The sequence below is a fragment of the Ochotona curzoniae genome, unplaced genomic scaffold, assembly GCF_017591425.1.
Source record: "Ochotona curzoniae isolate NIBS_2020 unplaced genomic scaffold, NIBS_Ocur_1.0 contig_1, whole genome shotgun sequence".
In the NCBI taxonomy this organism is placed as follows: domain Eukaryota; kingdom Metazoa; phylum Chordata; class Mammalia; order Lagomorpha; family Ochotonidae; genus Ochotona; species Ochotona curzoniae.
This window is the reverse complement of record NW_024464918.1, coordinates 26548645-26614789: the sequence shown is the minus strand read 5'-3', so window position 1 is coordinate 26614789 and position 66145 is coordinate 26548645. Positions and strand designations below refer to the sequence as shown.

The 66145-nt window shown below is 59.7% G+C and overlaps 5 protein-coding genes and 1 pseudogene across 11 annotated transcripts; 2 read left to right on the top strand and 4 right to left on the bottom strand.

Annotated features, from left to right (window-relative positions):
* Positions 1 to 366: 366 nt before the first annotated feature.
* PFN3 (profilin 3) lies at positions 367 to 813 on the bottom strand. Its single transcript, XM_040976134.1, has one exon. It carries the CDS (start codon positions 793 to 795, stop codon positions 382 to 384), a length of 414 nt encoding a protein of 137 aa, XP_040832068.1. The 5' UTR covers positions 796 to 813; the 3' UTR covers positions 367 to 381.
* A 793-nt stretch (positions 814 to 1606) lies between these two features.
* On the bottom strand, positions 1607 to 9431 carry F12 (coagulation factor XII). The gene is made up of 14 exons (XM_040974421.1): positions 9372 to 9431; positions 8977 to 9034; positions 4977 to 5076; positions 4786 to 4856; positions 4384 to 4494; positions 4147 to 4278; positions 3910 to 4014; positions 3612 to 3777; positions 3251 to 3515; positions 2984 to 3171; positions 2659 to 2795; positions 2423 to 2572; positions 1879 to 2027; positions 1607 to 1774 (listed from the first exon to the last, which is right to left on the bottom strand). Exons 1-14 carry the CDS (start codon positions 9429 to 9431, stop codon positions 1607 to 1609), a joined length of 1860 nt encoding a protein of 619 aa, XP_040830355.1.
* Positions 9432 to 16666: 7235 nt separating this feature from the next.
* Positions 16667 to 17241, bottom strand: LOC121152356 (annotated as a pseudogene).
* A 10512-nt stretch (positions 17242 to 27753) lies between these two features.
* GRK6 (G protein-coupled receptor kinase 6) lies at positions 27754 to 40819 on the top strand. 5 transcript variants are annotated; one of them, XM_041003275.1, is made up of 17 exons: positions 27838 to 27966; positions 31192 to 31287; positions 32150 to 32262; positions 32401 to 32478; positions 32766 to 32866; positions 33108 to 33200; positions 33301 to 33364; positions 33487 to 33612; positions 33868 to 34058; positions 34348 to 34385; positions 34484 to 34573; positions 36053 to 36261; positions 36356 to 36493; positions 39406 to 39543; positions 39622 to 39756; positions 39915 to 39916; positions 40342 to 40819. In XM_041003275.1, the coding sequence occupies exons 1-17, from the start codon at positions 27915 to 27917 to the stop codon at positions 40448 to 40450; spliced, it is 1773 nt and encodes a 590-aa protein (XP_040859209.1). In that variant the 5' UTR covers positions 27838 to 27914; the 3' UTR covers positions 40451 to 40819. The 5 variants fall into 5 exon arrangements, with proteins under 5 accessions (XP_040859071.1, XP_040859209.1, XP_040859283.1 ...); XM_041003202.1 differs by having other exon boundaries at positions 27839 to 27966; positions 33472 to 33612; XM_041003137.1 differs by lacking the exon at positions 39915 to 39916 and having other exon boundaries at positions 27754 to 27966; positions 33472 to 33612; positions 40340 to 40819.
* A 10336-nt stretch (positions 40820 to 51155) lies between these two features.
* On the top strand, positions 51156 to 52545 carry PRR7 (proline rich 7, synaptic). Its single transcript, XM_040976133.1, has 2 exons — positions 51156 to 51841; positions 51978 to 52545. Exons 1-2 carry the CDS (start codon positions 51421 to 51423, stop codon positions 52373 to 52375), a joined length of 819 nt encoding a protein of 272 aa, XP_040832067.1. The 5' UTR covers positions 51156 to 51420; the 3' UTR covers positions 52376 to 52545.
* Positions 52546 to 53232: 687 nt separating this feature from the next.
* DBN1 (drebrin 1) lies at positions 53233 to 65940 on the bottom strand. Of its 3 annotated transcripts, none has more exons than XM_040976102.1 (15): positions 65772 to 65940; positions 61753 to 61808; positions 61038 to 61150; positions 60763 to 60837; positions 60538 to 60684; positions 60350 to 60427; positions 60089 to 60240; positions 59901 to 59964; positions 56757 to 56816; positions 56534 to 56657; positions 55823 to 55960; positions 55332 to 55502; positions 54338 to 55005; positions 53974 to 54076; positions 53233 to 53759 (listed from the first exon to the last, which is right to left on the bottom strand). In XM_040976102.1, the coding sequence occupies exons 1-15, from the start codon at positions 65855 to 65857 to the stop codon at positions 53686 to 53688; spliced, it is 2109 nt and encodes a 702-aa protein (XP_040832036.1). In that variant the 5' UTR covers positions 65858 to 65940; the 3' UTR covers positions 53233 to 53685. The 3 variants fall into 3 exon arrangements, with proteins under 3 accessions (XP_040832036.1, XP_040832047.1, XP_040832058.1); XM_040976113.1 differs by having other exon boundaries at positions 61038 to 61147; XM_040976124.1 differs by lacking the exon at positions 55823 to 55960.
* Between the last annotated feature and the right edge of the window lie 205 nt (positions 65941 to 66145).

The following is a 66145-nucleotide window of genomic DNA, read 5'->3' as shown; positions in this document are numbered from 1 at the left end:
GCTCTCCAAGCCTCTCCACCTCCCTGGCCACAGAAAGTGTGACCAGTGGGTGCCTGGGAACAGGTGCTGGCGGCCCTTCGTCCTGCCAAGATGTGTGGAAACATCTGAAAACGAGATGCTGAGGCCCCCACTCGTGTTTCTCTCTCTCTCTCTCTCTCAGGTGCAGGGTCCCTGCTAAAACAAGATGGGAGCACTGGTGCCAGGCTTCTTAAGGAGCCCAAACCCAGCCTCACCAGCTAACTCTCAGGCAAGGATCTTCCCAGAAGCCGGTTTCCTTATTTTCAATTGCCCCAGCCACCCACCTCCCGTGTGCGCGCAAACGCCCAAGAGGAGCAGAAGCTGGGGCGTCCAGATCACCATTTATTTGGTCTGGTTGGTCAGCTAGGCGCCCTGCTTGCGCAGCCCGCGGATTAGCTCGTGCACTGTCTTATTGAGGAGTCCTCCATGCACGCCACGCCGGCCCATGAGCACGAGGAGCGCGCGCGGCGTGTGGCCCACGCAGACGGCACGCCCATCCAGCCCCTTGGTGCGCGCGTCCAGCACACCGTCGCCCTCAGCCAGCAGGTAGTCACGGATGACACAGCAGCGGCGGCCGGCCACACTCAGACCGGCCTGCAGGAAGGTCTGCCGGTCGGGTCCGGTGAGCACACCCACCTCCTGCGGGGAGATGGCGGCCAGCAGGCCCCCGGGCCGCGACGCCCACACGCAGCGATTGTCCGAGTGGCCCACGATGGCCACGTCGTCGATGCGCTGGTCCCGCAGCACCGCGCTGATGTAGCCCTTCCAGTCGCCCATCGTGCTCGCGGCGCGCCCCGCTCCGCCGGCTGCGTCAAGGACGCCTGGTAGCACCGGCTCCCCCTCGCGCGGGGGCAGGTGCGCGGGGTGGGGCTGTGACGCGGCGATGACGCCACAGAGCCGCTCTACCGTGGGGCCGGCGAGAACTGGGAGCCTGGGGGTATGCGGGGGTTGAGGGGGCGGTTTCTAAAGTTAGCTTCTGGGAGGAGAACACCAACTTGATTGCATCATTAAAAGGGCGGATTTAAGGACACAAGGAGAGATGCCGTGCTTGGGCGGTGGCACTCTGGCCACCTTGGAAACTTTGAGGCTGGCAACCCCAGAGGGGTTTGGAGGGTCTGGGAGAAGGCTATGGCCCTCTGTCTCTACCCAAAGTTTTGCATCTCGGCCCCTGCATCTCGAATCCCATCTGGGGAGCTTCAGAGCTATGCCTGGGACCACCGATTTAATTGACCTGACGTGGAGCGTGGTGGATCTTGGGCATAGAGATAAGGTCCCAAAAAGCTTCAGAAGTAACGCCTGAGTCTGTGCATGACTAACAGCTGCCGCTGTGCACGTTAAGGATTAATAAGGTAATAGCGAGACAGAACACACAGTCACTTTGCCCGTGGCTGGGTACACAGGGCGAGCCGGTCCGGAATCCAGCCTCTTACAGACCTCATGACCCGAGGAGCTGCGGCGCGCATGGTTTTCGCCTTAGCACGTCCAAGCGAACCCCCACAAGAGCCGCCCCGCACTGCAGGTTCAAAGCGCTTTATTGAGCCCCTGCACCGCTGCCATCGTCGCTGACCACTCTCCTGTCCCTGGGCCGTCAGGTAGCGGTGTGTTCCCGGATCCAAGCCAGGTAGTTGGTCACGTCCGTGTAGACGCCAGGCTTGTAGCGGTCGCCACAGCCCGAGCCCCAGCTGATGATGCCTCGCAGGGTGAGCTTCGGCTTCTCGTCCCCTTCCTCACACACCAGAGGACCCCCGGAGTCACCCTGCATCTCACGGGACACACAGCGGCTCAGGGTCCTCGGCCGGGGGTCTTCCAGAGACGGAGTGGCAGGGATGGGGAAGGCGCCCGCCTAGCCCGGGTTCTCACCTGGCACGCGTCCGTGCCGCCCTCGAGGAAGCCGGCGCACAACATTCCGGGGAGGATGGCGGCTCCGTGCACGTCGGGGGCGGAGCAGCGCTCGGAGGAGACCAGGGGCACCTGTGCCTCCTGCAGGAAGCTGGAGTACTCCTCGGCCCCTGCGAAGGCACAGCAGCGGCCTCGCTGCGCTCCCAGGAGTGGGGACCAACCCTGGCCCGGCCTTGCTAAACTCGTGCAAGCGAGCCCGACGGGGGGCAAGTGACGCCAACTAGGCTCCACCGGCGGAGTGGAAGCAAGAACCTGCACGCACGCGTCGGTGGGCTGCCAAACCGATCCTTCCGCCGCTGGAGCGCGCTGCTCGTTCTTGCAGCCCGACACCCAGAAGCTAGCAGCAAAGTGCAACTTGCGCTGTGCTCTGGGGGAGCCGGGACGCGACTCGGAAACCCAGGCCCCTGGCTGCAAATCCTCCCAGCCAATCGGGCTAGCGTAGGCATCCCAGAGGACACCGAGGGCATCCGAAGCTCTCCCTCCCGCCCCAAGCTACTGTGCTTACCCTCATACTGGTGGCCCCAGCCAGCCACCTCGCAGAGCACGCCCTCAGATTCCGCAGTCTGGGCGATGCCGCTGGGCAGGCACACGGGCTGCACGTAAGTAGACAGGAGCGCGCAGCTGCCGGTCGCACTTTCCTGCAGGCGCAGAAGAGCTAACCCGGAGCGAGAAGGACGACAGTGAGGCTGGGCCGCTAGGGTCCCACCCCACCCCCACATCCCCAAGCAATACCCCAAGCACCTAAGTCATGCTGGTAGCTGATGGGTGAGAAATCCTCGTGCAGGTGATAGGAGCGCACAGTCAGCGTCTGGCACCGCGCGCAGCTTTGGTTATGTAGTTCCTGGCCTAGCACCACGGTCAGCTCTTCCGGCGCCGGTCTGTGGGCACAGGAAGGAGAGGCAGCACCCCAGAGATGATCCCAACATTGTGGGGGGCTGGGAAGTGGGCCAGTCCGGAGGGGCGGGCAAAGTAGGGTTCCAGCCTTGGTGAGGCCCGCCGGTGGTGTTGGAGGACGAAGGAGCGGGTCCCCGGGGCGGCGCTGGTCCCCGGGCAGCCGCGTACTCACCTGTTCTGGAGGCAGTGGGCCGCCGTCAGCACCCAGCACGGGGCGATGAGGCTGCCGGCACAGAAATTGTGGCCCCAGTACAGCGCGGCCATATAGGGGTGTGCCCCGGGCAGAGCCACCAGGCCACCGACAATCCTGCTCAGCTGCTTGCGGAGCCGCTGGCCGCACTGGAACGGGGGCGTCTGCCCCTGGGACACGTCGGGCAAGGCTGTGAGAAGAGGCTGTCCTCAGGTTGGGGACGCACGGACCCCCGGGGGCATTGGCTGCCGACTGGCTCAGCTCCTGCCCGCTGCGAGGCCTCGCTGGCTCCCAGCTACCTGAGGTCTCGGCCGGAGGAGGCAGCGGCGTCAGGGTGGTGGGCTGAGGTTTCTGCTGTACCGAGGGCCAAGGCAAGTCCTGCCGCTCCGGGAGCACCCGGACCGGAGGTGCGGCCTGGGCTGGAGTCTGGCATGGCTCCAGGGCGCAGTACTCCCAGCTCAACCGATCGCCGCTTAACACGAAGCACCACGGCCGGCGGTCATTGTCCGGGTTCCTGCAGCCGGAGATGGGGCGCGCTGTTAGAGAGGGAGGGTCCCCCCCGATGGTGCGGGCGCTCAGCTAGGGGAACGCGGGGTCCCCGCCCGCGCACCGGCAGAAGGCGTGGTGGCCCAGTCCCAGACGCAGCGCCTGCTCGGCCGTCATGTTCCGGTAGGTGGCCTCCGAGTCCCACGACTGACACGAGGCTCCCGACTCGGTAGTCCTGGCCGTGCCCCGGTAGCTGAGCCCTCTGCCTTCGTAGCAGCTGGCTTCGGTGTCTGCAGGAAGAGCGTTTTCCCCGCAGCCCATGGGTGGCTCTGCCGCGCTGCCTGGAGGCTGTCCCCACTGCCACGCTTTCTCCTCCCCCTCTCCAGCCCTTTTCCTCTAGGATGGCATGCCTCCTGACTTACCCAAGTCGCAGAAGGGCCCTTTGTAGGGTGGGGTGCACCGGCACAGGCGATGTCCCTCCGCCATTAGGCAGCGGCCCTGGTTCAGGCACGGGTTGGTGGGGCACACTGGAGGAAGGTGGGTAGTGAACCACCCTGAAACTTCTCCCCGCAGGTAACCGGCACTCCTCCCCCAGCCTCCTGACCCCCACCGCTTATCCACACTCCCTTCCCCCACCTCAGCTCAGCCCAAACGCTCACCCTGGCTGGCCAGTAACTTGCAGTGCGCATCAGGACCTTTGCAACGGCACCTGGCCACACCTCCCGCCTCAAACCTATACCAGATGTCATTCTCGTGGAAGGTCCGGAAGAGCTGAGGCTCAAAGCACTTCTCTGGGGGGAAGGGGACAGTAAGAGGGGCTGAGGCCCTGCCAGCGGCCGGCGGTCCAGGGGCCTCTCCTGGCTGCCCCGCAGTCGCTGGCCTGCAGCATCGCTCACCTCGCTCGCAGTGCTTCCCTGTGAGGTGCTGTGGGCAGAAGCAGTGTGGACCGCGGGGTGTGTTCACACACCTCCCTCCTCTGTGACAGGGGTTGTGTTTGCCACAGTGATCTGAGAGACAGACATCAGGGTGCAAGACTGAGGCGGCTTGAGTCAGAACCCGGCTGGGGCCCCAGTCCTCCTCCCTGGACCTACTGGGTTTGTGACCTTGGAACTTGAAGCCTCCAAGCCTTGGTTTACCCACCAGCTAAATGGGACCACCCCCTCCCGGGCTTCTTGAAAGGTGTCGTGGCAAGAGGGACGGGGCCAGGGCTAGGAGGCCAGGTGTGGGGCCTGAGGAGTCCCAGGAGGGTCGCTGGGGGAGGACGGGACCCCGCGGCAGCCCTGTGGTTGTGACAGCACCTTGCACTTTCTGGCGCTCCTGACAGTAAGCCCACTGCTGGTCTTGATCGAAGTTGGGTGTGGTGGCACACCTGTAGACACACAAAGCTTTCCTGCTCTGCCTGCCTTCTGCCCGGCCCCGTCTCTCCAGGGTTCCTGGCAGAGCCCACCTCTCCCAGACCCCGCGCCAACCCCTGGGGAGTTTTTCTTACCAGGGCCGGGGGCCGGGCCGGGCCTGGTGGATGCAAGTATAGTATAGCTGTCTGCGGAACTGGAACGGGAAGTGGCAGGGCTCCCCGGTGACAGTGAGAACTGCAGGAAGACACACTTTCTGAGGACCTGGCAGATGCCCAGGCGTGTAGACTGCACCCCCAGGGGTCTGGGTGGGAAAAGGACAGAGACCACCAAAAGATACCATCTTACTCAGGAAACCGGGGTCAAGGGCAGGCACTGGGTTGCAGTGGTTAAGGCACAGTTTGGGGTATCCGCACCCCAAGGCAGAGTGAGTTCAAGCCCTGTGCCCAACTCCAGCTTCCTGTTGATGTGCACCCTGCAAGGCAGCAGGTGACGGCTCTGCCACCTGCATGGAGGTGCTCCCAGTGTCACCTGGCCTGTCCCCAGCTGCTGCAGGCATTACGGAGTAAGCCAGCGGATACGGATCCTCTGGTCTCACTGTCTCAATTTTTTACATGACAGCTGATTAAAATTTGAAAAAAAAAAAGTTGGAATTTGGACTGAGGTATTTGGAATAGACTCAACTCCACCATCTGGTAACCGCATGACCCGGAGCAAGTTCACAGCCGCTGAGGCCTACAGAGCTGCCACAAGGCTGGCACCCAGCGAACACTGGCTGAAGTCAAGCCCTCGGAGCCCAGGGCAAGCTGCAGGGAAGCTGCAGGGTCCACTGCAGTTCACACCCCTGTCAGAGAATCCCTGAGCTCAATCAAGTCCCAGCTCCACTTCTCTTTTTCCTTCTTTCTTTTATTTTAAAGCTCTAGATTTATTGGAAAGGCAGATCAGATTTATAGAAAGAAGGAGAAGCAGAAAGATCTTCCATCTGCTGGTTCGCTCCACAAATGAGTGTGATGGCTGGAGTTGAGCTGTTCTGAAACCAAGAACCAGGTGCTTCTTCTGGGTCTTGCACGTGGGTGCAGGGTCCCAAGGCTTTGGACCATCCTCCTCTGCTTTCCCAGGCTACAAGCAGGGAGCTGGATGGGAAGCAGTGCAGCCAGGACACGAACTGGCACCCATACAGGATCCCGGCGCGTGCAGGGCAGGGATCCAGCCACTGAGCCATGGTGCTCCACTTCTGATCTGAGTCCTGAGATGAGCATCCTGAGGGCTCAGGTGGCTGGGCTTCTGCCCACAGCGGAGCTCCTGGCTCCCGACTCCCACCAGACATTTGGGGAGTGAGCCAGCAGACAGGAAAAAATCTCAGCCTTACAAAAGAAGTAATTAAATAAATATTTTAAAATTTTATGGAAAAGGCAGAGTTTCAGAGAGAGAAGAAGAGACAGAGAAAGATCTTCCACCTGCTGGTTCGCTCTCCAAATTGCCACAACAGCCAGATCTGAGTCTATCAGAAGTCAGAAGCCAGGAGTTTCCTCTGGGTCTCCCAAGTGGGTGAGAGGCCCAGGGACTTGAGCCGCCTTCCACTGCTTTCCTAGACCATAAGCCAGGAGCTGGATCAGAAGCGGAGCAGCTGGGACATGAACTGGCCCCCCGTGTGATGCTGTTGCCACACAGACTAGCCCTATGGATAAACTGAAAAAGGAAAAGAAAAAAAGGAGCAAGTGGTTAAGAGGAAAATACCAGGCCTGGCGCAATAGGGTAATGGTTAAGGTCTTCGCCTTGAACGCTCCGGGATCCCATATGGCCGCTGGTTCTAATCCCGGCAGCTCCACTTCCCATCCAACTCCCTGCTTGTGGCCTGGGAAAGCAGTCGAGGACGGCCCAAAGCCTTGGGACCGGGCACCTGTGTGGGAGACCCAGAGAGAAGTTCCTGGCTCCTGGCTTCGGATCGGCGCAACACCCGGCCATTGCGGCCACTTGGGTAGTGAATGAATCATCGGACGGATGATCTTCCTCTCTGTCTCTCCTCCTCTCTGTACATCTGCCTTTCCAACACAATAAATTATTAAAAAAAAAAAAAAAGGAAAATACCAGTGCAGTGAGTCCTCACTGTTCACCTAGCCCATCTTTGCCGATCTGGCACCCTGCCTGCTCAGGCGTGCTTGCAAGCCACAGACCAGTCCTCACGGTGTTTTCACAGAGCCCGCTCCCTACTGAGGTTCAGAAGGATGATGTCCTGTGTCCTGTCTTCACTCCTAAGCAAGTGTCCCTTTCACGGGCTGGCACTGCAAGGTTTTCACATTCTGTGCTTTGTCTTGTGATTTTGCTCTTGGAAATGGCCCTGGGAGCCTCCTACCGAAACGCTCTCTCATGTCCCTCAGTGCAAGAAAGCTGTAAGCACCACCCGAAGATGTGTGTTGCCAAGGCGTCACCGGGGCGTGAGTTAGGGGGCTCTTGGCTGTCACTCAGCGCCATGGAACCAGCAACAGGCACACGCAGTCCATGTCTTTACACAGAAGTCTGTGGGGTTGGTGCTGTGGTGTATCAGGCTAGACCTCCTCTCCACCTGCAGAGCCAGCAACCCATACGGGCACCAGTTTGAGACCCAATTGCTCTACTTCTGATCCAACTCTGTGCTTATGCCCGGGGGAGCAGCAGAGGACGGCCATGTCCTTGGGCCCCTGCACCCACGTGGGAGACCTGGAAGAAGCTCTCGGCTCCTGGCTTCAGAATGGCCCAGCGCTGGCTTTTGTGGCCATTCGCAGAGTGAACCAGTTGATGGAAGATCTGTGTCTCTCCCTGTTACCCTGACTTTCAAGTAAAATAAATCTTAAAAAAAAAAAAGCCAGAAAGCAAGATCATACAATGAGTCTTCCAAAAGTTCATGGGAAATGTATACTAGGAAATGATGCGTGATCTTCCAACGTCCTGCCTCCAAACTAACCTTGCAGCTCCAACGGCTATGCCCTAACCTAGTCGCGGCTGATGCAAATATGACCAGAGGGTTGAGGGAACTCACTGGTGTTTAGCAACTGTGTTCATGATAACTTTAAAGAACACAGCTGCCGAATTGCCTGTGTCCACCTCAGAGCGAGGCTGCGGGGTCCAGTGGGGCCGTGCCAGTAAGACCTTCACATGGCGTGTGGCATGGGTCGTGTGGCTTGGTCAGCACTGGCTGGGCTTGTGTTGTTGAAACCACAGCGGCACTCGCTGGGGTTTCTGTACTGCCCATGGGACAGAGAGAGGAGGAGAAGCTGGGCCAGGGCACGGAGCTTGGGTCAGGCGAGGAGGGAAGAGAGCAGGGCTGGATTGTGGGGGTGTCAGTGCCATGCCCAGTGTTGACTGGCTCAGACTCAGCAGAGCAGGTTCTCTGCACTTCCAAGTGTAAATATGATTGGATTTGGGGAAGGAGGGGTTGGCAGGCAGGCTTCATCTGAAATATAGCTGGCTAATTCAAGCCACTAGATTTGTTTTGTTGTTTTGTTTTAAATTCGGCAGAGGGAGGGAGAGGCAGAAAGAGAGAGAGAAATCCTATGCACTGATTTCACTCCCAAATGCTTCCCAGGGGCTAAGCCATCACCACTGCCTCCATACTAGCAAGAAGTAAAATCAGAAACAAGTCGGGTATGGGACGCAGGTGTCCCAGCTGGTGCCTAACACCCAGGACGAACGCCTGGCTCTCCCCTCGGTGCTTTTAGAGCACTTGCTACGCCACGGGCTCGGAGCCCAGGGCTTCCCACGGATCAAGGGCTCTTTGCTCCTTCCCAGACAGGCAGACTGAAGTGTGGCTAAGACAATCACCAGCCCACAGTCACCTCAGAGACATTTTGAGCTCCAGAGTCTGCTCCCCCCTTGGGCACCCCAGCCCCCAGCCCATGGATGGCATGACTGAGGGACATGTTGAAGGAAGGAAAAGAAGGGGAGACACTGGGGAAGAAGGGGGAACAGGTATGGTGGTTTCAGGGCACCCTCGCTTGCTCCTGGGTTGAGACACAATCCAGCCCTGGCCAGGACCCGTCCCCTTACCCCAATGACTCAGGCAGCCTCAATGCCTTGTGCACACCGGCGCACGCACACACACACACACACACACACACACCACCAGCCGAAGGGTCTTAGAAGGGGATCCTGGCTACTCACCCACCATGTGCGGGTCCGCTCTGTGTTTATGCTCCTTGGGGGCTTTCCAAGGTGGAATCTACAGGGATGAGAAGGGAAGGAATTTGCCTAGGAAGTTCCAGCCTGCCGCTGATCGCTGATGGCACGCTGGGTGCCAGCTTCCTCTCATAGCACAGAAAGGTAGATTTCCAAGACCCAAACCCCTTCTTCCCTCATTTTCTCCACAAGGAGCACAGGCCATGCCTTCACTTATCCACCAACTCTTGCTGTTCTCTGCTTCTGCCTTTTGGACTGGCCTCACCTTTCCAGGCAGGCCTCCCAGCCGCTTGGACCACTAGGTCACAGGCAGAGGCCAAGGCTGTGCTGGAGACCCCCCAAGGCCATCTGGGCACGACCCTGGTTCCCACGGCCCTCACCGCGAATGCTGACTCCAGGCCTGTCAGCAGGGACCCCAGAAGCAGCAGAGCCCACCCCATGGCGCCCGTCCTTTGGTCTAACAGTCTACCCAGAAATGCCGATCAATAGGGCTGGCCAAAGGTCCTTGGGGCCTGGGAAATGCAGATTGGTCAAGTTACCCTCCCGGGCATGGCGGGGGTGGGCCCAGGTGTTTGTGGAAAGCCCCAGCCCCCTGCCACCCCCATGCATGGCCCCTGAGGGAGTGGTTGGCAAGTGGCGGGCAGGGGTGAGCGGTGAGAGGCTAAGTTCCACCTTGGAACCTGGGGACCAGAAGCAGGTAGGGGGTCATTCTCATGTCCCAGGTCCTACTGTGGATGAGGGTGGCCAGAGAGAAGTTTCCACTCGAAGGATCTTAGGACCCATTGAGCTCTAAGTTTTCTGTTGCTGCATGACAAATGGCCACCGATTCCACAGCTTTACACAGCACTCATGTACGCGTTTTTAAACTCAAAATGAGGAACCTGGTGCTGTGTGACTGGGATTCCTGCCTGGAGGACCACGAAACTGAGGTCAAGCCTGGGCTCTCCAGGGGCCCCGAGGGAAGGGTCACTTCCAAGGTCACCCAGGCAGCGGCAGAATTCTACTCCTTGTGGCAGGGGTCCCTGCTTCCTCTCAGGCTGCAGCCGAGCCACCTTGGCTCCTGGGCTGCCTGTGTTTCTCTCCATACGGACCCTCCGATGCCCATGTCCAAAGCAGACTCTGCCATGTTGAAAGGCTCTTGTATGTTGAGTGTCTTTTTGCATTTTTTTTTTATTATTATTGGAAAGGCGGATATACAGAGAGGAGAGACAGAGAGGAAGATCTTCCGTCCCATGATTCACTCCCCAAGTGAGCGCAACGGGCCGATGCTATGCCGATCCAAAGCCAGGAGCCTCCTCCGGGTCTCCCACACGGGTACAGGGTCCCAAAGCTTTGGGCCGTCCTCGACTGCTTTCCTGGGCCACAGGCAGGGAGCTGGATGGGAAGAGGGGCCGCCGGGATTAGAACCAGTGCCCATATGGGATCCCGGGCGTGCAAGGCGAGGACCTTAACCACTGCGCCACCGCACCTGGCCCGGATTTTTTTTTAAAGAAATGTTTTTATTCTTTACAGAGAGAGAGACAGAGAGAGACCTTCCACTCGCTGGCCCACCCCCCAAATGGCCACAACAACCAGAGCCTGGCCAATCTGAAACCAGGAGCTTCTTCCTGATCTGCCACGTGGGTGCAGGGATCCGCTACCTTTCCAGTTGGTAAGTACAGAGCTGGATCAAAAGCGAATCAGCTGGGACTCAAAGTCATATGGCATGCGAGCAGAGGATTAGCCTGCTGTGCCAGTGCCAGTCCCAAGCTTTGTATCTTGTAAACACTCACCATGTTACATCAGGTCCCCCCGAGGATACTTTCCCAAAGACCAGCCCATGTAGAACCTTAATTACACCTGTGACAAATTCTTCCACAGAAGCATGCAGCTTCATGTTTTAATAACTAGGAAAGCTGTGCACCCCAAGGGGTCGAGGTCTTGGGGGGGGGGTTTCCTAACATTCTGCCAAGCCGGGGCACCATCCAGGAACAGTGCTGAACCGGCTTAAAGCCCCAGACCCCAATGCATTAAGCGGCTATCTGTTCTTTTTGACCCAGGCTTGGTCCAGTTCCTTAACAACTCTTTAACTTCTCCTTTAGGATCTGCCCCTCCCCCATGCCCTTCTCCCCGAGATTCAGCTGCCAAGTCCATTTTCAGTGTTGGAGTTGGAGGTGTGGCCTAGACCAAGCAGAGCATGGCTTGGGCCCAGGTCTGGCCAATCAGGATAGGGTATCTGGGGCCCGGCATAATAGCTTAGTGGCTAAAGTCCTCGCCTTGAATGCACCAGGATCCCATATGCTGGTTCGTGTCCCGGCAGCTCCACCTCCCATCCAGCTCCCTGTTTGTGGTCTGGGAAAGCAGTCGAGGACGGCCCAAAGCCTTGGGACCCTGCACCCCCATGGGAGACCTGGAAGTAGCTCTGGGCTCCTGGCTTCGGGTCATCTCAGCTCCAGTCATTGTGGGACTTGGGGAATGAACCATCAGACAGAAGATCTTCCTGTCTCTCCTCCTCTCTGTATATCTGCCTTTATTTTTCTAATAAATCTTTAAAAAAAAAAAAAAGGGCATCTGCAGACCACAGTGATTGGTGCAGAGGTAACATACACATTCATCAGGCTAACTTCCGGTGCTGTGTCCTGGGAGGTCATTCATCAGGCTAACTTCCGGTGCTGTGTCCTGGGAGGTCATAGATAAAGGCTCTGAGCCTCGGCCCCTGTCACTCACGGGGGAGATCCAGCTGGAGTTCCAGCTCCTGACTTCAGCACAGCTGAGGCCTTGTTTGGCCTTGTTTGGTTTAAAAAGGCAAAGTTACAGAGAGAGAATGAGAGAGAGAGAGAGAGAGAGAGAGAGAGATCTATTCATTGGCTCATTCCCCAGTAGCTGCAATGGCCAGTGCTGGGATGATCTGAAGCCAGAAGCTTTCATGGAGCCTTCTATATGGGTGCGGGGGCCCAGCACACACGCCACTCCCTGATGCTCCAGGTGCATCACCAGGCAGCCAGACTGGAAGCAGTGCAGACAGAACTGGAGCTAGCGCCCATATGGTATGCTGGTGCTATAAGAAGCAGTTCTACCTGCTGTGCCATAGCGCCAGCCCACAAGCCCTTGTTGCAGGAGTGGGGTAAACCAGCAGATAGAAGATTCTCTCTCTCTCTCTCTGTTGTTTTATCTTTCAAGTACTTAGGAGTACATAATAAACGTCAGAAATTCCAAAAAGAAAACTTCCTGGAACAGAAACACAGCAAGAAGAGGGTAGGAGTCTCCAAGGGAGCGTGGAAGCCTGTGGCAATGGTGAAGTCCATGATTTCAAAGCGGAACTCCAATGAGCTCACGAAAAGCGAAAGCTCTGTCGCGAGCTTCTGGTTTCACCAAGTACTGACCTTGTCCCCGAGGGCCAGGCCTGCTGCCTCCTTCCTCCTGTGCAGCCAGACAGCTAGCTCTCAGAACAGAAGGGGCCTCTGGAGCAGGTCCTCGCTGGGAGTTGCCATTTGCCAATGGGCAAAAAGAAAGAGGCACCTTAGGGGACAGCAAGTACTGCACCTGTTGGAGAGCCGGATGCAGTGCTGCAAACGCAGGGGGAGGTGTACCCCGAGGGCTGGGTAGTAGGTGTGGGATGAGGCATGAGGTCCAAAGGTGGACACTGATGGGTGTCCCAACGGCCAACGACTGTTCCCTCTGCCTCCAGTCTCCTAGTGTCTGTTTGCAGGACCATCCCATCCCACTGTGACAAGGTCCTTCCCAGAGACCATCTTCCACTATGGAAGCCTGTGGCACCAGATCACGTTACCTCTGCATAGGATGGCCAGAGGCACCTGCCGGTGCCCAGGGCATCTTCATCACACCGCACAAGGATGGCAATAAGAGCTGGAGATGTGGTCTTTTCCCACCTGAGTCCCAGACAGGCCATCCCCTGCCACACTGCCTAACTCAGGACACTTACCACAAACCAAGCTGAAGCCAGCAGGGAAGTTCAAATCCATCATTTCACAGCAGGTGTCTCGAGCACAAGGCTCCACCGGCAGGATGGTTAGTGGTTTAATGATGTCATCAAAAACCCTATACTTCTGAGTGAGCAGACCTTTATGCCAGCTCCCACTGTGGTCACAGCTCGAGGAATCCTATTTGAACTCTGTAACATCCCTGTGAATGCAAGAGGCTTGCACATCTATCCTCCTCCTCAGAAATGCGGAATCTGCACTTAAAAAAGAAGAAAGAAAGAAAGCAAGCAAGCGAGCAAAGCAGGGGCGGGTGTAAGAGGAAATAGGAAAGATGGGAAAGGAAGGGGGCAGTGTACAACGGCTCAGCGGCTAGAGTTCTCAGCTTGCATGTGCTGGAATCTCACATGAGTGCCGGTTCGTGTCTTGGCTGCTCCACTTCCCATCCAGCTCCCTGCTTGTGGCCTGGGAAAGCAGTGGAGGACGGCCCAAAGCCTTGGGACCCTGCACCCGTGTGGGAGACCCGGAAGAGCCTCCTGGCTTTGGATCAGCATAGCATCGGCCGTTGTGCTCACTTGGGGAGTGAATCATCGGACGGAAGATCTTCCTCTCTGTCTCTCCTCTCTGTATATCCACCTTTCCAATAAAAAAAAAATAATAAAAATAAATCTTTAAAAAAAAACCAAATATATATATATTAAAAAAATCTGCCTGGGCTGCTTGCATCCATATCAGAGTGCCTGGCTCAGGTCCTGGTTCTGGTCCTGGTTTCAGTCCTGGCTGTGGTCCTGGTTCTGGTGCTGGCTGCAGTTCTGGTCCTGGCTCAGATCCTCAGATCCTGGCTGCGGTCCTGGCTCAGGCCCTGGTTCTGGTCCTGGCTGTGGTTCTGGTCCTGGCTCAAGCCCTGGTTCTGGTCATGGTTCCAGTTCTGGCTGTGAACCTGGTTCTGGTCCTGGTGCAAGTTCTGGTTCTGGTCCTGGCTATGGTTCTGGTCCTGGCTCAAGTCCTGGTTCTGGTTGTGGTCCTGGGTGCAGTCCTGGCTCAAGTCCTGGTTCTGGTTGTGGTCCTGGGTGCAGTCCTGGCTCTGGTCCTGGTTCCAGTCCTGGCTATGGTTCTGGTTCTGGTCCTGGTTCTGGTCCTGGCTGCCGTCCTGGTCCTGGCTCAGGCCCTGGTTCTGGTCCTGCCTGTGGGCCTGGCTGCAGTCCTGGTCCTGGCTCCTCTGCTTCTGATGCAGCCTCCTGCTAGTGCGTGCTCTGGGAAGCAGCAGATGGCGGCTCCAGTGTTTCTGCCACTGCTGTGGAAAATCTAGGTCCGGCTAAGGCGGGCGTTTGTGAAACGATTAGCAGACAGAAGATCTCTCTCTTCTCTCTTTCTGTTTCTCACTTACTCACTCATGCTCTTTCAAATTAAAATATGTATATATATATATATATATGTTAACAAAAGCAGAACTCTGCTCACAGCTCATTGGTCAGCTCTGGACCACGTGATGTCCCCAAATCCTCTCCAGCAAAGGGATTCCCGTAACCAGCTTGGGTCAGTGAACTCTGGAGCTAAGTCACGTGGGCAGCGTGACCCTGGAACAGAGTTGGGATTCTACAAACGAGGAAGAGGAGTGGCACAAGCCTGCTCCAGAGACACCGCGGCACTTTTCTGTTTCGTGAGCACCCTCTCCCCCACCCCTCAGTCCTGTCATTTTCAAGCCTCATCCCTCCACCTGGCGCTGTGAGCTCCTGAGGGCCATTTTCGCAAATCCCTTTCTGTTGAAGTAGCTGGAGTCTTTTTCTGTTGCTTTCCTCCAAGAACTTGCTCTTGGCCTCTTGCTTCAGACCTAATCAGCCAGCCGGCTCTGTTTATTTGCGCTGCATAAATAAATATTTCTCGAATCTCTCAGCCTCTCTTAATTCCCACTGACTTGTTGGACTTCCGGAAAATTCAAGATGGCTGCAGCTGTGGCCGGTCATCTGCAGCGTTCCCAGTGGGAATCAGCCATCCACCGTCTCCATCACTCCGGGAGGAATAAAGCCACATCCCTCAGCTGAGGGTGAACTGGGCATGGGAACCAGGCTTGGCCAATGAGAACCTGGCTTCTCTCTGCCCTCTGTGCAAGCTGGACATCTGAGCTAAATCAGGTCAGTAAGAGGAAACCCCCAGGACTCGTCCTGGAACTGCCAAGAGCCAGGCTTTGGCTTTCCAGAAAGATCGCCACAGTGTTAAAGAGAAGCAAGCGCTACAGATGCAGCCAGCAAACTTCAGCATCTCAGAGGGAGAACCTGCCTGTGTGACCCAGAGCCAGAATATGGGAGACACACTGAATGATGCTGTTGAGGCCCAGGATGCACAGACAACCAAAGTCAGAACCACACTTACAGTTTTCAGTTCCTTGAATTGAAACATTCTCTTCGACCAGGTGTCTGGCACAGCAGTGAGGTTGCTGTTTGGGGGGGCTGGCACTATAGCAAAGTGGATAAAGCCAGGGCCAGCAGTTCCAGCCCAGATTACTCCACTTCCCATCCAGCCCTCGGATAATATACCTAGCAAAGCAGCAGAGGGATGGCCCAGGTACTTGGGGGATCCAGCAGGAGTCTCCTGGCTCCTGGCTTAGGACCAACCCAGCTCCAGCCATTGTGGCCATTTGGGGCAGTGAACCAGCCAGTGGAAGACCTCTCTCTCTCGCTCGCTATCTCATCTGACTTTCTAGTAAATAAATAAATAAATATTTTAAAATAAAAAAGATGCTGTTTGGGACACCCATATCCCACATCCGAGGGCCTCGGTTCAGGTCCCATTTGTCCCACCAATTCCAGCTTCCTAATTTACGTATATCCTGGAAGACAGCCACTGATGGCCCAAGAACTTGGGTCTCACCTCCCATGAGAGAGACCTCGATGGACGTCTGGGCTGCCGGCTTCAACCGGGCCCACTGTCTGCTTTTTGAGTATTTAGGGAGTGAGTCAGCAGATGGAAGATTCCTTCTCTTGTGTATGCGTGTGTCTGCCTTGCAGATAAATAAAATTCTGTTTTTGTTTGAGCCACTTCTAGTTGCAACCAAATGTCCAAACAGTTGCAAGAGTTCCTACATTGCTACCAGAACATTCCTGAAGCAAAACAAGCCCCTTCATGGTCAGCAGAGCAAGCCGGCAGCTTGAAGGAGAGGAGAGACATGCCCCCAGAAGTGGAAGGGGGTGCTCCTTAAACTCGAGTCAGGAGACCTTCAAATCCCATCTTGGCCACTGAACCCCAGCTAGAGGATAGATAAAGAGTTGTGTACTGGGGTGGCATTATGATATTGTGAGTTGGGCCTCTGCCTGCAGCACCAATAGCCCATTTAGGTGCCAGTTTGAGTCCCAGCTGCTCCACTTCCAATCCAGCTCCCTGCTAATGCACCTGGCAAAGCAGCGAATGGCCCAAGTGTAAGGACCCCAGCATCCACGCAGAAGACTGGAAGAAACTCCTGGCTCCTGTGGCTGTGGCCATCGGGAGGAGGGAGCCAGCAGATGGAAGGAGCCTCTCTCTCTGGCTCTGCTCTCTGTAACTCTGCCTTTCAAAGAAATCTCTCAATCTCTCTCTCTCTCTCTTTTAATAGAGCTTGTTAAGAAATTGGAGAAGAAAATGAGCAGTCATTTTTCAAAAGAAAAAATTCAAACATCTAATAGACACACAAAAAATGTTGAGGCTCCTTAGCTGTCAGAAAAACGAAGATAAACGTCACAGTGAGGTCCCACCTAACTCCAGTGAGAATGGCCTACATGAAGAAATCAACAAGGCCTGGTGTGGTAGCCAAGAGGCGAAATCTTTTTTTTTTTTTTTTTTTTTTTAGATATCCAAATCTCTTTTATTGGGGGGCAGTACACCTCTGGGTGACAGGCCCAGACCCTCACTGCACTACTTTTTTCATTGGCGCTGCTCCCCGAGTCTTGTGGCTTCATGACATCTGGCAGTTCTGGGGGGCTGGAGAAGGGCTCCATCCGCAGAGCTTCAAATGCGTCATCTGCCCGGAAGGCCAGTCCCACCGTGGCGGGGGGCCTGCGGTCTTGCAGTGTGGCTGGTGAAGCCACACTCGCCCAGTGTCTTGCCATCATCCAGAAGCTGCTCATCCTTGTACAGCCGCTGCTCGTCGGGCGGCCGCTTGAGGATGCCCTCGACGATGCGCTTGAGCTCGAAGACCGTCCGTGAAGATGGTGGTTTTGTGACGCCGGATCATGAGGAACAAGTCCACCTCCACCGAGGCGGCTGCTGCTTCCCCTCGACGCGCGCTGGCGCGTCCGCACTCCGCCCCGCTCCCCACTGCTGCGAAATCTTCACTTTGCAAAAACCTGGAGGAATCCCACATGGGTGCCAGTTCATGTCCCAGCTGCTCCACTTCCCATCCAGCTCTCTGTCTGTGGCCTGGGAAAGCAGTCGAGGACAACCCAAAGCCTTGGGACCCTGCACTTGTGTGTGGGAGACCCAGAGGAAGTTCCTGGCTCCTGGCTTTGGATCGGCTCAGCTCCAGTCTTTGCAGTCACTTGGGGAGTGAACCAGCAGACAGAAGGTCTTTCTCTTTGGATCTCCTTCCCTCTGTATCTCTGATTTTCCAACAATAAAAAATAATTCTTTAAGAAAAAAAAAATCAACCGCCAACAACTGTCGGCGAGGTCGTAGGGGAACAGGTGCCCTACTCCACTGTTGGTGACAGCGTAGCTCACTGCGGCCACTATGGGTGTCAGTGTGGAGATGCTCAGACAACTGAAGACTACTCTAACATATGATCCAGCTATCCCCCAACTCTCGGAAATATATCCAGATGAAGTGAAATCCACATACAAGTGACCTGCAATCCTATATGTACAGTAGCACAATCCAAATCGCAAAGGTACACAAACAAACCAGATGCCCAACAAGAGGAGTGGGTAAAGCGACTATAGCATGTCTCCTCCCAACTGGAGACCATGGAGCAGGTGGTCCCAACTGGAGACCGTTATGCTCTGTGAAATAAGCCAGGCCCAAAAGGACAAACATTCTCTCTGATATACAAAATCCTTAATAAAAACTACAAAACAAATAGATACGTAAGTAAGCAAGTAAATACACCTATTCCCGTCGATGAACTATGTAATGGAGACTAGCATATCAGAAAGACAAGATACAATGCAGTCCACATCTCTACTCCCGAATAAAAGCAGGACTTCCAATGAAACAATTAAATAGACCTGGACTGTATGATATTAGGTTTCATCTACCCACAATGCCATGATAAACTTAGATAACATTACGCTAAATTGCAGCTGGAACTAAAGGACTATACTACTGTAATAATATGGGGGGGAAATGGTGGGAGAGGAAAATAGGGAGGGAGAATTCCTATGCTTACAAAACTGTATCATGAAAATGATTTTAAAATTTTTTTTAAATTCAAAAAAGTGGGCGTGGTTTCATATCTGTGAGTCCTAATGGCCAGCTCCCTCAAGCGAGCGGTGGACATTCGTGCTGTCTGGTAGTGGGTTGGGCTTTTTGATGAGAATGCCTGGGAAAAGGTCACGCGCGTGGAAATGGACAGAGAATCTGCCCCGCAGACACATTCTCTCTTCATTCTAGCACAGCTGCCCTCAGCTTTCCCTGCACACCTGGCAGCGTCCATCAACTGCTTTGGGCCAGGAGCGGAGTGCCTCTGCCCGCTGGCGCCAGGGTACCCCCCTAGCCTGCTCTGCATAAATAAGTCTGAGGCAAGAGCTTGGCACATGGATTTCAAGGGGGTGCAGGACCACCCAGGCAGAAGGGCAGTTAGGAAAAGCAAAGGAGCCCTCTGCACCACTGAACCCCAACTCCACACAGCACTCCCCGGCCCCAGGGCTGCCACCTGCAGCCTTGAAGTGTTGTCCCATAGGACTTTTTGTGGTAATGCAAGTGTTTGGTGGTATTTGCATGTGGCCACTGATCACAGGTGGCCACTGGGCCCTTCCAGTGTGGCCGAGCATGACTGAGGAACTGCATGTGCGTTTTATTTCGTTTGAACTTATTTACATTTGAGCAACCACACATAGGCAGTGGCTGCAGTGTTGAACAACACTGCCTAATGGAAGCTGAAAGGTCAGCAGGTGCCTGCTGGTGCGCCCTGAGCTGGGGTGGGGTTGGGGATGCGCATGGGGGTCATGTTGGGGGAGGTGTACAGGCTGACAAAGAGGACATGAGAAGGAGTTGGTTTTGTATTTATTTTTTAATACATTCATTTATTTGACAGCCAGACAGCCAGCTCCCATCCATTGGTTCACTCCCTGACAACCACAAACTGTAGATGGGAGCAGGGCGGGAGCCAGGGGCCAGCGACGTAATCCAGGTCTCTCACATGGGCAGCAGCAGTACAGTCACTGAGCTACCACAGTGGATATAAGCTGGCAACTAGATGCCGACGGAGCCCAGCGGTGCCAGGGAGGCAATCTCAAGTTCTCTCCCGTGCCAAGCCAGTGCAACTCAGGGAGTTCAGGGCTAGCAAGCGTCCCAGGAAAGGCAACCGGGTTCTAACTTCCATCCCTGGTCGTCATCCTATCTCACAGCGTGCTTCCTCTCACAGCCCACCTCCAAGACAGCCAAGACAGGCCCAAAAAAGCCTATCAAGGAATAAACTAGGTGGCGCCCTAATTCCAGGAAAAGCTCGCCTTTCCCACTCCATGAGTATCCCTGACCATCCAGCCCCCCTTAGGTGAAAAGAAACATCCCCCAACCACTTGAACAGCTGTTCTTCCAGCTAGCCAACTCCCTGCCCGCCCACGGGGAGCTTTGCTGGTCTGCCTTACCCAGTGTAACCCTGACGTGTCCTAAAATTCTTTCTCGAGGTCATGGCAAGGCCCCGGACACTGGTGTTCCAGGAACACCTGCCCTGGTCGCCTTGAGGGTTTCCAGTCACAGGCTGCTGGAGCAGGAGCCACAGCTGGGTATCAAACCCATATGGGACAAGAGCCTTCTAATAGGCACCTTCACCACAGGCTCAAACACCTACCCTTGCTTTGAGGGCTTTTTTTTTTTTTTTTAAGATTTATTTATCTTTATTGGAAAGTCAGATATATAGAGAAGAGGAAAGACAAAAGGAAGATCTATCCATTCCCCAAGCGGCTGCAAGGCCAGAGCTGAGTCAACCCGAAGCCAGGAGCCAGAAGCTTCTTCTGGGTCTTCCACGTGGGTGCAGGGTTCCGGTCGGGTCATCTTCAATTACTTTTCTAGGCCACAAGTAGGGAGCTGCATGGGAAGCAGGGCCACCGGGATTAGAAGTGGTGCCCATATGGGATCTCAGGGCGTGTAAGGCGAGGATTTTAGCCGCTAGGTTACTGTGCCGGGCCTGGTTTGAGTTTTGCTTTATGATTTATTGATTGATTTGAAGGGCAGAGCAACAGCAGGGAAGAGAGAGGAACTTCATTCTGATTTTCTGCACACATAGCAGGAGCTCAAGCATTTGGGCCATCTTCCACTGCTTTCCCAGGTGCACTGGCAGGGAGCTGGACAGCAAGTAGAACAGCTGGGACTAAAAGCAGCACTCCTATGGGATGCCAGCCCTGCAGGCACCACTGCCACAACTCCGGCCTGTGGGCTTGATTTGTCAGGCGTTACAGGAAGTGCATTATTTATCACTGAATGGCGCGTTGCCTCAGCAGCTGTCATGGATGCAAGCACCACTCCGCCAGTGCTGGTCTCTCCCAACGCTGCAGCCAACTCCAGGGGCAGAGGATCTACCGCCAGCGTCACCCGCAAGGCCTCAGCCCCGAATGGCTGCTGGCAGGAGACATGAACTCAGAACACGGCAGCTGGCTTCTGGTCTTTGATGTCTTCGTCTTGGCAATGACCTTCCATTGCTTCTGTCCCAATTTTCCATTAGAAGCGAGACCAGAGGTCCAGCTCCCACTCAAGGACCACGGTGGACATCCAAGCATGATTACCAATTAGTGGGGGCGGGGCCTAGTGGGCTCTGAGCGGGAGAGTCAGAGTGAGGTTGGTTGGTTGTTTTGAAAATGGGCAGCTCTAGCTGCGGCTTTGATGCAGCAGTCATGTCACCTGCCCCTAAGCTCTGTGCGCGGCTCTGGCTCGTTCCTGACTGCAGCTTCTGATCCAGTTTACCCAGGAACACACGCCCTGAGAAGCAGCAGGCAGTGGCTTCAACTGTTCAGTCCTGCCACCTGCCAGCCATGGGGGAGCTGACTGAATTCCAGGCTCCTGGTCCAGCTTAACCATCCTGGCTATTGAAACAATGGAAGGAATAAAATCCATGGGAAAAGATCTCTCAGTCTCTCTTTCTGCCTCTCTTATCAAGTGAAAATAAATTTTAACAAATGTAAAATGTGTTAAATCTGCTTGGTGTGGCCCAGAGGGGCAGATCATCCCATGCCACAGTGCCAGTGTAGGTTCCGGTACCACACCTAGGATCCAGGCCCCTGCTGACACCCATGGGGAGGCAGCAGAGGATGGCTCTAGTGCCTGGGTCCCTGCCACTCACTCACTGGGAGACCCGGATGGAGTCCTTGGCCCCTGACTTTGACCTTGTCCAGCTCTGGCTGTGGTAAATGCTCTAACCAGCAGGCGGAAAATCCATCATCTGCTTTCCAAATTAAAACAGTTTTAAAAATAAAATGAAAAAAAATTAAATAGCCAGCCACTCATCTATATGTTATGTTGCTAAAAATGCTAAAGGATATGGGATTAAGAGCCTCCCCTCCCACCCGCTATCCCCAGCCACTGACCTCCTCCCAGGGGCCTCCCTAAGCCTGGCAGAAGGCGGCCCTGCGCACATCAGCAAGTGCGTCAGCAGTCGTCCTCAGCGTTGCTCACCAAATATTTCCAATTCTGTTCTCCTTCCAGGCCCACAGTCCCTGTGCCAGCTACCTATTTCAGCATCACAAACACTCCTGAGAAAGTGACTGCAATTACGGTGCAGTGACGCTTGTGGATCCCGCGGCCAGGAACTCCAGCAGCACCCGGCAGGAAGAGCTGTCTTCTGCTCCACGCAGGGGTATGGGGAGGCTCAGCTGGAGTGACTCAAATGGCCAGGGTCAGGAGTCTTTTCTTTTTTAGGGTCAAAAATCTTCCAGAAGCTTACTCACTCATATGTCTGATGCTTAGGGTAGGGTACATGGAAGCTGTGCTCATTGGAGATTGCCAACCCCAAACTCCCTATATATATATATATATATATATATATAACCAGCACTATGGCATAGCAGGTAAAGCCATCATTTGTGACCCTGGCATACCATATAGGACCTTGTTCATATCAGGCTATTCTACTTCCAGTCCAGCTCCTTGCTTGTGGCCTAGGAAAGCAGTCAAGGATGGCCCAAAGCCTTGGGACCATGCCCCCCACAAGGGAGACCCAGAAGAGGCTCCTGGCTCCTGGCTGCTGTGGCCACTTGAGAGGCAAACCAAAGAACACAAGATCTCTCTTTCCTTCTGCCACTGTGTCATTCAAATAAATTAAAAAAAAAAAAAAAAGCCTGAGCATTTTTTTGCTTTGCTTGAGTTAGTGGTAGCTGGGCAGTAAATCCCTAGAAGAGCAGGGCTCAGAGTGGGAGAGGAGGTGAAGGTGTGGGGGTGCTGAGAGTGGAGAACGATTTCATGGGAACCTACAGTCCCCACTGCACTCTCTCCTTCACCTGCTCTGGACGTCCTGCCCAACCCAGCTGCACCATAACCCCCTCTGCCACTTGTCACTACCCCAGCACAGGGCAGAGTCCCTCCTAAACCCCATCCTGGCCGTCTTAGTGGGGATACCAGCTCTATGGATTGATCCTGCAGAGCATGCTAAAGCCCCCGCCCTCCCGGCCAGCTGAGGTCCGGTCAGTCTATCACCCCTTCGCAGGCTCCACAGTGGGTTCACCGGGACCCTTGTGACGGTTCCCGGGGATCACCTGCCCTGCACGCAAAGCCTTGATCGGACACATGATCCAGCCGCCAGGGACCTGGGGAGCAGCTTCAGCCGGTGTCTGTGATGTCCTTCCCAGAAGGCTGTGCCTGCCTCCGTGTCTCCTGACGACAGGTGTCCTCACGTCAGCCACGCCCTCAGCCCAGAGCCCACCCGCCACAGGGCAGCTTAGCGCTCCTCATGAAAGGAAATCCAATCACACTTCTCCTCAGCCTGATATCCTCTCAATCAGGGCTGAAGTGGTGGTGCAGCAGCTTAAGCTACCTCTAGGGCTGCCGGCATCCCCTATCGGAGTGCCAGTTTGAGGCTCAGCTCTTCTGCTTCCAGTTCAGCTTCCTGCTAATGTGCCTAGGAAAGCAGTGGAAGATGGTCCACATTGTTTTTTGGCTTTGCCCAGTTCCACTTGTTGTGGCCATTTGGGCAGTGAACCAATGGCTAAAAGATTCTTTTTTTTTTTTTTTTTAAGATCTATTTATTTTTATTGGCATGTCAGATTTTACAGAAAGTAAGAGAGACAGAAACAAAAAAGAAAAGTGAAACAAAATAAAGATGAAAAAGAGACACACACAGAAAGATCTCCCACCTACTGGTTCACTTCTCAAGTGGCCACAATGGACAGAGCTGAGCCAGTCCAAAGCCAGGAGCCAGGAGCTTCTTCTGGGTCTCCCACACTGGTGCAGGATCTCAAGGCTTTGGGCCATCCTCAACTGCTTTCCCAGGCCACAAACAAGGAGCAGAATGGGAAGCAGGGCCACTGGGACACAAAGCAGTGCCCATATGGGATCACGGCAGTTGTATGGTGAGGATTTATCCACTAGGCTATCACACTGGGCCCTCACTGTGCTCTTCAAATAAAATTTTTAAAAATAAAGCTTTAAAAGATATTTCTTGGGGGCTCGGCACAGTGGCCTAGCAGCTAAAGGCCTCACCTTGAACACACTGGGATCCCATATGGGCACTGGTTCTAATCCCAACAGCTCCATTTCCCATCCAGCTCCCTGCTTGTGGCCCGGGAAAGCAGTCGAGGATGGCCCAAAGTCTTGGGATCCTGCACCCACATGGGAGACCCCAGAAGAAGCTCCTGGCTCCTGGCTTCAGATCAGCGCAGCACCAGCCATTGTGAACACTTGGGGAGTGAATCATCAGACGGAAGATCTTCCTCTCTGTCTCTCCTCCTCCTTTCCGTATATCTGACTTTCCAATAAAAATAAGTAAATCTTAAAAAAAAATTTTTTTCTTAGAAGATCTTTATACATACATTTTACTTTGACAAGGGTTACTGTTTGCTTTTTAATTTCTATTTGTTTTTAAGATTACTTGTATTGGAAAGGCTGATCGGATTTACGGAGAGAAGGAGCAACAGAGAGAGACTCCCAGTAACTTGTTCACTTCCCAAGTGGCAGCCATTGCCTAAGCTGAGCCCGTCCAAAAACAGGAGCCAGGAGGTTTTTTTCGGGTCTCTAACATAGGTGCAGGGTCCCAGGGCTTTGGGTTATCCTCTACTGCTTTTCTAGGCCACAAGCAGGGAGTTAGATGGGAAGTGGAGCAGCTAGGATATGAACGTGCATGTGCAAGGCAATGATTTAGCCACTCAACCATCGCATCAGGCCCTTCTATTTCCGCCTTTTTTTTTTTTAAAGATTTATTTTATTTTTATTGGAAAGGCGGAGAGACAGAGAGGAGAGACAGAGAGGAAGATCTTCCCTCTGATGATTCACTCCCCACGTGGCCACAACGGCTGGAGTTGAGCCAATCCAGGAGCCAGGAGCCTCTTCCGGGTCTCCAACGCGGGTGCAGAGTCCCAAAGCTTTGAGCCGTCCTCCACTGCTTTCCCAGGCCACAGGCAGGGAGCTGGATGGGAAGTGGGGCTGCCGGGATTAGAACCAGTGCCCATATGGGATCCCGGGCGTGCAAGGCGAGGACCTTAACCACTGTGTCATTGCACCGGGCCCTATTTCCACCTTTTAAAAAGAGCTTTATTTAAAAGGCAGATTTATAGACATAAGAAGAGACAGAGTTATCTTCCATCTGTTGATTTACTCACTAAATGGCCGCGTGGGTCAGAATTAAACTGATCTGAAGTTAGGTGCCAGGTGCTTCTTCTGCATCTCCTCTGTGGGTGCAGGGAACCAAGGACTTGAGCCACCCTCCCCGGTTTCCTAGGCCAAAAGCAGGAAGCTGCATGGCAAGAGCAGCCGGAACACAGAGCAGTGCCCATATGGGATACCAGTGTCACATGTGGGTGGAGACTTGAACTTCTATGTTAAACCGCCAGCTCCTGCACATACATTTTTAAACAAAAGAATCTGCTCTTCAGCAACTTCTCCCCACTGCCTCAAGTGCAAGTCCAAGGGCAAGCGTGTGGCTGGATCCTCGGCAGCCCCTGCCAGGATGCATGACTTTTGGTCCCAGCTCCTCTCTCCCCACTAGTGGGCCCCTGGGAGACAGCAGGTCATGCTTCCGTTAGCTGCTTCTTTGCTGTCGAGCTGGCTTGAGCTCCTGGATTCAGCCAGGTCTGGGCCCAGTTGCTGTAGGTATTTCAAGAGTAAGCCAGCATGTAGGAACTCTGGCTGGTTGCTTTTCTCTTTGCCGCTCAAAAATAAACTCCAAACTCCTGCCTGCCTTTTAAGATCCAGGGCCCTCTTAGTGCTTTACATCTTGTCTCCCAGTCACCTTCATGCATACCTTTATTTATTTTCATTTTTCAAAAGTTATTTCCTCTGGGGTAGGCATGGTGGAAGCAGCCAGTTAAGGCACTGCCTTCGCCATTGGCATTCACATGGATGTTAGTTCAAGACCTGGCTGTTCCACTTCCAATCCAGCTCCTACTTATTTGAAAGACAAAGTGACAAAGGAGGTGGGGGAGAAAGAGATCTTGCATGGCTGGTTCACTCCCCAAATGCCCACAACAGCCAGAGCTGTGCCAAGCCAAAATCCTCAGTTTGGAATTCTGTCTCCCACATGGGTGGCAGGGACCTAAGTACAGGCAGTTGTCAGCCAATTCCTCCCAAACACCTTGGCAGGATATTGAATGGGAAACAGAGCAGTCTAGACTCCCACCTGCACTGCACTGTGGGCTGTGGGGTCCCAGTGGGTGTCTAACTGGCTGCTCCCAAGCCTGCCCCTTCCATGTGCTTGTAAGCGGTAAGCTGACATGCTGCCCTCGGGTGCGCACACCGCCCCTTCCACTCAGGATCTTCCTCTCCCAATTGGGAGCAAAGGCCACAGCTTGAACCCAAGCACTCTACGGTGGGCATCCCAGGTAGGCACATAGCTGCTGTGTGGAATGTCAGCCCCTCAAGGTACTTGATTCCCAAATGTGCTTTTCCGCAGCCAACTCGCCACTCTCCTGGAATTCTGCAGCCTCGCCTCAGGCTCCAGGCGTCCACTTTAATGAGTGATCTTTTTAAAAGTGTAAGTCATGGGCCCAGTACAATAGCTCAGTGACTAAATCTGCACCTTGCAAGCACAGGCATCCCATACTGGCGCTGTTCTTATCCCAGCTGCTCCACTTCTCATCCAGGTCCCTGTTGGGTGCCTGGGAAAGCAGAGGAGGATGGCTCAAGTCCTTGGGCCCTTGTACCCACACGGCAGATCGGGAAGAAGCTCCTGTCTCCTGGTTTTTAATCACCTCAGCTCTGGCCATTGCGGCCCTTTGGGGAGTGAACCAGTGCATAGAAGATCCCTGTGTTTCTCCTATGAAATCTGCCTTTCCAACGAAAATGAAGAGATCTTTTTAAAAAAATCCTTTTACAGCCTTCACGTTTCAGTTGGGAAAACAAACAAAGGAACTCCTCCCCGAGCTGTAGGAGCGCCCTGCTTCTCTCTTCTCAGACCCGCTGGCTCCGGAGCAGCTGCCTTCTTCCTGTCCCTTGAATGCATAGAAAGGGTGACGCATGCACAGCCCCGTCCACATAGGATTCCGTTTGACCTCCCCATCCTGGTCCCGCCGAAGCCCCCGGAGTCTCCAGCCCCTGGCCCTGTGTCTAGGCCCCTCGGATGCATGCGTGGCTGGGGGGCAGGCAAGTTTGGTGGAACCAGCCTGTGCAGGACTCGCGGAGTTTGGGCAAGCCTCCGCTTCCTGCTGTGTGAAGTGGGGAGGGTGCAGGAAGTGGGGCGCCGAGCCAGGAGGTGTTGGTTAGCTGTCAATGTTCGGCCTTGTTTTCCACCCAGTCTTCGGCCTGCAGCCAGCCCTCTCAACGTTCGGCCCCTCAGCTCCCCCACCTGTGTAATGGGTGTGAGTTCAGCCCAAGTCCAGAGGTGGTGGCACTGCCTTATAAGGCCGCAGAGGCCGAGGGCGGGCGAGGCCTTGTGGGTGGAGAGACATCACAACATCCGGCAGCGCGGCGGGGCGGGGGCGCCGAGCGGGCGGACGCGAGGTCCCGGGAGCCGCTGGGAAGGCAGCCAGCTCCCCTGGCCTCTCCCCGCTTCCGACACGCACCCTCCAGAAGGGGCCGGGCACACGGCCCAAACCAGCCTGCGGCCCGCCGGCCAGAGGACGCCGGGCACCGGGCGCGTCCCCAACAAAACCCTAGAAAAGCCAGCTGCGAGCCAGACGCCGGGCCACACCCCCGGTGGCGGGCCCAATAGGACGTGCTTCTGAGACGACCGACGCTTCCTTCGCCCAATCACACACCCCGCTTCCTGGGCGTGACCCGGGAGGCCCGCCTCTCCCGTGTAGCGGAGAGCCCGGCCCTAATTGGCAGTTCGGAATCCTACGAAGGCCAGCAAATTCGAACCTAGAGGCCGAGCCCCGCCCACAGACCAACCAGGAAGAGATGACGCATTTAGTCCCGCCCCCGGCCTCCTTCTGGCGAATCTCGGGCTCACGGGGCGGAGCGTGATGAAGAGGCGGACTAATAGGGAGGCGGCGCGGGGAGCGTCCGCCTGGTTATTGGTCGGGTAAAGTAAACAGAGGGCGGGGCGGGGCGGGCCGGCGCCCGGGTGGCCCCGGGAGGGGGCGGAGCGAGCGCGGCGGGCGGCGGCGGCCGGGGAGGCCCGGGAGGCCGCGGCGCGGTCACTGCGATTCGAGCCCAGCCGCGCCGTTCGCCCTCCGGCCCCGGCTCCAGCGCGCGATCCCGGCCGGCGTCGCCGCCCCGGGGGGCCCGGCGGCGCCGCAGCCCATGGAGCTCGAGAACATCGTAGCGAACACCGTGCTCCTCAAGGCCCGGGAAGGTGAGGCGGGCGGCCGGGCGACCGGGCCCCGGGTGCAGGGAACGCGGGCGCGCGGCCTCCGAGCTCGGCGGGCCGCTCCAAGCCGCCGGATCCCTCGGGGCCGCGGGCCAGGCGCGCCGCACCCCGAGCAGACACGAGCCCTTCCGGCCCGTCCTCCTCCGCACCTGCCCTGGGGAGCCGCGGTCCAGGAAGGGGCGGGGGTCAGGCCGCCGCCCTGGCGCGGGGGGCTGGGGGATGAGGGGTGAGGGAAGGAGAGCGGAAGGAAGAGGGAAGGGTGTGACCTGCACCCCACAAGATCCTCTCCGAGGCCTCCTCCAGGTGAGAGGCGAGGAGATGCCCCACGTGCCCCAGGCCCGCACCTCCTGGACCGGCACAGAGTTGGTGTTGGGTAGAGGCTGTGGAATGAATGAACGAAGCTTTGGCGTAGTACTGCACCTCTCCTACCCTCCCCGCTTGGGGAAACCTCCTGGACACAGATGCTACCCACATGGGCTGCCACTTGCTGGGCATCCCCGGAACTCTGAGGACGGCGGTGCATGGGTCAGGTTCTTTGCACTCAGGTAGCCCAGCAGTAGTCTGTGGGAGCTGAGCAGGTGCAGCTGCGCATTAGCTCAAGGGCCTGGCTGAGGGTGCCCCTGCGGTGTCCTGTGTGTGTATGTGGTGTGTGTGTGTCCCCTCAGGCACCCGCTCTATGGGGGCCCTGCAAGACGCAGAAGGTGGTCAGCCTGTAGGCAGCCTGCCCCTCCGCTGCTGTCCACTGCAGTTAACACCATCCCTGGACGCCTACCCGGGGCCCCACCCTGGCCAGGGTGCTGGGGAACCGACAGGAAGCCAGGCTCTGATTTTGGGGAGCCCTCTGACAGGGTATCTCCTACTCTTGCCTGGGCTTCTGGCCTGGAAGGGTCGTGGGCTTCACCTGTCTGCTGCTCCTCCTTGCAGGTGGGAAGACCAGCCCCATGACACAGAGCAAGGGTGTGGGCCCAGCAGCCCAAGGCCCAGCTCATTGTGCAGGAAGGGCAGAGGAGCCCTATCTGGGCACCATCCCTGATGCCCCGTGCCTGCTGGAGGAGGTGCCGCTGGGAGTGGGCACAGCCAGCAGGGTCCATGTGCCCTCCTGTCCTTGACTGAACTCAAGGGACTGGGCCTTCCTCTCAGCCTCTGGGGGCAGCTGCAGATTCTGTTCTGCCTTGTCATGCAGCCAGCCGGGGAGGAGGGGTGGGGAGGGCCCGGCCAGGCTTCCCTTCCCAGGGCTCAAACCTCAGACCTGCCCAGGGCACTCTGCCTGGCCTGGGCAGGCACTTTGCACACTTTTGGATTAGCTTCATTGGGCCATGCAGGAGGCACAGGGCACCCTAGAACCCTTCCCCTGACCTCAGCCCCGCCCACCTTGGAGTTCCTTGTCTCAGGTCAGTGCCCCTTTTTTTGTGCAATGGTTGGGGCTGTGACCTGAAGACATGTCACTGAGTCCTGAACCCTGACCCCCTGGACCAGCTGTGTCAGGATCACTTCAGTATGATGCTGCGGCCTGTCCCAGCTGCCCACGTGACAGAGGCCTCCAGTCATTTGAGAACCCTTGGTGTATGCATACCGTTGGCATCTGATGGATGCCTGATGCGTCCTGGGTAGACATGGAACTTGGCTCATGGTCCCCGGGAGCTGGCTTTGAATCTTGCCTTTGCCTCCTTGGAGTCTGAGATCTTGAACAAGTTGATCCTTCAGTTTCCTTGTGAACTTGGCCCCAGCAGAGCTGTGAAGTCGACCGCATGGTGGATGGCGTGAAGCCTCGTGCCTCCTCCCTTGTTTCCCAGGCACGCAGGGGCCAGGCAGGGTGGAGAGGAGCCTCGCAGACTCAGTGGCAGCTCCCGGACAGGGTATTTGCATGTGACTCCGAGCTGCTGCCTTGATGTGGCCGGGAGGAGGGGGAGGAGGAAGTAGCTGGTTGGGGGAGGCAGGCGGATGGAAGGTTGAGTGAGGGACCTGCGGGGGTGGGGGAGGAGTTCCCCTTCTGGGGAGGCCTGGTCTGGGGTGGAGGTCCGTTGCTCACACACAGATGAAGCAATGCCCCAGAGATACTGGGGTGCAAGCTGCAGGGAGAGCTGCTGGCAGCTTTCTCAATGGGCCCCTGCAACACTTCCTCCAGGGAGTCCTCTCAGGGACTCAGCCCAGTACCCTCTTTCCCTGGTAGGCACCCCTTCTCCTTGCACCACCTGCCTTCACCCGGGCCAGGGAGAAGCAGGGCAGAGGCGAACCAGAGGGGGAACAGCCAAGGCCAGGGAGAGGGGTTGCTTGAGGTATGAATGTGTTGTTGGATGTTGGGCCCGCCTCTGACCAGGATCCTGGCCGTGGACTCCCCCTCTTGCCTTTACCTTCCAGAAGGATGCCTGGAAACACGGAGGGTCATGGAGGGCCAGAGATAGGCCTAAACTCAGGTCTGAGACACCAGGGCTCAGGTCCCGCCATGTTTCTCAGCCTAGAGGCCCTGGGACCTCGGCTGGCCAGTCCTCACACCTGTCTGACCCCTGTTTAAGATTCTCGGGGAAGGAGCAAGCAGTGGTCCATATAAAAGTTGTGCCTCCAGGTGCCTTTGAAAAGTCAGTGATGCTGATGATGCTGGGCCAGCCTCCCCCGCTCAGACGGCCCAGTAACTGCCACTGGGCCAGTTCACACTCCCCACCACTCCCTGTTTCACATCTCCCGTCACTGAGGTCTTAGCAGCCACAGGGGAGGGTGAGCGTATCAAGCTCTTGTGTGCAGGGCACAAGGATCTTGCATACTGTCCCTCCTGCCATCACTTCCCTGGGGCCTTTGACCTCCATCCCTGGGAAGGAGGCCTGGGCGCCTCCTTGGTGGCCCAGGCTGCTCCCCACCATGACGTCTCCAGGGAATGCCCCCTGCCCCACCCCCTTCCCTGGGTCTTGCCTAACACACTTCTTACCATATGATACCTTTCTCTGCTTACTTCTGGGGAAACGCCTGACTCATGCAAAGTTGCTGAGGCTGGCCTCCTGACCAGAACTGCTGGAAATAGCCCTTCCCCAACAGCCACACTGGCCCTCCTAGGCTCAGAGGGCCCCAGCAGTCTGCGTGTTGGAACTCAGCAGAGACATACTGGAACGTGGGTTGGCGGGAGGGGATGGTGCCCAGGCTGCCGCCCACGGTGACTGGACCTTGGCCGGGCTCGGTGGCCAGCAGGATTCGAGACCCAGTGCCTGATCGCTTCCACAGGTGGTGGCGGGAATCGCAAAGGCAAAAGCAAGAAATGGCGGCAGATGCTACAATTTCCCCACATCAGCCAGTGCGAAGAGCTGCGCCTCAGCCTCGGTGAGGCCTTGGCGGAGGCCGGGGCGTGGAGGCCTGCGGGAAGCCTCCCAGGGGGGATACCTCATCCTGGGGCGAAGCACAGGGTTCTGGGGAGTCTAGAGAAAAGGAGGGCGGAGGCTGCACCACCACCCAACCCAGTTTCAGTTCCTGGGCCTGGGGAAGGTGGAGGGTGGAGAGTGACAAATGGGGACTGGGGTGGGGCGAGGAGGACAGGCTGCTTGGGGGCAGGCCCCAAGAAGCTGAGAGAAGAAGAGCCAGGCCTGGAGGTAAGCAGGGCCCAAGGGCCCCGAGAGAGCTGTGGAACTGGAGCCCGCCCCAGGTGGACTGCACTGGGCGCAACAGGCTCTGCTGTGCCCTCAAGCTAGCCCTTGGCTTGGGCACTGGGATGGGCTGGCAGTTCCTGCCTCTCTTGGCCAGCACGCCAGGTCTTGGTTGTCCATGCCCCCTGTGCACGTGGCTGAGGGTGTGTTGCTCCCACCGCCCGGCTGAGCGTGCCCGGAAGCCACAGCTTCCTCCCACACTTTCACCAGACAGACAGCACAGGTGTGGGCCTGAGCCAGGGCTCAGCCAGCACCTCGCAGACCACACCCAGCCCCCTCACTGTGACATACACACACAGACGTCATGTGCGCCAGGAGACCACGGGCATAAGAAGGCCTGGGTTCCAGAGGCTGTACAGCATTGAACTAGTCAGAACCCTCTCTGGGCTTCTCCGTCCTCAGCCGTTTTGAGAGTATCAGTGATGGGTTCAGAAGGAGCTGATGGCTCCTGCACAGCAGGGCCAGGAGCTGGCAGGTGTGTCCCTGCACCCCTCCCGGTGGGCCCCAGCTCTGAGCTTAGCAGCCACCGTCTGTGCCTGCAGAACGTGACTACCACAGCCTATGTGAGCGGCAGCCCATCGGGCGCCTGTTATTCCGCGAGTTCTGCGCCACGAGGCCTGAGCTGACCCACTGCATCGCCTTCCTGGATGGGGTGGTGAGTACGGCCTGAAACCCAGTGCCCAGCACCCAGGGCCGGCCCGAATCCCAGGCCTCCACCCCCAACACCTACCCCCAACACACACACCTGTCACCCTGCCCAAAACCCCAAACCTCTGTGCTTCCTACTCTACAGGCTGAATACGAGGTGACCCCTGATGAGAAACGGAAAGCATGTGGGCGGCGGCTGATGCAGAATTTTCTGAGCCACACAGTGAGTGAGCAGTGATGGAGAGGTGACGGCAGCGGGCAGGGAGAGGAGTGACCACAGCCTGGGCAGAAAGAAGGCCCTGGAGCCGCTCCAGGCAGCACAGCAGGCCCGGAGCCCAGGCGGCCTGCCAGCAGCTCGGCTCTGCTCTGCCTCGGGGTGGGTGGCAGGAGGAGAATCAACTGCTGGGCACGCTGGGGCACCACTGGCCTGCAGCCGCCGCTGGCATCGGCCCTGGGAGTAAGCCGTCAGGGGATCCCCCTGCAGTGAGCCATCTGTGGCCTGTCTCCCAGGGTCCCGACCTCATCCCCGATGTCCCCCGGCAACTGGTGACTGATTGTGCCCAGCGACTGGAGCAGGGGCCCTGCAAAGACCTCTTCCAGGAGCTCACCAGGTAAACCTCCCCTGTCCACAGTCCTGGCATTGCAGCCGGAGGAGTGGCCTCTGGGCCCCAACAGGCTGTGAACAGCTCCTGGCAAAGGCACCCTGTTGCTCTCCCTCCCCTTGCTGCGTGGCCTGGCACGGACTGCCTGAACACACGTCCCCCTACCTGGCAGTCAGCAGGAGGGCTGGCCCATCGGCCCAGAGCCCTGGGGTGTCGGGGCTAACCGGGATGCTGGGCATTCCCTCCCCAGGATGACGCATGAGTACTTGAGCGTAGCCCCTTTTGCCGACTACCTCGATAGCATCTACTTCAACCGTTTTCTGCAGTGGAAGTGGCTGGAAAGGTGAGCTTGTGAGCAAGGCCAGGGTAGGCCAGGTGGCTGGGATGCCCATGGGACCCCTGCCTGCTCAGCCAACATTTACTACTCTGCCCCTTGCCCACAGGCAACCAGTGACCAAAAACACCTTCAGGCAGTACCGCGTGTTGGGCAAGGGCGGCTTTGGGGAGGTGAGTGGCTCGGCCTGTGCACACAGGGCAAGGTAGGGTGGACGCTAGCTAGCTCTCCTAGCAGAGGACGTAGCTGGCCCCCACCTGCCCCATTTCCTTGGCCCCAGGTGTGCGCCTGCCAGGTGCGGGCCACGGGCAAGATGTATGCGTGCAAGAAACTGGAGAAGAAGCGCATCAAGAAGCGGAAAGGGGAAGCCATGGCGCTCAACGAGAAGCAGATCCTGGAGAAAGTGAACAGTAGGTTTGTAGTAAGTACGAAAGGAGCCGCCCCCACCTTCCTTTGGCCACACCCCCTCCCGGCCCACCTGCCGGCCCCTCCAGGCCCCGCCTCCCTGCCCTAGGGGCAATGCAGAAAAGCATATTTGAGGTGTTGATGGGGGAATGGGCAGGGCTTCAAGGAGTGGTGCCCAGAAGGATCTCTGGGGGGTGGGACTTGGCAGCAGCCCCACCACCTGGCAGATCCTGCAGCTCCTGCCTGAGGGTGTGGGTCCCCTTCCCCGCAGGTGAGCTTGGCCTATGCCTATGAGACCAAGGACGCACTGTGCCTGGTGCTGACGCTGATGAACGGAGGCGATCTCAAGTTCCACATCTACCACATGGGCCAAGCTGGCTTCCCCGAGGCACGCGCGGTCTTCTACGCTGCTGAGATATGCTGCGGCCTGGAGGACCTGCACCGGGAACGCATCGTGTACAGGTGGGGGCCATGGGGGCGGTGGGGGCCATGGGGGCAATGGGGGCCTGCGCTTGGCCTGGCTGCCGGCAGCTGCCACCTGCTGGCCAGGCCGGGTAATGGAAGGATCCTGGGTCGTGGCAAGCCAGGAGATCCCAAGGCTGCTGGAGGGGCCCAGTGAGTGCCCCCTGTGTAGGAGCTGTCCTTCTCTGCATCTCCCTACCTGGGCAGGGAGGAGCCCAAGCTCCAAAAATCTCCTCTTCTCCCAGGAGTTGGAGTTGCCCAGGCTGACCTGCCCTTCTCTTCCCCACAGGGACCTGAAACCAGAGAATATCCTGCTGGATGATCATGGTGGGTTGGGGCCCTCCGGGGTGGGGCAGGCGAGGTGGGGAGGCCCACTCTGTTCGTGAGCCCCCTCCCCATTCTCCCACTTTTCCTGCCCCACTCAGGCCACATCCGCATCTCCGACCTGGGGCTCGCTGTGCACGTGCCCGAGGGCCAGACCATCAAAGGCCGGGTGGGCACCGTGGGCTACATGGGTGAGTCACCCCCTGCTCCTGTGCGGGAACCTCGTAGGTCTTGGGGGACCCAGAGGGCCGGTCCTGGCGCTGCTCCTTCAGCAGGAGACCCAGGCTTAGCCTGGTAGTTCTCAGACCACATCATTCATTCACTGAATACTTCCTGCTGGCAAACCCATTTCCGTAGCCCACGCCTTGCCCTGCCCTCTGCACTCTGTGGAATGTCCATCTACCCAGGGGCTGAGGTGTGGCCCCGTGTGACAGCAGGCAGAACCCCAGCTTTGCAGTCTCTGGCTTGTGCTTGTCAGGCAGCCCGCGGCCACACACTGCCCCCAGCTTCATTCTGTGGCTCTCGAAGGCTCATCAGACCCGCCTCCTGGGGCTGCCTCGAGAAAAGAAGAGACTGCAAACGGGGAAAGGCCCCGTGCTTCCCTGGCAGGTTAGGAGGTGGCCAGCAATGAGGAGTTCATTTCCTTTCTTCTTGCCCTTGGGACATCCAGGAGGTACAAGCTGGTAGCCAGCTGGGTCCAGTTTGGCCTAGATTTGAGTTTCCATCAGGTGCTTTTAAGAGTGGCCAACGCTTAGTAAGCGTCACATGAAAAGGATGCAGTTCTGACTTCAGTAGGCCTGGGAATCCCAGATCCGACTCCCTGAAGGGCTGCCTTAACTCTTGCTGCCCCCGGCCCCCTTTTTTGTTTTTATTTATATATTTACTTGAAAGGAAGAGTACCGGAGAAAGTGGGAAGGGAGCAAGAATCTTCCGTTAATCTACTCTCCACATGCCTGCAAGAGCCAGGGCTGGGCTAAGCTGAGACCACAAGCTTACAACTCCATCAGGGTCTCTTCCGTAGGTAACAGGAGCCCAAGGACTATGGGCCATCGTGAGCTGCCTCCCGGTGAATACCAGGAAACCGATGGAAAGTAGAGGAACTCAGACCAGGCCCTCCAGGAGCCAGTGCTGTGGTGTAGCAGGCTAATCCTCCACTTAACAACTCCAGCATCCCAAATGGGCGCTAGTTTGAGTCCTGGCTGCTCCATCTCCCACTCAGCTCCTTGTTTATGGCCTGGGAAAGCAGCAGAGGATAGCTCAAGTCCTTGGGCCCCTGCACCCACATGGGAAACCCAGAGGGGATTCCAGGCTTGTAGCTTTGAATTGGTGTAGCTCAGGCCATTGTAGCCACTTAAGGAATGAACCAGTAAATGAAAGATATCTCTCTTTCTCTCGAACTCTACCTTTCAAACAAAAAATAAAACAAATCTTTAAAATAAAACAGGTGCTCCAATGTAAGGTATGGGTGTTCCAAGAGGGGCAACTTCGCCCACTGTGCCCCAGCAGCTCCCTTTGACGGGACGTGTTCTGCTTGCCAAGGTCCCCAGCAAGCGTCTGATGGTGCTGGCATGGCCTGCTGGGTGTTTGGGTCGATCCCCCAATGTAACATGTGCTGGGCGGTCCCGGGGCCTTAGGGTCCCCTGCCCCCTGACCCCATGCCGCCTCTCTAGCCCCGGAGGTGGTCAAGAACGAGCGGTACACGTTCAGCCCCGACTGGTGGGCGCTCGGCTGCCTGCTCTATGAGATGATCGCTGGCCAGTCACCCTTCCAACAGAGGAAAAAGAAGATCAAGCGGGAGGAGGTGGAGCGGCTGGTGAAGGAGGTGCCCGAGGAGTACTCGGAGCGCTTCTCCCCACAGGCCCGCTCGCTCTGCTCCCAGGTATGGCTGCGCTGGGAGGCCCCTCAGCACCCTGTCCCCACCGGGCCCCTCCCAAGGGCACCCTGACAGCCTTCCCCCACCTGCTGCACCACAGCTGCTCTGCAAAGACCCCGCTGAGCGCCTGGGCTGCCGCGGGGGTGCTGCCCGCGAGGTGAAGGAGCACCCCCTCTTCAAGAAGCTGAACTTCAAGCGACTGGGAGCCGGTATGCTCGAGCCACCCTTCAAGCCAGATGTGAGTGCCCACTCCCCTGAAAGTAGGACCAAGCCGGGGGGGTGGGGGGACGTTGAGCAGGCCACCTGCCTTGCAAGTGTTAGAAGACTCAAGGCAATAGATCCACCAAAGAGAGAAAACTCATTCCCTGGTCTCGCAAATAAGAAACCCCAAGATACGTCTGGGTTTTGCATAGTCAGATAGCTGAAGGGGGGAGGCATACTGTCATAAGAATGCTGTGTCTTCCCCCCGACTGTGCTGTCAAGTGTGGGGTCTTCCCTCAGGCAGGGTCTCCTTGGGGTGTGGCAGCAGCAGCTCCCAGCTGTCCAGGCCCACGTCATACCAGCTTAGCCACCCCAATAGACAGAGCACCTTTGGTGCACTGATTTCAAAAGGAGCACTGAAGTCAGGGCTGGGAGAGTCCTAATGGACCAGAGGACTTTCCCAGCTCGCTCGAGCCCTAGGCCTGCTGGGACCACCACCAGTGAGAGCAGTTCCCTGATGGGGAAGCCGTGGCGCTGTTGGCCGCATGGCTGTGGCTAGCTGCTAGGGGACGCTTCCCCTTACAGAATCCTGCCCATTTGATGAGCATCTTAGTCGGTCGCTCAGGTGCCCATTAGGCAGCAATGCCTTCTAGCCGTCCCGTTCCAGGTGGCAGAAATTAAATTCAAACCTACGTAAGCCCAACATGGAGTTGATGGGTCTGTTGGGCCGGGGAGGCCCAGAATCCGACCAACACAGGACTGTAGCTCCTGGCTCTGCTTCTGCACGTGGGCTCTGTTCCTGCCATCACGTTCAGGCTCTGTGTGTGTAAAGTCACAGGGAAAGCCCCGATTGGCCAAGGTTAGGTCAAGTGTTTGCCTCCTCTCACGGGTGTAAGGGCCTGTGATTGACAGGATCCTTAGAGAAGCCAGAAGGTGAAGGGCAGGCCACATGTCTGTTTCCGAGTTCCCCTATGTGCTCCTAGTCCTGCCCTTATAAGGAGACACAAACCAATAGGCATGAAAGAATTCCAGGTGGCGCTAAGTGCATTGCAGTAAAACAAAGTGAGCTGAGAATGCCAGCTGGTGGCAGGGCATGGGCTGGGCAGGTCGGAGTATCTTTAGACAGGGCAGAGTCTCTGAGGATCTCATGGTCCAGCAGACAGTAAAAATATGTAGAGAGCCAGGCTATTGCTCAGGGCATGAGGATTCCAAGCATCAAGGGCCTGGGGCAGGGAACAGCCTTGTGAAATGGAACAGCAGGAGGAGGCCAGGGTGGCCGGAAGAGCAGGTGTGGCCATGAATGACACGATGACACCTTTTAGGGGGCTGCTTGGCAGGAGTGCAGGGTGTGTGGAGTGGGCTAGACAGGCTATGAGTGGGAATGAGCTGGGGGGCGGCTGCCTCTGAATGATTAGCCCCCATGGTGCACCTCCCTGGTGCCTGGTAGGGTGGGTGTGTTCCTGGCTTAGCACTTGAAGCAAGTGAGCCTGCACTTCCGCCAGCCACGCCCGGGCTGGTCCCTTGCTACTCAAGCTTGCCCCTGCTGGCTGCGCACATCATCTTGCTTTACCTTGAGCTAATCACACTGCCTCTGGACCTTTCCTCAAAGTTCCAGATGGAAATCATCGCCCTGGAACATCACCTCACAGAAGCAGCAGACACACCCTACACAGCTTGGGCTCGTTTAATTCACACTCCCTACCCCAGACCATTGAGCCACTCAGATCATCCAATCCTGTGGCTCTTGTGGCCTCTAGGTCTACTGCCGGCATCACCAAATATTTTTGAATATTTTCATTCCCTGATTCTCCCTTCTCCTTGGCCCCCAGCAAATGCTCATCTACTTTCTGCCTGTGTTGTTGGGTGAGGGCCTTTCATGTGGATGGAAAGGCAGCCTGCGTGCCTGGCTTCTTGCGACCTGTCTCTGGGATTCCCATGCTGTTGCGCATGTCAGGTGACTCTGTTCCCCTGGAAGACCGAACGGTGTCCACTGGGCAGAGAACTGGAGTGCTCACCAGTATGTTCACTGTGACTGATGGTGTGTTGTGTGCAAGCCTGTGTGGGCAGATGCTGTGCAGTGTAGCATCCTTAGGTGCCATGGTTAGTGAACTTAAGACTCACTCCCAAAGCGCTGTCCCCTCTTGCATGAGGATGGTACTCAAACTAACACCCTTAATCATGCCAGCTTTTGTGGGGCTGGCATCACGGCACAGTGGACTGAGCCTCCGCCTGTGGTGCTGGCCTCCCATCCGGGTGCAGGTTCATGTCCCAGCCGCTCCACTTCCCGTCCAGCTCCCTGTCTATGGCCTGGGAGGGAAGTAGAGGATGCCCCAAGTCCTTGGGGCACTGTACCCACATGAGATAACTCAGAAGAGGCTCCTGGCTTCAGGTCAGCCATTTAGAGAGTGACCCAGTGGATGGAAGAGCTCTTATGTCTCTCTGCGTTTTTAATAAACAAAACCTTTAATAGTAGGCTTTTGAAAAACAGCATCAAGATGAGAAGGAAAGTGGTGCCCTGGATCTGAGGTGGGCTCCCAGCAGCGGGCTGGCTGGTGGGAGGGGCTGGAAGGCCATTCTAGTGCTTTGATTGGCTATAAACAGGAAGCCACCAAACACCTGATGGCTGGGGCTCCACTGCTCTGTGGCCTATAGGGGAGCTGCCTAGAGCAAAGCACCTGCTGAGATTCAGCCTGTTCCCCCTTCAGCAGTTACCCCCTGCACAGCACAGGGACAGGGGGTGGCCTGCACCTGGCCCCTTCCAGTACTGATCATTGAGGGACTAGGGCAGGGCTTCAGAGAAGGAACTGCTGCTTTGGCGGGGGGTGGTACCTAGGGCACCTGGTTTCTCTAAAGCAACCCGGTCAAGGCTGGAGTGAGACTTGAGGGCCTAGACCATGGGCATGCATACATGCGCCATGTCTTCCATCTGACCTCCGCCTCTGCTCGCAGCCCCAGGCTATTTACTGCAAGGACGTGCTGGACATTGAGCAGTTCTCCACGGTCAAGGGCGTGGAGCTGGAGCCCACCGACCAGGACTTCTACCAGAAGTTTGCCACTGGAAGTGTGCCCATCCCCTGGCAGAATGAGGTGGGGCCTGGGGGAGGCTGGGGGTGGAGGTGGAGGGTCCAGGCCCGGGCCATTCTCACTTCGCCTGTTCCTCTGCAGATGGTGGAGACCGAGTGTTTCCAGGAACTCAATGTCTTTGGGCTGGATGGCTCGGTTCCCCCAGACCTGGATTGGAAGGGCCAACCGCCCGCACCCCCCAAAAAGGGACTGCTACAGAGGCTCTTCAGTCGCCAGGTATCTCAGCCTGGGACCGCCTACCACCCAGACTGGCTCCGGGGGATGACGGGTGGGGAGGCAGGGCCAGTGCCCGCATGTGGTGCCCAGGGTCTCTGGCCTCATGCCCGCCTGTCCCTGACTCCTGGCTGGGCTCATGGCCTCTTTTCTCTTTCCAGAGGTGAGCAGTGTGGGCTCCCCGTGGGCTGGCTTTGCCATCTGGCCTCGGGGAGCCCCTGGGCAGCCCTTCCGTGGCAGAGGCGAGATGTGGGAGAAAGAAGTCTGGTGCCCGCTTCTTCCCTCCCCTCCCCGACCCCACCCCGCTTCACGTCCCTGCCCTGCAACCCCTCCCTGCCCAGCACAAAGGGCCGGATGAAGGCCCTGCCCTGGCACATCTTGGGGTCTGCCTAGCCTCCCCTCCTCCCGGACCCCACTGCCACCTGGCTCACTTCAAGATGCTCTAACCCCTCATGAGGAGCCCCCTCCCTAGGCGTGACCCACCCCAGGGTGCTCCTGGCCTGCCCCGGCTGGGTGGCCCAGCAGCTAACCACACACGCTCTGCCTCTCTCCCTCCCTCCCTCCGTGTCTTCCCTGTCCCACCTCCAGGATTGCTGCGGAAACTGCAGCGACAGCGAAGAAGAGCTCCCCGCCCGTCTCGAGCTCCCCGCCCGCCTCTAGCCCGCAGTCCGAGGCCCCCAGCGGCGACTGGCGGTAGCAGCTCCTCAGGAGTGCTGTTTACAGTTTGCACAGTGGTCTTCCCCATGGTCCACTCAAGGCGTGGCCCTGGGGAACATAGCCGCCGGAGCTGGCCCCCAGTGTCCTCTAGCCCCTCAGCCCCTGGCCCCGGGCTGAACTTGGCAAGGCCTGGGTGACGGTTCCTGGGACAAAGGTGCGTGTCCCTTCGTCTCCTCCAGAACTTGGGGGGAATCTCTGTATTTATGTCTTTGTACGAATGTATATAGGAAAGAGCATTCTTAATCTCCCATGCTGGACTGGCCTGCTCTCAGCTCCCCGCCGGAGCAGACTGCCCAGAGGAGCCACTGCCAAAGTCAAGGCTCTTCGGGTCCAGATCACATGGACCAAGGCTGAGCCAAGACAGACCACCCCCCCCCCTCGAGCCCCCAGCACCATGCCGGGCACCCCTGACCTCCAAGTGAGACTCGTGCCTACCCCTGCTGGCCTGGGTTCAGGCTGCCGCCTTCTGGGGTCCAATACTGTCCTTCCTCCATGCTTAGCAGAGCTGGATCTGGGGACCCTCTGTGTCCTATAGGCTTGGGCCAAAGTGTGACCAGTGATCAGGTGACTGTGGGAGCTGTCCGTCCACCACCCATGCTGCCCCAGACGGTCTGCCACTGCCTTCCAGCTCCCAGGTTGCTGGCCCTGTCCAGAAGACACCCCAGTGAGATGTGCCCCGACTTAGACTACAGGAGGAGGTGGGGTGTCCTGGCCAACCCTGAGACATTCCAGACTCCCCTGGTAACCATAGACACACGGGCCCAGCAATAATCCAGTCTGTGTGTGTGTGTGTGTGTGTGTGTGTGTGTGATGGTGTAGGGTGAGGTGTGCCTGTGCCCCAGGCCCCAGCCCAGGCCCTTCCCACACTGTGTGTGTGTGTATCGGGGTGTGTGTGATGGGGTAGGGTGAGGCTGTGCCTGTGCCCCAGGCCCTAGCCCAGGCCCTTCCCACACTGTGATGCGCAGCCTGGTCCCAGTGTTAGGGTAGCACAGGATATCAGGGCCTTGGTTTCTCCATATTTAAAGCCAATTTTTATTACTCGTTTTGTCCAATGTAAGCTGCCACTTGTCTGTGTGAATACAGTCCAAACACAAACCTGGCCAGCTGCCCCTGCCTGCCTCCTTCTTCCTTTTCTGTTCCAGGGGTCTGCCCACTGCCCTTGCCTGCCTCCTCCTTCCTTTCCTGTTCCAGGGGTCTGCCTGCTGCCCCGGCCCAGCTGGCAAGGGGAGGGGATTAGAAGTAGGGAGGAGTGGTACCCTGGAGTCACCAGGCTGATTGTGGCATAGCCTGTCGGAGCAGCCAAGCCTGTCTTTGGGTTACCTCCAGTGGGTTTCCTAGTTTCCACTACAGGACAGGGCTGGAGGAAAAACTCCTTGGGGACCCCCTGGGATGTAGGTCTTTGTGCTAGAAAGACAGGCTGCAGCTGGCTTGGCTGCCCAACGTGGACTTGGAGTGGCCCCGGGGATTACTTGGGAGCACCTGCTGTGGGTCCCTCTGACCCAGATGCCTGCCATGTGCCTGGCCTCAAGTGCACATGTATTAAACCTGAACGGCCAAAGACCCGGATGGTGGGGGTTCCACTGCGAAGGTTTCTGTGCCACAAGGGGAACCACTGAGGGCCTCATGGGGAGTTGTTTGCAGACAGCAATGGAACCAGGCCTGGGAGAAAAGCGGCATCTGGTGGGCACAGTGGAATCAGGGAGAGCCTTGATGAGGGACCCACCTGTGCAGACCCATCACTGCTCTACCAATGCCTCCGAATCCCCAGCTCCTGCCCCTCAACCAGGGTGCCCCCACAATCACCATTTTACTCAACTCTAGGCTGGGCACATGAACCACACAGTGAACAGTTCTGGGTCCAAGCTTCAGGCAACTGGCTTTATACAGGCCCTTGCCTTGTCCTGAAGGATGTGTAAGGCCGCTTGTCTTGCAGGTCAGTTAAGAAAATCCAGTTGAGCAGCCAGTCAATGGCCAGGATCCCTGTGAAGGCCCTGGCCGGACTTTCAGCGTGGGGAGTGTGGTACCAGGTACCATTCTCACGGCCATCTCCAGGCATCCAGAAGGGGGCTGTTGTTGGGGTGCCTGCATCCTCTTGTATCAACTTGAGGGAATGGTGCTGGGGGCAGGCAAGGATTGCCCAAGGTCATGCAGTTGGCAAGTGGCCACTGAGACTTGGAGAAGCCCAGTAAGGGGCAAACACTGGGTGCCTCGGGAGGTGTGAGATTGGGGCCTGAGAGGCCTTTGCTCCTGTAGTCCAGACTGCTTGCGGGTAAGGATGTGATGGCTAGGTAGCTATCAGCATGCATGGTCCTTTGACCCGGGCAGATGTGCCAAGATGAGCGGTATCAGGGACACGAGCAGGACTCCAACCCAGGCCCTCAGGCCAGCATAGCAGCTGGGGAGCTTCTGAGCTCCCCTTGGTTAAGCTCACCTTCGATGTCTGACGTCGCCGGATCCTTAGCAGAGATGACTCCTAGAATTTGTTTCTCAGGACCACCACTGACCCCTCCAACCATCCCCCCCCCCCGCACACACACACACACCCTGTCCATGAGTTTACCTCCTCCCCAGCCAGCTCTGCAATGGGACCTAGGGACCCATATGGAGATGAAGCCCTGCCAGCTTGGAGCTTAATCTAAGAGGGCAGCAAATGTGGGAAGTGATGAGTGCTAAGACAGAGGAGGCCAGGACTGGCAGGGCGGTGGACAGCAGCAAGCAGGTCACTTAGCTGCTGGAGTGTGTCCCTTGTGGGACACGGGGTCAGATGGTCGGCCAAAGGCCTCTAGCTCCTGATGGCTAGGCTAGAAGGCTGTGGCGGTTGCAGGAGACGCCTTGATGGGCTATGTGCCCTTGTAGTTGCATAGGCACTCCACGTTTCCTCTGAACTGCCTCACACCCCATCCTTGCGCCTCACATGCACCTGAACTTGTACCTACAGTGTAACATGGCTCCATACCCCCTGAGAGTATGTGACCCCAGTGGGGACACTCAGAGGGACAGCCCCACCCTCCAGCTAACTCAACGTGTTCAGTGGCCACAGAGGAGCCCAGGTAGGAAGCGTCAGAACTAAAGTCCTGGGGTCTCCAAGGCAGGGCTGTTTCACCAACACACCAGGAAACAGGATACTACGGCCACTTTAGCATCCTGGAGTCCAACTCTAAAGGAGTCTGAATGCCCAAGCATTCAGGTGGCAGGAGCAGAGCCCTTGAGGGCCGGCCGGCCGTGACAATGGTTGTCCAAAAAGTCACAGTGCTCCTCCCCAGAGGAAAGAGGATGGATACTGGGTGGCCATTCCGTGTGGCACACACGTCCCTTCCCTGATGCATGGCCTCCAGAGTGGGTCACTGAGGGGCATGGCCCTGTGGGTATTTGTTTAAGAGAACTGGGAGCCTTTCTCCTCTGGGGATAGGTGGCAAGATACAGCACAGGAAGCGTGGAGATGGTGCCTGCCCTGCCTATGGAGAAGCTACCTAAGAGCAGGACAAGCAGGGAAGCACACACAGGCTAGATGCCATTGCCCAGATACCTGGCCGCCACCTGCTACTGTCTGAGCTCATTTTCCCAACCCCATTATGTGCGCTAGGGAACTTGAAGCAGAACCCGGCAGAGGAACCAGGACAGCCCAGACTCGGACGGGGCCGCAGTGCGCCCTCGGAAGGGGTCAGCTCCTTACTCCCGAGGCGGTACTGCACTACATCCGAGGAACTACCTGGTGGTGATGATGGCTGCTGGGGACGCAGCGGGAGGGCTCAGGAGTGACAAAGAGCCACGCGGGCCTGCCTGCTGCGTGTGCGCGTCGGGTTTTAGCTTCAGCGGCTGGGCCGGCTACTCCGCATGTACCGTCCATGTGTGCGCCCCGGACAGCCTGTTGCGTAGGCCTTCCCGCTGGCCCGATGCACCTCGGGGGGCGCGAACCCGCCGCCGGCCGCCGGAGCTCGCGGGGCAGCCGTCTTGGCGGCGTGTGGCTGGGGGCGGGGGACCCTCTGCTGGCGGCCGCGCGCGCGCACGCCGGGCTCGGCACGCGCCGGGGACGCGCCCGTGCGCGCGCCCCGCGCCTCCAGCCCAGCGCTCGGGAGCCGCTTTGGCTGCCACCGTCTGCTCCGGGGGGCTGCGGCCGCCGCCTCCTTCAGGCCGAGGGCTCTGTCCGCTGAGCTGCGCGCTTCAAGCCAGGAGGACCAGCTCGAGGAGGATGCCCGGGCCCGTGAGTACCGCGGCGACTACGGGCCGGGCGGGCACAGAGCGCGGGCGGAAGATGGTCCAGGGTTCTGAACCCCTCCCCGCGGAACGGCTGTGAACCCTGGCCCGGGGTCGCCGCCCCGAACCCCTCCGTCCCCCACTCCCGCCGGGGCCTGGGAGCCCCTCCCCCAGCCCACACTGGAGGGAGGCAGGGAGGGAAGAGCGCCAGTGAGCGAGGCAGCCCGAGCGGGGCGCGAGCCGCCACCAGTTCGCTTGGAAACCGTTGCCACAGCAACGGGGTTGCGCTCCCCGGCAACGCGACTGCGGGATGGCGACGCCCCCTCCCCCTTTCCCGCCCCACGCGGGGCCACAGCCCCGGGGCGCGCGGGTGGGCGCACGGTGGGGATGGGGGGAGGTAGAAGGGCGTCCCTCCGACCCGGCAAGGTGTGCCTGCCTACCAGCCGGTCCGGGGTGGGGGTGGGGGCGAGCGCCTCCGTGGGCACGAGCTGGCTCCCACGTGGCTGCAGTCGTCGCAGCGGGGCTCCTGGGGTGGCTGCAAGTGTGGAAGAGACCCAGACCCCGGGGGCCTGCCGCGGGAGGAGGGGTCTGGAAGCCGGGCCCGGGATCCGTGGGCCAGAACCCCCACATCATCGCTACCACCGTTGGGGCTTTTTTGCCTCCGGGCGGCCCGCCCGCGGGCCACAGGGCCTGGTCAAGTTGCATTCCCCAAGGAGCGATGTTCCTTACCGGGGGAGAGGAAGGCGGTTCCCATCTCTCCTCCTCACGGCCAAGGCGCGTGCCAAAACCTCCGCCACCGCCGCGGGGAGCTGGCAGCGGATCCCCCCAGGAGGGGTGCCCAGGGCGGGCAGGAGCAGAGGAGAGGACATTGCTGACCCAGGGAAGCCGAGGCCCAGGCCAGATGGGAGCGACCCAGTCCATTGTCTGGATTACAAGTGTCCCTTTCTTGTGGGAGCACAATGCCTAGCCTGTGCCCGGTGGTGCCAAGGTTGGCCCGCCTGGAGACCAGCGCCACATGGAAGTGGCTGGTCCTCCAGGGGAGCGCCTCTGCTAAGAGAATGGCGGCTGAGTCAGAGGAAGTGACCTCTGGCTTTCCTCGCAGCCGCCCCTCTGCTGGCCCTCCTGCCAGCTCTCCCAGGCCTGACTCAGCAGATGCCAGACCTAACCACAGGCTTTGCATCCAGCAGCCCCAGGAACACTAACCACTCTTGGCCTTCCATGCCCGTTCGGGGAGGTGCTGTGGGCACCAGAGGTGACCCGTGGCAGTGATGTTGGAAGCCTTGGCATAAGAGGCCCCCAGTGGGAGGGCCCCCTTCTGCTCCCCTCCCTGTGGGGACCTTTAGAAGTAGCGCCAGGAGCTGCTCACACTCTGGGGGAGGATCTCGGTGATGCACCCTGCATCCACTACCTGCTGACTCTTACAGTCATGCAAGGTAAGTTCTCCCCATTGTAGCCATGGAGGAGGTGAAGCTACTTGCCCAAGGTCGCCCAGCCAGGAAGGGACAGGGCCAGACCCTTCTAACCTGCTCTCCACCCGTGGCCTGTGCCCAAGGCAGGAGAGAACAGTGCATCTTCCTAGGGGAGCCTCCGTCACCAGCGGCCAGCTCCTTGGGCCCTTCAGCCCTCTGATGGCCTTTCTTTTGGCAGAATCAGCCAGATCCTTCCCCTCCCCCCATGCCTAGGGTTGTGCTGCCATGGGGCTGGCTTTCCCTCTCTGCTCCTCCATTTTCTCTCTGTCTCTCTCGGTAAGGGCCGTTTCTTTCGCTTGGCCCACTCTGGAGCCCTTGTGCTTGGATTCTGGACATTGTGGACCAAGGAGCCTACAACCCTATCTTTGGAGGAAAATGTTGGCAAAGATGAGCAGTGCCGAACCCGATAGGTGCACCCTAGCTCAGGGCTTGGAAACCCAGAGAGATCAGGGGTGGGGTGGGGGAGCAGCAGGATGGACGGGGGTCTGGGGAACTGTCCAGCTCCAGTCCGTGTGATCTGTGACTTGATCGTCCAGTTCACAGACGGGCCTGACGTCTAGACTTTAGGGGGAAAAATATCTCCTGTTTGGCTGTTTTGTTTTAATACTGACAACCAAGAGAGTCTAGAATATCCCAGGCTGTGAGCACGGCCATGGGCTGAGGCTGAGGGACATGAATTGGAGACCCCGGGGCCATGGCACGATGTGGTTGGTTTCTGCTGCCCGGTGCCCCTGCCTGTATGCTCTGTAGCACAGTGGGTTGTGCTCCCAGGGTGGAGTCCTGGAGGCTGGAGATGCTAGCATGGATTTGGCTAGTAAGGGTTAGCTGTGAGCGCCGGGCTGGAAGTCCCACGGTACCACATCCCGCCATCAGTGCCATGCCAGCCAAGTGCCATTGACCTTCACCTCCAGTGGTGGGAGGAGCCAGGCTGGGACCCCCGCAGCACAGTGAGAGCAGAAGCAGGACCCCAGTCCAGGCTCCCTCGGCGTCACACAGCTGTTCCACACCTTGGGAGGGGCGGAAATGAATTATGTCCACCTGCTGGGTGGAGGGGTGGGGGGGCCAGGGAGCCAGAGATCTGGGGCCCAGGTAGGAGAGTCCGGCCCCTTGCTTTCCCTCGGCAGGTCCAGGGAAGGGTGCTATGGGTGCTGGCCTGGGGATGGCCACTGGGGCTCTGTGGTCCTGGCACAATTTCCTAAGTCCTTGGTTCCTAACTGAAGTCAGGATTAAGTCATTGAGATGCCACTTGCAAACTAGGGTGCCCAGGCAGTAGTGTGGCCTACCTGCCAATGACCTTCTGACTTTGGGAACCGGAACAAGTGCTGTCATCTCCTTCTGGTCTTCTAGTGGGGGGTGGAGGTCCGGGTTTCGATGCCACCAGCATTCAGTGCCCTTTCTGCCAGGCCCTCCTGACCCTGTGACTGACCTGGGCCTTTGCTGCACATGGCTCCTCATAGAGTCTACACTTTTGTCTTCAGAATAGGGCTGGAGGGGGGCCACCTCCCCCAGGCCAGGGAGCTGGGGGGCATGGAACGGTGGGACAGGCAGCACCCTGCCCTTGCCCACCACACAAGGTGCCCCTTCTGCCCTGTGTCCTGGTCTGAGGGCTGCTGGTCCCCACACCGAGAACACACAGCTCCAGCCACATCCCCAGGGCTTCCCTCCTCCCTCAGAGCCCTGCACCCCTGCTGCTCCCCTCCACAGGGTCCTTTCCTTTGATCCCACAGATGCACAAGCCCTTGTTTGCCAGGCCCTTGTTTGTATATAAACCAGGCTCAGCAGGGTCCTGGCTGTGGCTGCTTTGGGCAATGACCAACCTTTCCCAGGGGTAATATGGATGCAGATCCAGCTCTTGAGCCATCCCTTACCCTAAAACACCAAACATTCCTCCAGCTGCTATTGGAGCCTCTGCCTTCCAGCTGAGCCAGGCAGGGGGCAGTGTCCCATGCTGGACCCAGGCCACCCCCACAACATTCCCATCCAGCCCCAGAGTGGAGAGGTGGCTCAAGGTGACTTGTGCAGGGAAGTGACAAGTGAAGCCAAAAGAGGCCTTGGCAGGCACTTGTCCTGCAGGACTCAGTCCATCCCGGCCAGCACCTCTCTGCGTGCGCTGCCTGAGCCAGCCATGCCAGCAGCCACTGCAAGCTTGTCAGAAATGCAGACTGCTGGGCCCCACCCCCAGACCCAGGGCATCAAAGGCTGGGTGGGGAGCCCAGTGCCGTGCTGTAACAGGCCCTCCCAGCTGCCTGGAAGCCATGGCCCAGGGCAGGGCTGTCTCCTGAGGCCAGGGAAGCACAGACGGCACCGGGCACGTGGGCAGTGTGGAAAGCAGGGAGGCCAAGTGGGAGGCTGGCGCAGTGGCAGGTGTGGCCTCGGAGGCACAGGTAAGAGGTAGCAGCTGCCTGGCCAGACAGTGGCAGGAGTTCCTGTGAAAGTGGGCAGACACCTGCTGAGAAGGTGGAGGTGGCAGGTGTGTGGGTGGTGATGGGCCCTCTGCTGCGATACAGCCCTCCCCCCGCCCCCCGCAACAGCTTGAGGTGGAGATGCCAGGGCTCCCAGTACCCAGGGGCAAGGTGGCTGTTGTCCCTGAAGCATCATTTCACCTCTGTGAACCAGGTGGGAGGTGCTGGCCTGGGGTACCTGCAGGAGCCCTCCATGGCTTACAGCCCTCAGGTGCGGCACCCTTGGGGACACACTCACCTCTGTCCCTGGCTCCAAGCTGCCTCATCAGAGCTGGTGTTTGTTGGGCATCACCAAGCCCTTGGTGTGGACAGGGCCATGCCATGTGCTCCAGGGAGCAGGGGCGGGGGAAGGGGTCTCCACCGCACTGCTTATCCGTCAACATACACCCTCAAAATGTCTTGCAGTGACCTGCGGGAGATGGAGGAGGCCGACTGCAGCTAGGCCTGGCACAGGGCTACTGTGCGCAGCTGGGGGTGTAGGCAAGGTGACAGCTGAGGGCAGGGCTGGCAGGAGGCGGCTGCCAGAGGCACTGGACAGGAAGCCACAGCCAGGGTAGGCAGGGGCATCCTGGCAGGTCCAAGGGAGTCTCTCACTGCTGTGTGCCAAGGTCCTCCCGGGGATGCCTCACAGTTGGGAGTGGGAGCTGCCCACAAGATGCCAGCCAGCTGCAGCGGCTAGAGTCCCCCTGCCCATTTGGATGCCAGCTCGACTGGGAGAGCTGGGGCAAGAGGCTGCCTCATCCCTGTGGTGCCTCCTGGCTGAGGGGGACACTGGCGCCCAGTGCATCTTGGGTGTGGCCTGGGCCCTGTCCTCTGTTCCTTGGCAACCTGTGAACGGCCACTCCTTCTCTCCCTTGAGCGTGGGGTTGGAGGAGGAGCAGGAATGCTGCTCTGGGCAGCCGCACGTCCACATGCACGGAGGGCCCGGGAGCTCTGGGCTAGTCACACACAGGAACTTGCATGGACAGAGTGCAGGTCAGACTCCACATGCCCTTACTGACCAAGATCCGTCCTTTCTGTATCTGAGCTTGACCGGCCTGACTGTCCAGCCCAGCAGGAGTATCAGGCTGCCAGCTTCCATCACCCCCCCCCACCCCCAGACACACACCTCAGCCCCAGAAGAAGGACCTCTTCTAACCCAGAGCTGTCCCTGTCCCAGGTCCAGGGGGACCTCCCGTTAGTGCCAGTTCCCTCAGAACATTCCTGTTCCTAAACTGGAGAACAACAGATTTAATTAACTCCCAGTGACTGGCAGCATTGCGTTTCTCTCCCGGGCTGCGTCGCCATGGCAGCCTCATGTCAGGGTTGTAGAGGGGGCGGGCAGAGCTATTGTTCCTGCCATTGTCTGTTCTGGAATGCGGGCCTGGCATGGGCGCCGAGGGGCACATGGCTAAAGGCAGCCCTGGAGTCAGACGGCAGGCATCAGGAGAGGAGGCAGCTGGCGGGTGGCCTTGGCGGTCCCCCAGCCTGGGGCTCGGCCCACTGCAGGCTGTGCTGTGCTGTGCGGCGGCCAGGGCCCTGGCGATGGGTCTGTGGTCAGGCATGGCTTCGTCCCCGTGCCTTCTCGGGAGAACAAGAAGCCCAGTAACCCCCCAAGGGTAGGCTTTAAAGCCGCTGGGCGCACAAGGAAAACATTCAAGGCGGGGTATTTGCTCTGAGGGGCTGGGAAGCAGCAGCCTCGCCCGTTCCTTGCACATCCTTCTCAGGATGGGGGTGGGGGGAGTGGTCCTGGCCCGCTGTGGAGACTGAGATGGGGCAGGGGCTGCCGTCTGAGCTGAGTGCACGGGGCCAGGTGGTGGAAATGTAAGCTCCCCGGCAGAGGGGAAGGAAACTAGGGGATGCGGGTGATGGCCTGCAGAGCTGAGCGGGGCTGTGCGTGGGGAGCAGGCGGGGAACGCCGAGTGGGAGCCGGGATCCAGCAAGCCGAGGCGCTTGCTTGGAGGAAAGGAAGAGGGAGCGGCCCACGCCCGGCACAGCGTCAGGAGCAGACGAAGGCAGGGCTCGCGCGGCACGCAGCAGAAGGCGGCGCCGCCCGCCCGGCCTGCCCGCACCCGCAGTGCCTGCGGCAGCACGGCACGGGGCAACGTGTTGCAAGCTCTGAGCTGCCCCCGGCCCCGGGCACCGACACGGCCAAGGCTGGGCGCCCGGCGGGCTGTTGGTGGGGCCGCGGCGCACTTCCTGCCCTCGCAGCGGACTCCTCTGCAGTGCCAGGGAGCCCCGAGGTCCGCCGAGTCCACCGCGCGGGCCGGGGCTTTGCGGGCGGCGCAGCGCGTGCGGTGCAAGGGCGGCCTTGGCGCGCCCTCTGCCGGCCCGCCGCGGGTCTCGCCACCTCCCCGGCACTCGCCTCGGCAACCCGGGCTTCGCCACCCAGGCCCCCGCGACTCCAGATCGCGGGAAACCCTACCGGGGGAAACCTCGGCGTGACGTCATCCGCCTCGGCGACGTCACCGGCCCCCGAGGGAGTCGCGGGGGTTTCCACCGAGGAGGACTTCCCCGGGACCGCGCTCGTTGCGGGGCGAGGGCCTCGGCGCGCGCCTTCACCCTGCGCCCGGTGTCTTCCCCCGCAGGTCCCGCGTGGCCGCGGGTGAGGCACGCCCGCGCGCGCCCGCCGGCGCCATGGGAAGGAGCGGGTGCCGCCGCAGCTGCCCCCCGCCGGCGCGAGCACGACTGGAGCCCCGCCGCGGGCAGCCCCCGGCCGCGGGTCGGCGAGTGAAGCTGGCGGCAGCCGGGAGCGCGGCAGCCGGGAGCGTGGCGCGGGCTCGGGGCCACGCCGAGGAGCCCCGTGTCCATTGAAGCAGCCGAGGACCACCGCCCGCGCCGCCGCCATGGTGATGTCCCAGGGCACCTACACGTTCCTCACGTGCTTCGCCGGCTTCTGGCTCATCTGGGGTCTCATCGTCTTGCTCTGCTGCTTCTGTAGCTTCCTGCGCCGCCGCCTCAAACGGCGCCAGGAGGAGCGACTGCGGGAGCAGAACCTGCGCGCCCTGGAGCTGGAGCCGCTCGAGCTGGAGGGCAGCCTGGCCGGGAGCCCCCCGGGCCTGGCGCCGCCGCCACCGCCACCGCACCGCGGCCGTCTGGAGGTGCCGGCGCACGCCCACCAGCACGTGCACGTGCACCCGCTGCTGCACCACGGCCCGGGGCAGCCGCACGCGCACTCGCACGCGCACCCGCACCACCACGCGCTTCCCCACCCGCCGCCGCCGCACCTCTCGGTGCCGCCGCGGCCCTGGAGCTACCCGCGCCAAGGTAAGGCTGGGAAGCGCCCGGCGCTCCCTGGGCTGGGGAAGGCTGACTGCTCCAGGGGCTCCGGTGCAGGAGGGAAGCGGGCTGGGGCCGGCGGGCGGGGACCCGGGGAACCTCACAGCCTCCCCTCCCGCCACAGCGGAGTCGGACATGTCCAAACCCCCGTGCTACGAGGAGGCGGTGCTGATGGCGGAGCCGCCGCCGCCCTACAGCGAGGTGCTCACGGACACGCGCGGCCTGTACCGCAAGATCGTCACGCCCTTCCTGAGCCGCCGCGACAGCGCCGAGAAGCAGGAGCAGCCGCCGCCCAGCTACAAGCCGCTCTTCCTGGACCGGGGCTGCACGTCGGCGCTGCACCTGCCCAGCGCGCCGCGGCCAGCGCCGCCCTGCCCTGCCCTGTGTCTGCAGGCCGACCGTGGCCGCCGGGTCTTCCCCAGCTGGACCGACTCGGAGCTGAGCAGCCGCGAGCCCCTGGAGCACGGAGCTTGGCGCCTGCCGGTCTCCATCCCCTTGTTCGGGAGGACTACAGCCGTATAGAGGGGCGCGCGGCGTCCCGGGCCCCGCCTCCTCCGCGGCGGACTCGTGGCCTGACTGCGGGGCTTTTTAAACGCTTCCCTCGGACTGCGGGGAGGGGTGGGGGAGGGCGGGATTTCTTACCCCGTTTGTTACATTTTGAGGATAATAAAGGTGTGTGACCTGGTTTGGTACAGGCGGAGGGGGCAGCCGCTGCTTGAGCCCAAGGTTCTCCTGGGCAAGCCTGCTTGGGGGCCTTAGGGTGGAGCCTGAACGCGCGTTTGTTTCCATTGGGAGCTAGCCCCGTAGCCTGGGAGAAGCAGAGGCTGTGCCCCGGGTTTGGCAAACCCCACTAGGTCACCCCCTGGCAGCAGAGGCGCGGCGCACGCTCTGCAGATTTGGGAAGCGGATAGGGTTGGTGTAGGGGCCGGCCGCCCACGCTCCATCAGCCCCCTGGAGGAGCAGCAGACCCAAAGGGATCTGGATTTCTTTATTAACAGACATGAGCACGACCCGTTACAGAAGTTTGTGCTTTCAAAAAAAAAAAAAAAATGTGAAAAAGGAACCCAAGCTAAAGAGGAGCGGGTTTGGGAAGGAGCCTCCCAGAGCCCTGGGCCCCGTGCATAGCCCTAGCCCGAATCGCGCCTAGGGCCTCCAGCCTGGGACCTGCCCGGCGGGAGAGGGCGGGGGAGGCCAAGGGGCCCCGGCTGGACCTGCTCCTACCTCTGGGCCGGGGGCGGGGGGCGGGAGGGGACAGGGTCCCAGGGGGCCAGAGCCCACGAGCCTTTTATTGCCATGTTTTAAAATCCGTGCAAAATATCTGAAGCCCTGGACAGAGAATACAAAGTGATATTTTTCCAAGAAACAGAAAACTAGGAAAAAGGTGGGAGGGGCACGTTTTCCCCACTACAGCTCCCTCCCTCCCTCCCCACCCCCACCCCCGCCACGCCGGGGGGGCCCCAAGCAGTGGTGAGGCTGCCCCCTTACCCACCCTCCCCGGGCCAGCTGAGCAGGGAGGACTATGAGCTACAAACTGGACCCAGCAGGGAAGAGGTGGGGTGCGCCACAGCGTCTCAACTACCAATCGGAGGAAAACCAATCAACTGTACAAGTCCTATCAACTTTAAAAAAAGAAAGAAAAGCTGTAAAAGCCAGGCCCTGTGGGTAGGGCAGCGGCGGAGGCGGCAGCGGCAAAGGCCGGACTCCGGAGTTGGGTGCCAGGCGGAGCTGCTGCGAAGGCAGGCACTGCACTGCTTGCGGGCCATCTGGCAGGGCGAAGGCCGGAGCGCAGGTGCACGGCCTCGGCGAGGGCAGCCTGGGGGCAGGAGCCCGGGCTAGTCACCGCCCTCGAAGCCGCCCTCCTCCTCCTCGGGGACCGGGTCAGCATCCCAGCAGGTGATGTCGATTTCTGCGGAATTGGGAGAGAAAAGGAGCTGGGTAAATAAGTGATCAGGGCTGTGATGGGCGGGGAGGGGTGTCGGCCGCCCGGCACCCACCCGCCGCCCGGCACCCACCCGCCGCCCGGCACCCACCCGCCGCCCGGCACCCACCCGCCGCCCGGCACCCACCCGCCGCCCGGCACCCACCCGCCGCCCGGCACCCACCCGCCGCCCGGCACCCACCTGGGGGCTTGCTGTAGAACACCGGAGGCAGAGCCTTTGCACACAGCTCTTCTGATTGGGCAAATTCCTCCTCCTGGGATTGGCTGAAGTAGCCCTCACTGGCCTGCAGGGGGAAAACGCAGGTCGCTGGGCCCCACCCCGCACGACTAGGGCTGCCCTATCAGGGCTGAGCCCGACGCTCCGTGGTTGCCAAGGAAACAGAGATGCCTGCCTGGGGACCTAGGGCGAGCTGGCCCAGGGCGGGAGAAGTGGAGTGGTGCTCCCCTAACAATATGGGTCAGCAAGGGGGTTACTGCTACAAGCCTGAGGGATGCAGGCACCCTGCTGGCCGCCCCCACCTCCCACCCAGCAGCCTCTGCCCCACCTGAGTTCCCTCCTTTTGGGTGGTCTCCCCGTTGGTCAATAGATGGGCTTCCGGTTCTGCCTCTGGCTCTGGCTCCTCTGGCGCCGAGGGCAGAGCTGGGGTTTGGGGGGCAGCCAGGGGCTCCCCTTCCACTTCCTCCTCTGGGTCACAGAAGGTGGTTGGAGGCTCAGGTAGCAGCGCATCGAAACCCAGGAGGTTGGCACAGGCATCCCCCGCAGGTGGGGGTGGCTCCTGAGCCACCTCGTTCAGCAGGGGCACCTCTGCCGGAGTGCCCTCAGCACCGGATGGGGGCGTGGGGGCTCTGGGCTCAGCCGGGAGCGCTGAGGTCCCTTCCCCATTGCCAGACCACAGGTCAACGAGGCCGGCAGTGGCAAGGGCTACGTCGTTGGTGATGGCGGCGTCCGCGGCGGCAGCATCACTTTCCATAGCACCAGCCTCAGCCACCCAGGCAACCTCTGCGGTGCTCTCCAGGGCGGCGGGCTCCCCAGGGGCCTGCTCGGGAGCCGTCATCAGCACCAAGTCCTCCGTGGGCCCGCCTTGCCCTTGCACAGGCTCCTGGGCCTCGGGGGGCTCCACCACGGGGCTGGCCGGAGCTTGGGGGGCTGGGGCGGTTTGGGCCTCCTTGCTGGTCTCTTCGCTGTCTGTGCTGCGGCTGGGTTCCTGGGTGTCTGTCCCAGCACAGAGGCAGTCAGTCCCCCACTTCCCACGGAAAAGCAAGCAGGTCCCAGCCCACCCACTCATCCCCACCACCGCCACCTGCGCCAGAGAGGAAGCCGGGACCTGTCAGACAATGATGCCTGCAACTTAGACGGCACACAAGGCACTCCCAGCACCCACAGCACCCACTATGCCCGATGCCTACTTTCAGAGAGGATACCCTAAGCTTTAGGGAAGATGACTCCCTGCTCCAGTCTTGGAACCCTGAGCAGCCCACCCACCTGGCTTCCACACTACCACCACCCCTTGCCCCCTTGCAAGAGGGTCCCTCCCTTACCTGGGGCCAGGGGAGGTGGCCGTGGCAGTGGTGGAGGCTGTGAGGACGTGACCTGATCCAGGGTCCTCTCGATTTGCTCGGTCACAGGGGTGGAGGCCACACTGGAGTCGGACGGGCTCCGGGTAGGGATGGGGGTGGGCGCCATCCTCCGGTGGCTGTCCAGGTGACTGCCTGTGGAGCGAAGCCCCAGGTGGGCGTCAGCAGGCACGGGGCACTGGGCAGCACCGGAACTGGCCACCTTGCATCCTGACCAGAGCTTCCTCTGGAGCCAGGGTCAGGGGCTGGGAGCTCTCTCCGGGGCCCCCAGGGGCCAGAATACACCTCCAGAGCCCGTCAGCCAGGCTCCCGTGAGGCCAGCGAGCACCCCCGCCAGGGCCAGGGGCCCAAGGTGAGCAGTTGTCACGTTGGTGGTGGCCAACAGCAGGCTGGGACAGCGAGGGGGAAGTGGGGCCCTCCTTACCCCCCCGCCGAAGCCTGGGGCTGCTACCTACATGGGAGGGAGGAAGAGAGGTTTGGGGTGCGGTGACATGTGATATAGGGAAAGGGAGTCCGTGGAGGGGAAGAGGAGGAAGAGGAGGAGGAGGAAGGCCCACTGTCCGACGCCTTTATGAAAGGGCAGTGCGGACGACCTGCCGAGAGAGAGAGAGACAGACAGAGAGAGAAAGACAGAGGACAAGAGCGGGTCAGTCTCCCCTACCCCCGCCTGAGGCCTCACCCACCCAGGGCTGGCCCTGGAGGCCCATGCTGCCTTTAGCCAGGGCACGCACCCGGTCACCAGCCACTGCCACCTCCCCCCAGCAGCAGACACGCAGCAAGGAGCCGGCCTCTGAGCGGGAGCAGCACCGGGCGCAGCGAGGGCAGACACACGCAGAGGGCACACGGAAGCCAGCAGGGTGGGACGGGGCAGAAGCGGCACACAGAAGCCCACCACAGCAGCCTGGGTGGGGACAGCTGTACATGCACGCGAGGCCGTGCAGGTCAGCCTGCCCCCTGCAGCCAAGGGGGGGTGCCAGAGCCCCCAGCCCTGGTGCAGCTCGGCATCGACCCCGCCCATGGCCCTTCCTGGGGTCCTGCCACCTGGGAGGCAGAGGGTGAAAGGGTCTTCCCTTGTCCAAGGCTTCTCTTCCAACACAGAGTGTCAAAGGGGTTGGGGCCAGCGCCCCGGGGGGCTCGGGGGTGGTGGGGGTGGGGTCCAGGGCTACCTGGCCGGTGGTTGAAGGGCGAGGGAATGTCACAGCTGCCCGCCGAGGCTGAAGCAACCCGTTCCTGCTGCTTGAAGAACTCCCGTGGGTTGTCAGGCCGCTGGGCAATAATGGCTGCCGCCTCCTGGAGGACACAGGGCAGGGTCAGGGCCTGGCCGGGCACAGCAGGCTGGGCGGGGGGAGTCCCTGCCCACCTCACCTGCCCTGCTTCCCTAGCTCTTACCTCCACCTCAGATTCCGACTTCTTCATCTGAGTTTCTTCCTCTTCATCTCGCTGGTCACCCTGGAAACCAAAGGGGGCTGAGTCCTGGCCATCCACTCCCACAGGGTCGGGGGGGGGGGCTGGACCTAACACTGTCACATCCATGTCCTGAGATGTCATCATGTCACCCTCAGACCTAGTCAGAACCCGGGCAGCCGGCTCACCCACTTACTGGCCTACCCCATAGCTGACCAGCACCACCCTTGCTGTACAGCTACCTCTTCTCGGACCACCCACGGTGCCCCTGGCTCACCATGCTCCCTCTGGCCCCACTAGTGCCCTGCCTCAGCTTCAACTCCTTTAGGGGTCTCCCAGGAGCCACAGTGGGTCCAGGCTGGGCACAGCCCCAAGCTGGCCATCTTCACAGGCATGAATTGTCACCACTCACAAAAGCAGGGAGTTGGGAAGTTTGGGCAGCATTGGCCCACATACCCCGGAGAGGGTTCTGCCTCCCTTGGTCAGTCCTGCACTGGGCGTGTGCTGTGGGTCCAGCACAGACCCTGTTCCCACCAGCTTCCCCTGCCCACCTCATTGCAGGGTTTCCAGATTGCACAGGTGGACGGGTCCCTGTTCCTGCCTGACTGGCCCGTCACCTCTGCCCCGTCACCACCCCTCACCCCCCAGCTGCCACGCCCACATGCCAATCACAGAGTCCTCAGTACAATGTGGTCACAGTTCCCAGAAAATGCGACTCACTTTTTGCCTCCCACCTTGGCATAGGTCAACTCATCTCCCCCAGATGCCTTGCCCTCAACCCAGGCCCTGGACCACTGAGGTTACCTCCTTCTCAGGACCCTCCAGGGCGTTTCTGGCAGCCCCCCACTCCCATGCCGATTACACTGCACCCCAAGATCTTGTTTCTGGGCTCATTTCCCACACCCTACGAAACCACAGCAGAGGGGGGCTTGGGTCTGTGTGAGTGACCAGCACAGGTGGCCACCCAAATTCTCTGACTCAGTGTCCCCAGCAACAGGCCCTGGGGGCTGCAGGCAAGGTGCCAGAGGCACAGGTGGCTTTGTACCTGAACACAAGAACTTGGGGGCCCGGCGGCGTGGCCTAGCGGCTAAAGTCCTCACTTTGAATGCACCGGGGATCCCATATGGGCGCCGGTTCTAATCCCGCCAGCCCCACTTCCCATCCATCTCCCTGCTAGTGGCCTGGGAAAGCAGTCAAGAACGGCATAAAGTCTTGGGACCCTGCACCCGCGTGGGAAACCCGGAAAGAGGTTCCTGGTTCCCAGCTTTGGATCGGCACAGCACCGGCTGTTGTGGCCACTTAGGGAGTGAATCATCGGATGGAAGATCTTCCTCTGTCTCTCCTCCTCTCTGTATATCTGACTTTGCAATTAAAATTAAATACATCTTAAAAAAAAAAAAACACAAGAACTTGGGACCTTCAACACCGCTGTTGGGGGGCACCAGGACTAAGGTCCCTTGTGAGAGGGCTCCATGCCAACCCTCGTGTGTCTCAGAATAAACTCCCACCTTCTCCCAGCTCCTCAGCCTTCCTGGACCCATCAGGCCAATGCACAGAGCCCCCGCCAGCCTTTGCCAGCATCTTCCCAGGTTCCTCAGTTCCATGCAGAAAAAGGCCACCGACAGCCACGAGCCAGCACTGTGGGCAGGGGGGAGTGACCCTAACCACTGGAGTCAAGTGCGTGTGTGTTTCAGCAGTTTCATGTGTATGAGAGTTCCCTATAGCGGCCCAGGCAAAAAGGGAACCTGGATCAGAAATACATGTTTATTCACAGGAGACGTGTGGCAGAACACCCCACAAAACCCAGAGGAAGTACTGCGCAGCGCAAACTCCCCAGCGCCTCAGGGAGTCACAGGCCACCTCCCCGACCTGGCCCATAAGCCTCGCGAGAAGGCACAGACAGGGATAAAGCCGGCTGGGTCCCTTCAGACCCGCGGAGATGGTGATGGCAAGTGAGGATGGGCACCTGTCAGGCTGCCATCTCCTTCTCTAATGATGTGCAAGGATGCACGCATGCGAATGCCATGCATCGTGAGTGTGTGTGTGAATACACACGTTGGTGCCTGCATGTGAACGCCATGTATGCCCGGGTGCCTGTATGTTAGCGTGTCTGTGTGAATGTGCATGTATAATGGGTCACTGTGTGAACGCAGATATATATTGGTGAGCTCATGACATTCACATGTGTGAGTATACATACATGTACATTTGGTAATCTCTATGAAAATAGGCTCTTTCAAAAAAGTTTGCTAGCTCCGACTGGGGAAACAGAATGTAGCCTACCTCCCCAACAGGGAGAAAGGCAACCGAGAGATACAACGCAGATGGACGCTACGTGACAATGTCCAGATCCCAAAGGGTAAATGCTGACACAAAGAATGAGGGGCAGGGGAGCTGTGTGGTGTGAACTTCCTGGAGATGGAGGGTAGAGGCGCCCACCCACCTGTGGGAATGACCCAAGCACCACTGGACTATGAAGGGACTACCCATTTGGCTCACCACCCTGGCACCTGACAGCTTCTTGCTGAATGAATGAGGGACCCACCACCCCCACCCCTGCCAGGGGCCGAGGTGGCTCCAGGAACCTCCCACGGCCACTCGGCACTGCTGCCTCCTCCCTTCCTACTGGGGGTCACGGGAGTCCCTGGCACCTGCCCCTCATCAGGCCAGGCCCTGTCCCTCCTGCTGCTCTGGAGCTGCACCACGCTCTGTCCTGACTCCTGTCATCCTACACTCGATTCACAGCATGACAGGACCGCGACTGAATCCCCCGGGAGCCGCAGGCCCTTGCTGCTGAGTGCCCGTTCGGATCACGGACTGGGACACGGGCACTTCACTCTGAAGGAGATGCTGCACCCCTGAGGAGATGCCAGCCCACACGCCCAGGGCTCCATAGCAACCCCAGGCAGGTACCCTCCCAGAGCAGGAACCAGAGGAAGCACCCTCTCCCTGGAGCCCCCAGAGAGCGAGGCTCTGCTTCAAGTTTCTTCCCTAAGAAGTCTTTGTCCATTGCCAGAGGCCCAACCCCCTCCACGGCCGTGTCCCCAGGACACCGGCCCTATCCCAAGGTGCAGGAACAAGAGGGCCACCTTCGCCCCCCACAACCAGGAGGCCCAGAGCAGGACTTACAAAGATGGACTGCTCCTTCAACCGCCTCTTGGCCTCTTCTGCTTCAAGCGTCTGCTGCTTCCTCCTGGAACAAGCCGGCGAGTGCTGGGGTCATGGGGAGGGGGGTTCTCTGCACAGAGCCGGGGAGCCAGGGAGCCCCGGGGAGCCAGGGAGCCCCCGGGGCAGGGAGCCCCCGGGGCAGGGCCCACCTGTGCTCCTCGATCTGCTGCTCCCGCTCCCGGTAGCGCCGCTCCCGTTCCTCCTGCTCCTGCCGCTCCTGTTCCATCCGCTCCTGCTCGAACCGGAGTCGCTCGTCCAGGGCCTTCTTGCGCTCCTCCTCCTTCCGCAGCTCTTCCTCCTTCTGTGATGGCCCCAGGCCCAACAAAGGCAGGCCCTCAGCCTGGGTGCCCAGCCCTGCCCCTCCACCCCACCAGGGTCCCATCAGGCTTGCCGGGGATGGGGTCTCACACCTTGGCCTGCTCCCAGAACTGTTCTCGGTTGATTCGCTTCATTTCCACCGCTGCGTCCGTCTTCTGGTAGGTGGTGCCCTGCAGGGCCGGAGCAATAGGCGTGGCCCCAGGAGCCTCTTGCACACACACAGAGGGGGCCGGGAGGGGGGGATCGGGAGGGTGGGTGGGGGAACAGCAGGGACACTGACCACAGGCTCGGCATTCTCATCCTCCCGCAGCCGCAGTCGGTGCAGCACGGGGCTGGAGAGCCGGGCCAGCCCGTTGGAGAGCCGCTGCCCGATGGCGCCTGCATCAATGTCTTCCACGCTGCTGGCATTCACAATGACGTCGACGCCCTTGGGCAGGCAGAACGCAGGGCTCATGCTCCCTCCCCCGTCCCAGGCCCAGCACGCAGCCCCAGCCCCACCACTCACCTGGAAGAACTCGGCCACCTTGGCCACATGGCTGGCACAGGCACACTTGCGAGCGTCAGGCACATCTTCGCCAACCTGCCCAGCACCCAGAGAAGCAGAGGTCAGGAGGGGATGGGGAAGGCAGCAACAGCCCTGACCCCCTCGGGCCTGCTGGGCTTGCTCCCCAGCATCTGCAGGTGGCACAGGGCATGTGACAGGGCCCCCACCCCACCCCCTGGGGCTGCATACCCAGCTGATGTGACAGGGCCCCCACCCCGCCCCCTGGGGCTGCATACCCAGTTGATGAGCACGTATTTTGGCAGGGCAGCCGGTGAATCCTTGACGCTGCAGAAGCCATACATCACCTTCTGGTTTTCAAAGTGGCCCGAGAGCTCCTGCAAGCCCCCTTCTGGGGGAATCCGGAAGGAGTCAGGCCCCTTGCCCAGCCAAGGGCCTGGGGTACCAAGCACAGCCTATGCTGGGTCAGGCAGGCACCACAGGGGCATCCTGAGCCGCTATACACTGGAGGTCCCCCCAGGGTTTCGGGCAGGGTGAGGGCTGCTGACACACTCCAGCTTGGCCTTCGAGTCCTCCACGCCCTGGTCTGGACCAGGCTGAATGGAGTGTTCTTCACACTTCCTCCCACAACATCTCACACAGCTCATGTGACCAGGTGTCAGCACCCGGTGAAGGAACATGAGGCTCTTCTTAAATACAGCCTTCCGGGGGTGATAACGTGTGGCTGACCCGGGCTGCCCCTCTAAGCTGTGTTACTTTGGGCAAGTTAACACTGCTCTCTGGGGCTTAGCCTTCTCGAACAGGAAGCAAGCGCCCCACTCCCCGGCCCCTTGCCTGCCCGGGCTAGAGCTTGTGGTGATGACCAGGACAAAGACGAGGGTGGGTCTGCTTGGTGGTGCTGCGGGCGGGAGGGTGGCCAGGAGCCAGGAGGTGGGGAGGAAAACAGCAGAGGAGGGGGCGGAGAGAAGGCAGAGGACCGGCTGGAATTCTTACCTCCTGATGCAGCCAACTTGAGGTCATCTGAGCCATCCTCATATGTGTACAGAGCCCTGGGGAGAGGGAGGGGAGGCTCCTGCAACGGTCAGGGCTCAGGCCGCCAGTTCTGGGTGGGGATAGCTCCGGGGAGGGAGAGGGACATAGAGGGGATGGCGCAGAGGGGAGGTGCCACCAGTCATCAAGACAACAGGGCCAGAGGGGTGCATTCTGGGAACCTGGTGGAGGCCCGGGTCAGGTGCAGTGCAAGGAAGCAGGGGAAAAAATCTCTGCCTACTTGAGCTCAGCGCGTCCAGCCTCGGTCCTGGCAGCCCACAACCCGGCAGAGCGGTGTGCAAGGGAAGCTCCAAGGCAACGGTTCCTTGGTTACCGTTTCCTGGCTACCACAATCCTCATCTCTCATTGGCCGGTGCCAGGAAGCTACCTGGCGCGTGCCTTGGTACCCGAGGTCCCTCCCCTCTTGGGGAAGGAGGGGGAAGAGAGAAAGAACCTAGCGATGGCACAGCTCTGGGCATTCCCCAGTATCCATGGCAACCCAGCAATTGGCACTCAGCACTGCATTTTCCTCTCACACAAAGGACCCCAGGGACCCGCCCTCAGTCTCCATCCCCGCCTCCCTGTAACGGGGATGAGGTCACTGCCCAGGCGCTGGCCTCTGGGTGGCCTCACTCTCCTGGCCTTCCAGCCCCTAGGCCGCCTCCGCCCTAGTGGGGGGCCTCCTGGGACTACAAGCTTCCGGCCAGAAAGCTGACCCAGCAGCCTTGCCTCTCTGCCTCCTCCCCGGCTGTCAGAGACAGCAGCACAGCTTCCATCTCACAGAAGGCAATGCAGAGACAGGCGCCTCCTCCCCTCAGGGAGGTACCAAGTTTGAGGACCCGCTGGGAAGACAGGCCTGGGCAAAGGAAATAGGGCCGAGTCCTGCCCAGGCAGATGGCTGGAAGATGCAAAGAGGAGAGGACTGGGGGGACAGCAGCACAGGGTTCAGGGAGAAGGGGGAAGAAGAAGGGAGTGGGCAACGAAGAAAACAAGAGAAAGGAGAAAAGGGATGAAGAGGGAGGAACAAGGGGAGAGAGTGAGGCAGAGGTAGGAGGGAGGCATGGCCCCAACCCCACAGGTCCACAGCGCCAGGCCAGGGCCCCCACCCTACCCCTTCCCGGAGTTCTCCCCCTCTATACCCCCAGAGAACAGCACAGGTGGGCCCAGGGCTGGGACCTCCTGGTCCAACTGTTGCCCCAGCCCTGGGGCCCAAGGCAGCTGTGTCCGGGCACAGCTGCTCCGCCACCTGTCCGGCTGCCCTAGCCCTTGCCGGGAACAAAGGGTTCTCACAGAAGCAGGGACTGCCCCTCCTGTTCACAGCTGAGAAACTGAGGCACAGCGCAGGGTTTCTGTCTCACACATACCGGGGACCCTGGAACACTGGTCTCAGCTAGCGGAAGGCTCTCGGAGGCCCTCTCACTCGCCACCCCTGCCTGCTGGGGTTGTGGCCCTCCTCCAGCGGAACGCAGCACTACCTCAGCCCCAGCCTGCCTTCCCGTGTGTACCCCGCACAACCCTGCCACCCACCCCCTGCGTGGCACCCACACTCAGCCCGGCTTGTTCTGGAACTGTCCGCCTGGAGCCCCTGTGTGTGTGTGTTTCTCTCCGGCAGGCAGCCAGCCGCACCCTCACCCCCCAGGACCCTGGGGCCAGGTCCCTGGCAGCCTCCCTGAGGGCACCCACCAATCACGAGCAGAGGCAAGCCGAGGCACCTGTGCCCACCCCAATCTACTGCCTCTCATGTTCTGAGACATGGTGAATCCGCAGGGCAAGGCTGGGAGCAGGAACCCCCAGTCACAGTCCCCACAGGATGAGCTTGGGGACCCCTCCTGAGATATTGCCACACCTGCAGAAACTCCGGAGGCCAAAGGAACTGGATGAGTGTGAGGTGGGAACTGGCATGTGGCAGCTCCAGGGAGACCCTGGGAAGGGGAGTCAGCTGGAGCTGGGGGGCCCTGGGTAACGTCACACTCCAGACGCTTCAGCTGGAAAGACCCCAGGATCCCCGACACGGCTGAGCCCACAGGTCCTCTTCTTCTTTCTGAGGACCACAGTGGAGCAGGAACTTGTAAGGGACACACACTGTGAGTCACTTCACAACAAGGGTGACATGGGCCACTTCTGCTCTACCAGCTCACTTCCCAGTCCCAAGTTCCCAGGGCCAGGGGCTGCCCACCTCAGAGGCCCTGCCAGCCAGCCGGGACAGGGGGGCAAGCCTCCCCCACCCCAGCCACTGCCCCCATCCAAAAGCAGAGGGCAGGAGGCCAAGTCCCCTGTGCCCAAGATGCCCTTCCACTGGATAAGGGCTAGGTGTGCCCTGAGTGCCCCAGGCTTGGTACCTGGGGGCCGTGGCCACCCCTTCTATGCTACCCACACCCTTGGGAGCAAATGCTAAGGGGGCCCTGGGGACAGCGCATATATGTGCACGTGCCAGGGTACATGTATGCATCTGCGAGTGTGTCCCATACACAACACAGATGGTGGGGCTGACGCACGCCCGAGATGAATAACTCACATTGGCCACATGGAAGTTTCTGGGAGGTGGGGGCCCAGGCCTGTGCTAGCTAGAAAGTGGGGCAGCAGCAGCGGTGTGTGTGTCCCGCGAATCCAGCTGAGGGGTTCCAGGAAAAAGGCCAGGTGAAAGTTAATCCGCACCCCCAGAGCCGAGGGCGGGGATGCCGCCGAACTGGCCTACGCCTCTCCCAGGGCCAGTTCATCCCCTGGCCACTCCGGCCACTTGCCCAGAACTGCTCCCATGATCTCAGCACCCGGGGGCGGGGCAGAGCCGGGCCGGACCAGCAGTGGGCCCCCTGCCTGCTTTGCTCATGCTGGCCCCTCCTGTGATCGACCCGCAGGACACCAGGGCTTCCTCCCTCCCCGCGTCCGGCCCTCCAGGCCTGGCTGCTGGCCAGTGCTGCAGTACCATACCATGGACGCCTGGTCATCTTGTGCCCTTTGCCAGCCCTGGGTCAGCATCCCTCCCTACCTTGCCGGCCTGGGACAAGCCCAGAGGTGAGGTGCCTCACACCTGCGCTCACACCTGGCCAAGGGCCAAGGGGAAGAGGTCTAGGAGCAGGACATGTCCTGCCTGGGGAGAAGACCACCTTAGGGGAAACCCTGGGTTTGCAGCCACAGAACAGGTGGTCCTTCCCCTCCCCCAGCTCCCGGGGAGACAACAGCTGGGGAGGGGGAGAGGGGCGGCGGCTGCTTCCTCACCAGGGAGCCTGCAGCAGGGGGACGGGGCTGGGGACCCAACGCGTGTCTTCACCCCTTCTTAGGGGGTCCATCACACTTAAGAGACGGAGGCACCCCCTTCGTATCTCCTTCCCCTGCAGCCGCCTAGTCCAGGAGGGGGGGGCTCATCCCCGCCGCCTCCGCCGCGGAAAGGGGCAAAAGCCATGTGGCAGGCATGGAACATCCTTCCGCCACACCCCAAGCCAGGTCGGAGGGTGGGGGGCGGCCGACCCCGAGAAGCCCCCCGGTGGGCGGGGCGCCCGGTCCCCAGCCCGCGGCGCTGCTTTCCCCACCCCCTTGCCTTCCTTTGTGCCGCGGCCGGGCCGGGCCGGGCAAGCAGCGCTGGCGCCGCTCGCTGGGTCCCCGCCCCGTCCCCGCCCGGCCCTCGCCCGCTGGAAGGTGGCGAAGGTGCCCTTGGCCGGCCTCTGCACACCTGCCCCCGGGGCCCCGGGGGGATGGGCTCCTGCAGGGCCCTGCGGCCCTGGCCCCGCATCTGGCCCCCCGAGTCCGCCCAGCCTGCGTCCGGCCAGCGCGCCTCGGCGCGCGCCTGGGGCCGCCCCCGGGTGCCCGGGCCGCCGGTGCCCCGCCTGGCCCCTCCCCGGCGCGCACAAAGGCAGCCCCTCCCCGGCCCGCTGCACCATTTCGGGGTCGCCCCCTCCCTCGGGGCGGCGGGGCCGGAGGAGACAAAGGCAGCGGCGGGCGGCGAAGGCGCAGGGACAAAGGGGCTGGGGCGGGGGCGGTGGGCTCACCAGTCGGCCGCGCTCTCCTCCCGGATCACCTCCTCGTACGCCGCCAGCAGCTCCAAGCGGTGCCCGCTGAAGCTGACGCCGGCCATGCTGCGGGCCGGACGGAGGGCGAGCGCACGGACGCACGGATGGACGGACGGACGGAGGAGGAGGAGGAGGAGGAGGAAGAGGAGGGAGGGGAAGAGGGAGCCGCCGCCGCCGCCGCTGCCTCGGAGCCTCTGCAGCGCTGCGAGCGAGCGAGCCAGCGGCCGGGGGAGGGGAGCCGGCCGGCGGGGGGCGGGGGGCGCTGGCTCCGCCCGGCTCGCTCCCTCCGCGCGCTCGGTCCTAGCGCCGCCGCGGCCCGGCCCAGGGGGAGGCCCGCGCCCCCTTCCCGACCT

Coding starts and splice junctions, on each gene's coding strand:
- PFN3 (XM_040976134.1), bottom strand. CDS start 795: ATGGGCGACTGGAAGGGCTACATCAGCGCGGTGCTGCGGGACCAGCGC.
- F12 (XM_040974421.1), bottom strand. CDS start 9,431: ATGGGGTGGGCTCTGCTGCTTCTGGGGTCCCTGCTGACAGGCCTGGAG. Junction 3,516..3,611: donor GGCCACCACGCCTTCTGCCG/GTGCGCGGGCGG, acceptor CTCCGGCTGCAG/GAACCCGGACAATGACCGCC. Junction 2,796..2,983: donor GCCCACTGCCTCCAGAACAG/GTGAGTACGCGG, acceptor CTGTGCCCACAG/ACCGGCGCCGGAAGAGCTGA.
- GRK6 (XM_041003137.1), top strand. CDS start 27,915: ATGGAGCTCGAGAACATCGTAGCGAACACCGTGCTCCTCAAGGCCCGG. Junction 34,574..36,052: donor GGGCACCGTGGGCTACATGG/GTGAGTCACCCC, acceptor CCGCCTCTCTAG/CCCCGGAGGTGGTCAAGAAC. Junction 39,757..40,339: donor AGAGGCTCTTCAGTCGCCAG/GTATCTCAGCCT, acceptor TGTCCCACCTCC/AGGATTGCTGCGGAAACTGC.
- PRR7 (XM_040976133.1), top strand. CDS start 51,421: ATGGTGATGTCCCAGGGCACCTACACGTTCCTCACGTGCTTCGCCGGC. Junction 51,842..51,977: donor CTGGAGCTACCCGCGCCAAG/GTAAGGCTGGGA, acceptor CTCCCGCCACAG/CGGAGTCGGACATGTCCAAA.
- DBN1 (XM_040976102.1), bottom strand. CDS start 65,857: ATGGCCGGCGTCAGCTTCAGCGGGCACCGCTTGGAGCTGCTGGCGGCG. Junction 60,241..60,349: donor AGTTCTGGGAGCAGGCCAAG/GTGTGAGACCCC, acceptor GGGCCATCACAG/AAGGAGGAAGAGCTGCGGAA. Junction 59,965..60,088: donor CAGCAGATCGAGGAGCACAG/GTGGGCCCTGCC, acceptor GGCTTGTTCCAG/GAGGAAGCAGCAGACGCTTG.